The sequence below is a fragment of the Magnolia sinica genome, chromosome 2, assembly GCF_029962835.1.
Source record: "Magnolia sinica isolate HGM2019 chromosome 2, MsV1, whole genome shotgun sequence".
Taxonomy (NCBI): Eukaryota; Viridiplantae; Streptophyta; class Magnoliopsida; order Magnoliales; family Magnoliaceae; genus Magnolia; species Magnolia sinica.
The window spans coordinates 2,046,488-2,099,575 of record NC_080574.1 but is presented as its reverse complement, the minus strand read 5'-3'; the positions used below and the strand labels follow the sequence as shown (position 1 = coordinate 2,099,575).

Genomic DNA, 53,088 nt, shown 5'->3' with positions numbered 1-53,088 from the left:
CTGGAATGATGCCTGTGGGCTCCTTCTTGTGGAAACAGTTCTTTATGGTTTAAGCCTTTTTTATGGGTAAGTAAATTTTATTCATAGAAAAGAAAAGCAGCCACAAAATGAATGGCAGAAGAAAAGCCCAAAAGGAAAAACTAAAACGGGCCTCCCACATCAACAATGAACATCCTGGAGCACAAATGAAGAGCATGCAGGCTCAGAACAGCAAATATCACAGCACAGCTATGAGCTATCACATAGATCCACAGCTTCTTCTGAGAATCAGCAACACGCCAAGGGTATTCCCCCCTTCTGGCCCAGGAGATGACGTTGGAGGAATCCCCTACTGTTGCAAATGGGGAAAATTGAAATCACCTGCTGCTTTGATGGATTGAAGAAAATCCGCCACTTCTGCAAGATTGGAATTCTGATCCAGGCAGGGCCAAAAAAAAAAAAAAAAAACCAAAATCCACTAACACTGCCATTTCCATCCCAAACAACACTCCCGATACCAGCTAGATTGGGGTTGTTGAAAGAGCACCCTTCAAAATTAACTATGAAGGTGTTGTGATGCCCCCTCAGCCCACTCAAGAGAAGAGTCCAGCCTGTGAATGAGGCCCATTATTTCCAACCCAAGTCCATTACTGTAGAAGGCATTTGTGATGCGTGGCTTTGGGATAATGTTGCGTGCATGGGAAAGCAAAGAAATTCTGGAACATTTACATGTCTTGGGAATATTTTGCATTGGTTGGAAACTTGCATTTTGTCTTTGAAAGTAGTTGCAAGCATTGGAAACTCATGATTATTGTTAGGTGTAAATTTTTTTTTTTTTGAAAGATGCTGAGCTTTATTGAAGGTCACAAGGGCAACAGAAGCTTGTTAAGTGTATCTATGAGGGATTGTAGTAATTGGTCTATACAGGGACCCATTTTGTAATAAGTCAAAAAAAAAAAAAAAATCCATTTTGAATTCAAACAATTGTTATTTTTCCTATAAATTTCCAGTGGAAGAAAGAGTGATTTCTCATTAGCTGAGTTATTCCAGTTCACTAGATTCCCAGTTCATTGACCTGTTAATGTTTCTTTTGGCTTTTGAATTGCCTACATCCAAGTTATAATAAAAGAGATAGCATTTTGAAGTCAGGGTGTGTAAACTGTCCACTGCAGTCTTTTGTAACCATAACGAATTGTATCAAATTGGTATAAGAGCAAATTTGATCTATGATTGAAGAATCTATAAACAATTCAAAATTCATTTCATCAACTCTGGGACAATGAGCCAACATCCTTGAACGCTATAATGAAAATGTGAATTGTCATTCTCTTCCACCATGGTGTTGGAATGTTTTGTTGAATAGAGCAAGCCTCCAATATTTGATGAAGAGGTTGACTGTGGTATTGGATATAGAAAAAAGTTGAAGAAATATTTGGACATGATACTTATAAAGAAGAATGTATGGTCAGAAGATGTACGATGATAATGCTACAATTTTGGAAGATGAGAAGGTTTGGTGTGAATTTTTTTCTCCAATGTATGATGAAGAAGACACCACAAGCTTGGTAGCCACCGACTGCCTAAGTGGAGGTTCGTATGATGCAACTGGAAAGGTAGAAAAAATCATCTACATAAAGGAAGCTAGATATTTGGTTCAACAATGTGGCAACAAATGGTATACGTCAGTTTGGAGATCCAAGGAAGACAAATCATGTTGAATGGTCAGATTACATCATCAGCTCCCAAAGAAAGAAATGATTGCAATAGGCATTACATTTTGAACTCAAGGATGAGTTCTTTCAAGGAAGGGAAAAATGATGCACCCTCAGTCCAATTCAAGATAAGAGTCCAATCCAAGAACCAGGCCCATTATTTCCAACCCAAGTGTGTTCATGTAGAAGGCATTTATGATACATGGCTTTGAGATCGTGTTGATGCATGGGAAAAGCAAAGAAATTTTGGGCATTTTATGTCTTGGGAATATTTTGCATGGCTTAGAAACTTGTATTTGTTGTAGAAAGACATTATAAGCACTGGGAACTCTGATGTCAGACGGATGATCTAGTCTAGAATGATGCAATGAGATCATCAATGGATTAACTAGAACAATTTAAAGCGTAAAATAATGCTAATCAATCACAAGCTTAATGAATTCAAGTACTTAACTGTACTCAGATTTAGGACTAAATCACAACCCATCGGTTAGATCTTATAAAACATGATTAGATAGGACCTATGGAAGGTAGAACTTCCATCTAACATAGGTACTAATCATCATTCAAATGAAATACTTGTCTTTGTTTGGGTTGATAGGCTAGGGATGAATTAGAGGTTTAAGGAATTGAAAAATAGGTTCAAAATTTCAGATTTGGGGAATATAACGTTTGGGGATTTGGGGATTTTGGATTTGGGAATTAGAGTTTGTGGTTTTAGAGGTTTAGATTTAGGGTTATTAGGAAACTAGATTTGGGATTTTAGGGATTATGGTTTGAATAGAGTAAACAAAAGATGAAAGAGGCGGAATTGGACGGGAGTGTAGGTTGGGTTAGGTTGCAGGTGTATGGGTTGAGAGAAAGAAGAATAAGGATAGATGTGGAGATTGTTTGTTGATGGGGAAAAAGAGAAGAAAACTAGAAAGAAAGAGAGAGAAAAGAGAAGAAATACCTCTTGATGGAAGGGAATGAAAGAGAATGATAACTTAGAATCACCCCATGGCATCATACCAAATTGCTCGAATCATAGGATGTTTTACTTCATCACAAGGCAAAGAGAGTTTTTTTTTTTTTTTGTTTTGTTTTGTTTTGTTTTGTTTTGTTTTGTTTTTTTTTTTTGTTTTTATTTTATTTTATTTTATTATTTTTAAAATTTCATATGCAATAATGGCTAGTGAGGGGACGTCCAAGCCATTATAGTATCAAAAAGACGCTCTCAGATAAAAAGTTTCACATAAAGATGCTCAATAAAATAAAATTTGTTCCTAACTACATAAGCTTGGTAAAAATGTAAGCTAAACTTTAAAAAAGAAAACAAACACATAAACAAACTATATAAATTAAACTATTACACGGCCCGTGGGGTCCTCGATCAAGATGTCCAACGACGATGATCCAACGGTCAGAATGGTCCATAGTTGAAATCCAACGTTCCAAATAGTTCAACTAAGTAACCCGCATGCATCTTCCCAGTGTTGGGTCTTCAAAGATACATGATCACGCATGTGGGGTCTTCAACGAGCTAGGTACCCGAATTGGGCCCACAGGCCCCATGTATGCATCACCTAGCCATAAAGAAACGGGAGCTCTTCTCCTCTGGTATACTTTGACTGGTGCTCGGATGTCCTCATCAAACTCATAATTCTTATTAAATGTATTTATAAAGTGTTGGTGTAATTGGCCTATATAAGGATGCATATTGTAATGAGAAAAATTCCATTACGAGTTCAAACAATTTTTATTTTTCCTGCAAGTTTCCAGTAAAAGAAAATGTGAGTGATTCCTGGTTTATTGACACCAATTTCTGGTCACAGAAAGATTTCACTTCTGAAAGCTCCATTGCTTGCAACTTCCTTAGAACTTCTGGTTAGTGTATTGTTTTTACAAATTTTCTGGTTATTTCCCATCAAGTTTACTTTCAACCTGCTAAATTTTAGGTCATTAGGTTACTGGAAAATTTATTAAAATTCTTGGAATGCTAGCTGTCTGAAAACGAAGATTTTTGGACAGTTTGCGAATGTCCTAAAATCAGTCCCATTTGAGCTTTCTCCACCCTCCTCCCTTCTTCTTCCCTTTGAGACTTGTTAAGTTGTTTTTTTTTTTTTTTTGAATAGCCTGAATCAGAGTCGCAATCAAAGAGATATAGTGTTTGAAGTCAGGGTGTGTAAGCTGTGCATTGCGGTCTTTTGCAACCACAGTGGGCTGCGGGCTACATCATGCTGACAAAGGGAGCTTTCCACAGCTGACTTTGGGGTTTTCAAACCACACCTGATAACAGCCTTCCAATTACTCAGAAACACAGACTGAGACAATCCTTTAAAATGATTAATTGCTTTAGCCCAACCCACTAAAATGATTAACTGCTTTAGCTCACCCCATGGTAAGAGCGAAGATTTTATTCATAGTGATGCATATTGGGGAGGACTTACCCTGGAAAATCCTTTTATTTCCTTTGAGCCATATTAATCGCAGGGTAGTGTGAGTCGCCATGCTCCAGAGGCGCGACCGTTGGGTCTCCATGCCGATGCTGGCCACCCCTCAATCAACTTGGCTACTATCTTCAGAGACCCAGAATATATTGACTAACAACTGCTGCCCAAATCTCTATTTATTATTATTATTATTATTATTATTATTATTTTTTGAGAGATAACAGAGACTTTCATTAAAATGAGAAATGAAACAGGGGAGAAACCAACCCGCTGAGATTGCGAGTTAGTTTTCTCCATACAAAAGCAAATTACAATCTTTTAAAGGAAAAACATTGGAGGCCCACTCGAAAATATAAAACTGAACTCTTTTCACGATGGAACCCATCCAGTTAGATTCCCCTTTAAAGCATCTCCCATTCCTCTCTTCCCACACCGCCCACCAAACTGCCATAAGGTAGATTCTCCAAATTATAGTACTTTGCTATCCAAGGGAGACGCTGTGCCAAGCTTTTTAGCAACTGCCCCATCGAATTTGGGAAAACCTAGGAAATAAGCAGATGATCTACGGACTCTTCATCCGAGCAGCACATGCAACATCCGTTAGGAAGTGCAGAGTCCCCATCTTTTAGTTGATCGACCATTAAGATTTTTGTTGATGTCGCAAGCCAAATGAAAACTCTTAAGGCACCAGAACTTTCCAAATCTTGGGGTAGGATGTCGTGCTGTTCGAGCATCTACTCCCTAGCAGACTCGAGAGGGATTTAACTGAAAAAATTCCGCCTGGCTCCAGAACCCAGATATGCCCATCCACTTCAAGGATATGAATATGATATAGGGAATTCAACAATTGCGCCAAACTAGTGAATAGTGATTTCTTCATCTTTTAGTTTGCGCATAAACAAGGGGCTCGACGCCAAACTACTGGCCACCCACTGAAAGAATTGGTCCAAGGTGTGACCTTTGTTGAGGCGATAGAGTATAAGGACTCAAAAGCATCCACAAAAGGTGCTTCCAAACACCAGTCTTAAAATTTAAAAAAAAAAGTCGCATTTGCCTACGCTGGAGTGGAAGTAACCATAACGAAAAGATTAGGCCCTAGAGATTGCTCTCCATATATTCAAACCCTCCCTTTCAGGATGGACACTTGATGTCCTAATCAGCCACTCATCACTGTTAGCCAATCTCTGCCACCACCTGCACAACAGGGAGATATTAATAGTTCTGATGTCCCTAATGCCTCATCCACCACAACAAATCTGCTTGCAGCTTCCTTCCATGCCACCAGGTGGTATTTATGGCCCTCTTCACCATTGTTCCATAGATATTTCCTTTGCATTGCCTCATTCAACTAACAACAGTAGACTGGACATCAGATAATCGACACATACATACTGGAATGCTGGCCAACACTGATTTAATGAGAGAGATTCTACCTCCAAGGTACAGAAACTTCCTTTCCAGGAGGCTAGTCTTTCTATTACATTCCTCAATCAAGTGATCTCATACCTCTTTCCCTATCTTTTATTTTTTAATTTTTTTAAAGTGATGATTATTATATTGGAAAAGGCCAAAGCCAAAGAATATGCAAAGATTGTTTCTTTCTAACCAAATGTTCCATAATCTTGCTAGCAAACACAAATACCAAATCCGCTTCCCCACTTTGCCCTTAACCCAGAACTGATCGATCAAACTTGGAGCAACCCATGCTAATCCAAACAAGAGAAAGAAACCAGCCCAGACCTTTGAGTCAAATGGACAATGAATAAAAAGATAGTTTACGGATTTCTCATCTTGATAACATGGTAAACACACATTCAGAATAATCATTTGCCACTTTTGCAAGTCATTCTCTGTAAGGACTTTATTCCTCCCACTAAGCAAGCAAAAGCCACAACCTTCGAAGGCCATAATAGCAAACATGTGTTGTGCGACACTCAACTTGTTCATGAAGTTCCCCATAAATCATCAAATGAAAGGATTTAACCAAAAAATAACTGGACTTTTCCTTTAACCACACCATAGAATCTGATTTCAAATTAATGATATGATCCCTTTCCAAATTAATCCCTGAGACACTGCATTTAGCCTTGATGCCTTCTTGAAGCTAATAAAAAAATGTCCTCAAGGACTGCTTTTTGCACTGGCCACTGCTGAAGAGCAGCATCATCTACATGCTGAGAAGTGGGTTATCTCAACCTCCCCATTACCCTCGTCCATACCTCTATTGATCATGGCTCACCACTCATGCAGCATTCATCAGTAATCAAGAAATGGACTTGTCTACAATGAGGATGCTTTTGGCATTGTCCTTTGTGATGCCTTTGTTTACTGAGAGTGGTTCACTTTCTCAATTCCTTTGTTTATGGTTCTTTTTCTCCGTCCCTTTGTTTAAGCATTCGGAGGGTGCTTTCAACAGCCTTCATTATCCCTTTGCTTATTGAGAGTGGTTCATTTCTATTATTCAATGCATCAGTCATGGTTGTCAACGGCATCTTTTGCAACAAAGGATCTGGCCTTTTGTCTAAGTTGGTTATGTTTCAGTCTCCTCTATCATTTGGAGGATGACATGGTTTGCAAGCATTGTAGCATGATCTTTAAGAACTCCACTTGGTCCTATGCTTATTGATCTATTAAGGTGAGCTCCGGGTTGGCCTTGAAATATCAAAGCTAACATTTCTTTCCTGGCTCCTGGGTGATGTACTTTTTTGAGATTCAGGAGAGATGACTTGTATAGTGATTGGAGGCGTTCCTTTTGTAACATGGGTTATTCTGGTTGTGTTGCTCCTGGAGGGCTGTAATTTTTCCTGCCTGGGCTTTTGGGTTTTTAATAAAATATTTTCTTGTCGATAAAGAAAACATTTCTTTCTTAGCTAGTGTGTCCATGTTGAAGCTACCATCCAATGATTAAGTTCTAACATTCCGTCCAAAGAGTTTCTTGTTCATATATGCTGTAGATGGCCGGCATGGTTTCAGAAACATTTTCTCCGGTTAAGACCATGGTTTAAAATATCATCTGATACTGAGTCGTCTCGTCCTAGTGGACTCGGTTTTGGTCCTGAATGAGCCAATCCTTGTTCTGATTCCAGAAAGAGTAGGGACTTGGCTTGACTTGGATGAGTACCTTGGGATTCATCTGGTTTAGCCAAATTGTCCACTAATCTGTATCAATCAAGTCATATTATGGGACTCCATTGCTGTTTGTATGGCAAATTTTTTTTTTACCTTTCTAAATTCTCAATTTTCTCAACCTTTATGAATTTTTTAAGGTTTCTGCGGAAGGATTTTACTATTTCAGTCTCTGTTGCCATCCATTGTGAATAAAAAACATGATTCACAACTGATATTGGTGAACTGAAGCTAGCAGGTGAAAAGCCATATTGTTTTTTTTTTCCCCATGAAAAGGGAAACATTTTTATTTATTTTTTTTAATCATTTTGCAAGAAACTTGTCTCGTTGGTTAAAAGCACTTGCAACATAATAGGTCCACGGAGCCATGATGATTTGCATGGAAACAGTAGAAGAAAATTTGAAAATATATGTATTTGTATATTATGTTTTTTTCTGTTTTTCTTTTTTCTTTTTGCACAAAACCATGTAAACATTAAGGTCCTTGTTTTTAACATTTTATTCCAATTTCCTAGAAACTTTCTTTACATTTCATTTTTTCTTCTTCTGATTTAATCTGTTATTATTAAAAATAGTTCTTGGGCGACTTGGGTGACTCATTTGGGACGTATCAATATCGGTGATATGACCCAGATTTCGTGCCGACTAAGTTGGGCACTTAAACCAGTGTTTTGAACCATCCTCAAGACAATCTATTTTGATAATGTGTACTGGAGGAATAATGCCATGTATCTCTTCTTGCTTCTTGCTATTTATTCATTTAGATTGAATAAATTGGTCACTTGTATTATATGTCCTGGTCACTTGTATTATATGTCTGGCCCGTTTGCCAAAACTATATGTATGTATGTATGTATGTCTGTGTGCGTGCATGCATGTTGGTAAACATTTATTTTAATACATGAGCAGTCCTTAGCTGTGGGTGCTCTCATTTATTTTTGAGTAAATTCGTGTCCTTGCCTTGACGTTAAACATTTCGCTTGCCCATGTTGGTAGAGAGTCAAATTGGCTCGTGGATAGATTAGTCAGAGAGAGAGAGTTTCCCTCTTGTAATTGGGAACTTGATTCCTGCACATTGACATTTCTTGCTCTTCTTTTTAAATAGAATTTAGTGTTGTCATTTATCATTCTAAAATTTTTTAAACACATTATAACATGAGTGCAATGGATCAGAGTTTGTGTTTCTCACAGCAAACAATGAACTGACAATATGACCAGAAAATGTCACGACTCTATTGTGTTTTGGTACAATCATCTATCATGTATTTTTTTTGGTTGGATAATGGCTAGTTGTTTGATCCCCTCTGAAATTTAAGGTTTTTTTTTTTTAATTAATATTTTTCACTGGACGAATTATCGTGAGTTCCATTTGATGCCATAATAGGAATGTGCTATCTGCAGCTCTGATTAAGAGCGTTCTGCAGCAGACTGCAGCCCCAGCTTCTGGGAAGTCAATTGTCCTTGTGACATCCTTATCGCACGTTGTGATGTGGATTATCCTCAGGCATAACTATTTCTGCTTTTCTTTAATGGGGAGTTTTGAAGCTGGATCTTGGTTGAGTGAGCTGTTTTATGAAAATAGTAAATGCTTGATGAAGATAGTCTACTAGTCTTTTGGCCTTTGGAGTTACTACTGTCTTTCTACCTTCGGAGCTGGCCCTTGAGAACACCAAATTTTGTTTTCATTATTCTGTCCACCCTCTGGTTATTGATCTCATGTGTTTGAACTAAGTTCGGTTGGACTTAGGTTTTTCTGCAAGTAGGTAGATATATAAGTGGTGGTGATGTCTTAGTTGCACAATCCTTCTCACTAGGAGCTGCTCCCTCTTGGGACTCCCACTCCAACATTCTATGTATTTTTACTTGCCAACATTTTGAAACTGACACTTCCCCACTGTTGCACCTGCACCTATTGCAACTTCGCTTCAACCTTCGTGCGATTATAGGTTAGGGTCATGCATGCATGGTTTGGATCAGCTAGAAATGTGTTTGCTTATAGCCAGTAAGAATGTCAAAACTTCGTAATGTGCTGTCATGATCTTTCATAGTTTTTGTTATCCTGATGTTTGGCCAAATTGCTAAAGCCTATTAGTAATTCTGTCCACTAAGTTTGATGGGCTAGGCCAGCTCAATTGATCAGTGTGTCTACAGAGATATGCTTAGGTCTCTATACATGCAAATTCTTGTTATGTTTTTGTTTTTGTTTTTTTTTTTTCGTGATACCAATGCGGGCTGCCATGATGATTTGGAACTTTTAGGGCTTCTTGGTTGAGCTGGCTCCATTTGTCGCATTCTTCCAATCTGGCTGTACTTCCATTGTCCTCGGCAGTGATTGTGAAGATATCACATAGATGGGGTGATCCTAATCTTGTGATTTCAATCTGCCAATGGACAGTTATAGAACAAGAAGAAGAAGAAAAAGAGCTGGGCTTCACATTTAAGAGGCAGAAGTCGTCCACTCTGGCAGTTATGGTTCTCCCACAGTTGCAAATTTTAGGCTATGATCCAATCTCAATGTGGCCCCTGGACGAGTGGTTCAAATTGTTGAACAGTCTGCGATTGATGCAAACACATGGTTTTGAAATTCGATTGACTTGAGATCAAGGTGCTCCGTAACAATAACAGTGGCTATAATGGCCACCACTGTTATCTTTGTGATACGGGTCGTAACGGCTATTATTACGGTCTCTTTTTTATAGGCAAAAAAAGAAAAGAAACGGAAGAACCTATTCTACCCATTAGGTTGAAAAAAAAAAATGAAAAACTTTATCTGCCCCATAACAGAACATTACAGGGCTAGTACAATCTTTATAAGGAATGTAATGTGCTATTAACGGTGGTTACAAGTCATTTTTATTTTCCATAACAGCTGTTACTTACTGCCATAATTACCATAATGTAATTACCGTAACGTGTGCTCATATTACCTTTACGTAATGGCTTTTATGCCATGCCACGCCATGCCAGAGATGGAATTGATCTGTTACGAGGAGCCAGATTGATCCGACACTTGAAGGGTCCACAACATTTAGAAAAAGGAAGAATTTCAAACGAATTGAAGATCAGACAATTACAGATGGTGATTAAACAATAAATATGAGGTCAGTAAGGATAGCATAGTTTAGTCGTTGAAAGACGTATTTATTAGTTTAGTTTTACTTTATTGGGTAAAAGAAGAGAGAGTTTACTAAAAGAGGGTCATTCGAGTCCTTTCAAAAATGGGTTAGAGAGGATTGGTTCAACCTTTTACCAAGGAAATGATTGATAAACTCTCTTTTCTATTATTGTAGGGGAGTTGGTTACTGCTCTGTCCCAACTTAAATAGGAAGCTTGGCCCATCAAGGAAAATGGAAAATAGCCTTTTAAAGAAAACTGTGGAAAAGGAAAACAGTTTTTCACATGTTAGTTCGTTGTCGCAATGCAATGCGCTGAAAATTGCCACTTCTGGAGAAAAAATTTCATGGTTACCTTTTTGAATTCCACCCAAAATGGCAAAAGCATGTGCCTCTAATGGGTGGCCCATTGCACAAAGGTGAAGTACCTTAGTGCAGTTTCTATTCTATTTTCTGTTTTTCAATGACCTTATGAAGAACAAAATATAGCTATGCCCCTCGTGCTTGATCTTACAGCTCTTTACAAAGAGTCTACTTCCTATCAATATGAGTGACTGGAGTCTATTCCCTGTATTTTGAGTTTCAAGGAATGCAATGTGTACATAGCACTATTTTGCAGAAGTTTCAAAACTTTTTTTTTTTTTGCTATTGTGTTCATATGGATGACCAATCCTTGTGGTACCAAATTGATGCAAGAGAAGTGACCACTTGATCTAAAAACTCGAACTGATAGATGATGGTGAAATAATCCCCTTATCTCATAGCCCATGCCCCACATCCTATGGGTTAGGACCTCGGCGAACCCCCTCGTGGGCTCCACTTCACATGAGTCACCCACCTCACATAGATGGGGTCTGCCTCACACCGGCTGCCTACCCCGAGTGTGCCCCTGCATCCCACATGCCACCTCAATTAAGCTTAGTATGAAAACGTCCCTGCATTACTAATCCTGAAATAATGGATTTTGAGGATCTGCCAAACCCGACCATTGCCATACCTGATATCCATAGCTGTATTCTACTAACATAGGACATGCACCGTCCATTTTTCTTAATTGATCATAATTTCTCCTCCCTCACAAACTTCAATAGTAAAAGGGTCGCTTGTCCTCCGTCTAAGGCGTTCTGCCCCCAGGAACATGTGGTGATGATGCATTTGTGGCCATCTCCAAATGGACCACAATGACAGGTAACCGCTATCATTTCCATATATTCCATGCTGATGCTGACACTTGAGCTGCATCATGCTGGTTATAATCTCCAGTTGTCTGATTCACATTTTCACCAAGGCCCACTGGGCATTTTTCTTTTCAATCTTAAACACTCATAGCAACCTTTTTGTCCATGTCCAATTACTTATGGCTTTTGGGGTCATCCGTTCACTTTCAATGCATTTATGGCATATCCCATCCTCACTTTTCTTGCACATGGATACCTCTTTATTATCCACATGGGTTCCTTTCAAAAAGGAGTGCTTTAGGTGCCTCTTTCTACCTATTGAGATTTTGAGTCATCACACAATGCTTGGCCGACAGTTTTTCGGCTTGTGGGGCTCATGATTTAATGGTTCGAATATATGGTTGGCCTAACTATGGATGGTCTGTTGGGAGCCTTGCACAAAACCTTAGGATCTAGCCTTCCGAAACAAACCAAAATTATAGAATAATAATACAATGAACTAAATCAAAACATAAACCATACCAAACCAGAGATTTTTACGTGAAAAACCCTTAAAGAGGTAAAAACCACAGGACCTCGTCCAGATCAACAATCCACTATAAAACAGAACGTTACAACCGATCACAAGTACACACCACTTGGATCAAACCTTCTTCACTCACACAGGAGTGGATAAACAATAAGAGAAACAAAGAAAACGGAGAGATCTCATCGATTACGAGGACGTGGAAGTGCTGAGATATGGTAGATCACCTTTACGTGGATAACCTCCCTTCCACAAGCTTCCTTTCTCTCACACACACACACACACACACACACACCTTTTGATAGCTCTAAGCCCTCTTAGAGTACTTTTAGGAAACCTTAGAAAATCCTGGAATACACCTCAATCCCGCATACATCCCTTTATATAAGAATAGAAAGAGGTAGAATCCAAATAGGAAACAAAATCCGCAAAATCTGCGTTTCCACAATCGCATTGCGGAACTCTTTGATGATATCGACGGGCTCTCGATAACAGCTTCGATATCATCGACGGTCCTTCGATGATATCGAAACATGACCAAAACTGTCCAGCGACCGGGAGTGAAAAATCTAACAATTATCGATGTCATTAAACTACTCTCCATGACAGCCTCGATATCATCTAAAGTCCTATCGATGATATTGACAGGACCAAAAAATTGTCCAGCAACCAGCGGCGAAAAATCTAGCAATTATCGATGATATCGAAACTGATTCGATTTCATCGAACTCAGCAATGAGGAGAAAATCCCCATCATGGCCCATGTACCAAAATTTGCCATGGAATTATTTGACCTCTTTTTCTTCAGTTGAATATAAACCATGACTGCATTTTTCTTTCTTAGTCACCTTATATATAAATTTTTCTTGTGCCACCTTAAGAAGGATTACCAATTTTTCTATAATGGTGGCTTTTGGCGTGTGGTCCAAATATGAATGGTTTGGATTACTTCATTGTGTGCCATACTAGTAGTTACTGAAAACCAAAAGTGTATAATACAAACATTTGCCAAGAGCACCAGGTCATATGTTCAGACTTAAGAGATTTATTGTTGGCCTCCCTTTGTAGGTGAGCAATAAGAATGAGGTGAAATGTTTGGACGTTCTTTTGAAAGCTTCTCGTTTAATTATTTATTTTTACTTATGGTAATAAAAGAGTTACTTTGATAAGCACATCTTCAAAAGTAACTTAATATCTTCAAAGTTGTTCATGGTCATCAGATTTTTTTTTTCCCTCTCTCTCTCTCTCTCCATATCAAAGGTGGCCCTGATGAATTGCCCATATCAAAGGTGGGGTCCACATGATGAATGGTCCACATCAAAGGTGTGATCCACATGATGGCAGTGGACTTTGAAGGTGGGCCCCACATGATGGACAATTAACATTGATGGTGGGTTCACCTGATGGATGACTCACATAATGGGCAGTCCACGTCAAAGGTTGGCCTGTAATGATGAATGGCTCATATCCAAGGCAACCCAACATGATGGTGACCCACATTGAAGGTGGGGCCCGCACAATGGACGGTCCACATCAAAGCTAGGCAGTGGACACTGAAGGTGGGCCCCATGTGATGGACTACCTACATCAAGGTGGGCCCCATATGATGGACAGTTCACATCAAAGCTCAGCTCCTAATGATGAGTGGCCCACGTCCAAGGAAGGCCCCACACAATAGTGAAGGTGGGCCCCACATGACTGATAGTTACATTGATGGTGGGCCCCACATAATGGATGACCCATATCAAGGTGGGCCCCACAGGAGGACAGGCCACATCGAAGGTCCATGTTAAAGGTTCACTTCAAAGTTGGGCCCCGCATGATGGGTGACCCACCTTCAATATCCAACATGATGGATGGCCCACATCCAAGGTGGACCCTGCATGATGGATAACCAACATCGAAGTTGGGCCATGCAAGGTAGATGGTTCACATTGAATGTAGGCTCCACATGATGGACAGTTCACATTTAAGAAATGGCTAAGTTAGGCCCAACGTAATGAGCAGTCTACATCAAAGGTTAGCTCCACATAATAGATGATGGATATTAAGGGTGTACCAAACAAACTTGAGGAATAAGTACTTATGTGAGGATCAAACAAATTTAAGGAACAAGTATTTACACAATGTTGGAAACCAAATATACTTTATACTTTTTGGCTGATAAATACACACACGTGCTTTGCTGAATAAGTAGAAACCAAGATAAGCTCCTGGGAGTATAAGCAACTTTATGTAAAGTAACTTTCTATCCAAACGAGCCGCAAAGCACGCTTAGAAATGTAAAGCAAAGATGGTGACGTAACGAAACCGAAAGGCGCCTTTTACTGTTCATCTTCTTTTCGGCATTGCCTTAGTTACATGCTTTGATGTGAGAGCCACTAAAGGTGGTAATGCCCTAACATGGTGACGGTTTGAATTAGCCGTGCTTATAGATTTTTGCAATCAAAGGGGTCCCATCTGTCTCTGTTACCATATGGATTGGCTATAAAGTATATCATCGCTTGCGTAATTAATAATATAAGATTTCGCTTTTGTTCCCTAATTCTCAATTGCATAATTCCAGTCCCAGTTTTTCATGGCATGAAAACGAAATATTGAATTCAGGGGCCCCCCTTTAGTTGGAAGGTGGTTATGGAATTGAATGGAGGTATCAACACTATCTGGTGGGATTCTACAGGTGGGATTGCTGTGACTTGAGACGAAAGACATTCTCTTGGTCTGTAGCTCTCTCCTCATAAATGTTCAATCTGAAACTATGTATTAGAAAAAAGGAAAAAGGAAAAAAGAAAAAAGAGGAGTACCTAGTTGGGTGCTCTGGATGAAGGGTGAGACTGTAGGGATGTGGATTGCTCTGGGGTCAGAAGCTAGGTGGGCCCCACCGTGATATTTGTAAGAAATCCATCATGTGAATCCATTTTTCCATCTCATGTTAGGGCACGGGCCAAAAAATGAGGTAGATCCAAAATTCAAGTGGACCACATGACAGGAAATGGTGGGGAGGGAAATTCTTACTGTTGAAACCTTCCAGGGGTCCACCATGATGTTTATATGCCATCCAAAACCGTTCATAAGGTCATTCCCACTGGGATGAGCTGAAAACGCAAAAAAATTAACATGATCCAAAACTTCTTTGGTCCCCTGAATGCTTCAACAGTAGGCATTCAATCCCCACTGTTTCCTGTTGTGTGTCCCACTTGAGTTTTGGGTCTGCCTTATTTTTGGACTCAGGTACTAACATGAGTTGGCAAAATGGACGGACGAGGAGTTTTCTCACAAACATCACAGTGGGCCCCACTTCATTTCCGACCGCAGGAGGGTGATCCACCTCTGGTGAGAATAAGGGATCCCACTTACCAAGACTAGAAATCGGAACTTCATTGGAATTTTGATTTCTAGATTAATTTGTCAGTGGATAACCTTAAAAAAAAATAAAAAAAATGGGCTCTACTTTCCTGTTGGATGATTTTGCTGTTACAGCCCTTTGTTTATTTCGCCTTTCGGACCGCAAGAAGCTGAGAACATGTTAAAATCTTGCCCTCATCAAATGCATACACAACACAGACCTTTAGGGGCCCTCTCACCCGAACCCCATGTGTTTACGCGCGCTTTCCAACCCATACATCTGTATGGGTGGGGCCTTCAGTTGTGATGCATTCCAACCCAAATCTTTTGATTTGTAGCCTTGTTAGCATGCCATGGAAGGCAAAAATCCTTGGTGTAAGAAAAGACCTTTGATGCATGAGGGAAGACATGCCTTTAGTTATTGATATGGGCCAAGTAGATATTCCAAAACAAGCACTGGCCTTACCTTGGAATCTTTAGTCCAAGAGAAGAAAATAAAAAAGGTGAGAGGAAGAAGCTGACCTTAGTAGGAAACGGGTGGTCATGGTTTTGTGAACTAAGTTGGCTTTTGTGACTAAGGTGCTGTTTGATGCTTTTTGGGCTGCTGCACTTTGGCATGACATTGATGGATCTGGGTCTACAGTTCTGTAGTCTCACTTTCATCCACTGTATACTAGAATATTTGGGGTGTTTGAATTTTTCATGATTAATCCAGATTAGTCATACCACATGCATGCTTTGTGCATAATCAGATCTAATTCACATATCCGTATTTTCGTTTTCAAATCAGATAAAACATTTTATCCATGATTCATTGGAACAAAAACAAGGAACGGCCTGGCTAGGTATAGGTAGTGGGGATCCTTACTCTTGCTCGGGTGGTAGACTCTCAGGAGTTTCAACACCCGGTCAAGGGTTCGAGTATCCATAGGTGGTGAAATTCCACAAGTGTGAGTGTGTGGGGTGTGTGTAAATTTTTTTTTTTTTTTAAAAAGAAAAAAGATAAAAAAAAAGGTATAGGTAGTGGCTTAAAAGAACATGATTTGAATGGTTTGCATTCTTTTATTGATTGGAATGAGGTGACACACACACACACACACACACACACACACACCATATCCTTGCCAATTGTGCACCCACTTATCAAGCTGAAAGAACAACGCATTTGTGTGATATTCACCAGGCGCGCAAGTTAGCATGATGGGCAGTTATTATCATTATTATTTTTTTAATAAAAGGCTTAGGCATGTTGTTGGCCAATCCAGCTTTCAAACACATCAGTTTAGGGCCTGTTTGGATGGTGGGAAGTGAAAAGAAAAAGAAAAAGAAAAAAGGATGATACTTCCCATGATGGGATGATTCACAAAGTTTGGATAGCAAAGAAAATATTAGATTTTAGTAAGTAATAATTACCTATACACCTTAGTTAAATTCTCATGCACAATATACAATGTGATCATTTGATATAGCTTTATGTGGTTTTCATTCGCTATCCAAACGAGATCCCAAAAATGTAATTCATGGGGGAATCTCCATGTTTCAATTGTGGTTGTTGGATTCTGGACCACGAGAACTATTTGTTTCTATTTACATCTTTCTACCCATAATAGGTATCGGTATTTATCTTGATTTCATTCTCTCGCTATCAGTTGACAAAGTAGAAGCTCTTCTAGCTAAGGGATTTTCAAGAAATCATTATGGAATAATCGATACATTTTTCTATTCTTTTCCTATTGTCCAAACAAGCCCTGATTGAAATATGAAATTCAAATGGCATTCCTCTTTCCAAATTAAGCATGCATTTTAGCATAAGCTTCCCTGCAACCCACTACACACTTAAAACACTCTCTCTAATCTCTAAATACACTAATCATGATTAAAGCAATGAAAGCTGCATTGGTCTTAAGCAAAACCTATAGCCTCCCCATGGTGGTTCACACGTGCACATGCCCTAGTGCATGTAAAGGGAATGTGACGTGTGCGAGCGTGTAGAAAAAGCACGTTGCACGTGTGCAGAGTCGAAGTCCATTACCCGAATATCGGGCTGGAACATCGTCAATGGTGTAATGGAATCCGATCGGAGCAATCGGTGTCCATTGGATTTTGAATTCTCACACACCCTGTATGCATCGGCTGCAACCTTCACCGATTTGCTGCTCTTGCAGCCCAGCAAGGAATTGAGCTGGCGTCTCTGTGCCTCCTTGACCATCGAGGTCCTGGCAGTAGTAGTTTTAGATGTGGTGGTCGTGGTCGTGGTTGTGGTCGTGGTCGTTGTTATTCTTGTCTCATTGTCCGGTTTCTTCTTTATCAGTTCTAGGTCGTCGTAATCTGACGCCACCGAGAAGTTGGCGGCACTGGCAGTTACAACGCTCCACTCTATGCTCGCCTCACTCGGTTCATAGCATGTGGTGGTGGCTGGACAGCTGGAAACGTCGTCTGATAGCCGTCGGCTGGAAAGTGGGTAGGCCTTGCTAGTCAGGCTCTCGATCTCAAACAAGTCCGAGCTTGAATCGCTCCCGAGATCATTGTCAATGTCACTTACGCTGTCGCCACCACCAGTGCTTGCCGGGATCTCCTCAATTCTCCGGCCAGTGTCCGAAGTAAACATGGTCAACCTCCGGAGAGGTGAACTGTTGTCCTTTGCCAGGAAAGGGGACCCAAACACGTCCAGTGAGATCCGCGCCTTTTCTTCTCCTTCTAACTGTCTTCCAACGGTCACATTTCCCGCCATGTGATTCAAAATGGGGAAAGTGAAACAGTCTTCTCTCTTGAATCCAAAACCACCCGTTTCAGCCATCCGGAAGCCCATCTCTTCCCTGCACCTGAATTCGGGATGGCTTTGAATGTTTCCAGCAGCACCCAACAGATTCCGGCCTATTTCAACCGGTTCTTTGATGATGATCTCTGTGCTTCGAGGGTCCTCAAAATCAACAACTTTCTTGCAATGGCTGAAATCTCTACTCTCTGCAATCTTTTCATCGATATTAACAGATTTCTTACCAGAACATGAACTGCAGCCAAAGGTGCTGAAAAATCTCTTACCAGTCACCTGTTTCTGCGCATTTGTAGGTGGGTCTTTTTGGAATCGTGGCAATAACGCAGTTTGGCTGTTTCCGCTCACCTCCGAACAGATGCTTGGTGTTCCTGACTTGAACATTGTTTTTGATCGCAGCAGATCAATTCTCCCCTCTTTCTTCAGCTCTCGCCTCCCACCTTTCTCGGCACTTGCCATGTTCTCGCCGTCCATTCCTCCCCTGAAGTATTTTTCCGCATCAAAGATACTGATTTCACCGTCTGGATTATATTTTCTACCAAAGCTTATCTGGTGGAAAGACTCTGCAGCGGTGTTCACAGCAAGAGGTGGGGGACGAGTCGACTCAGCATGTTTTAGCGCGAAAGTCTCTTCCCCACTGCTGAGATAGGAAGAAAATGAGGCATCGCGGAGATGGATGGCATTATCTTCGAAGCCAAAGCTTTGGGAAATCCTGGTATTGCATGCTGATGTTACCGTGACAGTACCCATGGAGTTTGGGAAGAGGATTATATGGAGAGATTCTAACTCTCCGAAATCAGGCCTTTTCTACTGAAAAGGGGATGCACCCAAAATAGGATATCTGATCAGGAGATGCTTGAGTCTCTAGAAGAACAGAGCCTTCGCAGAAACTGAGAGAAGAAAAGGACCCAAGACAGGAAATTTGATTAGCTGAAGGTTGAGAAACTCTGGAAGAACCAGATTCTTCTACAGAGTGAAGAAAATAGAAGAACCCAAGAGGAGGAATTTGATTTTTATAAGCTGGAGATTCTTTAGAAAAAATTGGAAGGCCTCGAGGAACAAGATCTCTTCCAAAATGAAAAAGGACACAAACTCCCGTGAGGAAGTTCCGAGACTCTTGAAAAACCTGGTCTATGCAAATGGGAGAAAGGAAAAAAGGAAGAGCCAGAGGGACTAAATTCAATTTGACAAGCTCGAATGAGATCTGCTAGAGGAGCCACCTCAATTTGATTGAAGAAGCTTCCAGGAAACTCTTTGATGACAGGTGAAAAAAGACCCAACAGAAGAAATTTGATTTGAGCTTCAGATGCTGTAGAAGAAAAGGGCTCTCAGCTAAAGGAAGGGAAAGAAAAAGACCCAAGAGAGGGAGTTTGAATTGAAGGAGTTTCTGATAATCTTAGAAGAAGCACTTCTCATGAAAATGAGTATAGAAATGGGAGATATATATGTATAAGGTGGAAATGCATTGAAGGAATTTCAGTAAGAAGAAATCTCCACTTGAGATTGGTGCTTGTTACTGAGTACCAGCTCCCTGTAAGTTTTGTGGTAGATGGGACATTCCAAGGGTCGTTTGAATGCCCGTAAAATCCTTCAGCTGTAAAAGGTTTATAGGCAAAGGCATTTTAGGGACTGTTTGGATTCCCTTGTAAACCCCTTACAGATTACCCGGGCTTTTAGGGCCCGTTTGGATACCACCAAATAAGTTACTTTTTCTACTTACAGCAGTAGATAAGTAACTTATTTGAGATAAGAAGTTTTGGTTTATGATCAATTATAAGTAAATTTTTTTTTTTTAATACTTATAGTAACTTAATCACTTTATCTTAATAAGTAGAAACCAAGATAAGTTACTTGAGGCATAAGTAGCTCATCTTAAGTAACTTAAGATCCAAACGCCCTCTTAGAACAATGATATTAAAAAAAAATCTTAATGCTTTATTGTGTTTTAGATTACTTGGTAATCCAATTATAGAGAAACAGTTACTATCCTAAGGATTTAATAGCCTACCTTTAAAAGTTTCATCGATCCTAAGCCACGCTCACCAAGTCTCTAATAAGGGACATCGAAGATCAGTAATTTCAGGACTGTTCAAGTTAAGGAATAACTCATGAAAAGGACAACCTAGATCAGAGTGCAAGCGGCCACGGTGTGAAAATAACTACTTGGATAAACAGAGTGAAAGCCGCCACGGTGTGAAAATAACTACTTGGATAATCAGAGTGCAGCAGCCACACTTTAGAAAGGGTTACCTAGAATAGAGGCAAAAGTGAAAACCGCCACTGGAACTTGTTCCATCGATCCTAAGGCTTATGGCGCATTGATTAGGTTCTTAACAGAAACTTCTCTATAAGGGGGTTAATTGTAAAAGCTTTACAAGAGTTTACAACTTCAAAATTTACTGGCATCTTAATGTGAAATTATTATTATTTTAAAAATTTTCAAGAACGCTGATTTTACTTAATAATGTCTTGATTTTTCTGAATTTCCAAAAAAATGTTTTGCAACAAGGAAATAACCAAATTACACGTGTCACATTGACACATTTGATACAATGGGGTCTCTCCATCATAATATGATAGAGGTACCTTCCACGGGGTGGACGATGACCGTACATCAGCCAATAACTGTTTTTGCCTTTCTACTATCCATTTGAAGGAGATCATCTGTTTCGGATTTTAACCACGGTCCATTGCGGTGTACGGTAGGCGGGTCTCTATCATGTACGACAGAGACAGGTCTACAAGACTACAGCATCATTTTCCTTGCAAATTCATTTCAATGTATGCCAATGGGAAATAGGGCGCGCTTTCGTGGTGTGGACAGAAGTGGGGCCCAAGTGATCTGTTCAGGACATCCAAACCGTCCATCAGATTCGTGACCTCAAGTTACAATTGGTCCTTAAAATCAGCCCGATACAAAACACAGGTGGGCCACACACAGAACAAGTTGAGAGCGGACGCCTATGTTTATTTGAATAGGGGGCTAACATGTAGTGTATATGCAACCCAGGCCATTCAGACTCTTCAATTGGCCTGGATGAAGGTCAGGCATAAAATTAGGTTGTCTTGCAATTCAGACCCTTCCCTTCTTGTTCACTCCTGCTGTAGCCCAGCTGAGTGTTTGATCCTGTTGATTTTTGTAAACCTAGGTGTAACATGATCTTATGCATCTGATGGACGGGATGGATGTCCTGTATACATAACGTGGGCCCCACATCTTCCCAGTACCACTGGAGGCTTCTCCTGGGAAATTAGCACCCCGGGATCCCGTTCACTGAATTCCGGGGACGGCTGTTAATGGGCCATCTTGGAGCAGGCGAGCCCAGTTGAAGCCCACCAGCAGAGCCTACCCAGGGCCTGAGCCCGACCCGGTCCTCAAAGTAAAAGCTGGCCCACCATTTTTGAGTAAGATCTGGTTGTTTAGAAAGCTCACACTTCCATGCATAGTTGTAACAGTGTGTCGGGTTGGGCTTCTGGTCAACTGGCTCAACCCACTTTGAGGCGGTTCATGACAAGCTAAATGGTTAGCAAGTGGGGCTTGGGATAGAACTGTGACCCAGCTAAGTAAGTGGGCTGGGCTTTGGTTGAAGCTTACCTGCATCACCCACCCATATAGGTTATTAATAATGGACTAAGACAATTGACCCTACCGACCCAAAATTCCTAAAAACAATAATGAATAAAAAGTATCGATGAATTTTTATTTTTCAATGTTTGAATTAGGGCTGCACACGAACCGAGTTAGCTCGGTTAGCTCACTGACTTGACTCGGAAAAGCTTGATTCGACTCGGTTCGACACTAAGTTCTAGCTGAGTTGAGCTGATTTTTTGAGCTCAAAAAAATTTCGAACCGAGTTCGTGCTTGCCCGAGCTCGACTCGACTCGGATCAAACCCAACTCAAACCGAACTTGGATCGAATCAATTCGATGACTCGGTTACTTTAATATTGATGTTGCTCACCAAGTGTTTGATGAAATGACTCAACGAAGTGTGACTAGTGGCAATGAAGGTATGTATATGAAATAAATATCCTTTTTTTTTTCTTGATTTTTATATTGCTTAGAAGGTGTTTGATGAAATACTTGTAAAACCACTGCTGCTGTTTCACATACAGTGAGATTTTGAAGGTGCAATCCATGTGTTTGTGAAAATGCTGCACAAGTGAACTCGGCTCGATCTTGGCTTGAACTCGACTCGAACTGGCTTGAGCTGTTGACCAGACCGAGTCGAGTTCAGGCTGGGGTCAGTAAGTGGCCAAGCCGAGTCGAGCTATGCCCAGCTCAACTCGGTTTGACTCGTGTACACCTCTGGTTTGAATGCATGCAACTGTAATTTTTTTTAGTTGTAAACACATTATGCCTAAAATGAGTTTTAATTGTAATTGCTTTACATGCTATTTTGTTTGACTTTTAAGTGGTAATCTCTTTACATGTAAATATATTGTGTATTTGGCCAGCCTATAAAATGTATGCATTTATACCATAGAGCTTGGGTAGTGAAATATCCAAAATTTGCAAATCACATAAGAAAGACTAGATATTTTTTAAGCCCTAAGAAAGCATTAAAGCATGCACACACTTAATGGATTGAATGTCTTCTATAACAGTGGGCCCCAAATGCAATCTAAAAGTTTTTAATAGTGAATGTCTATCCTTCCCTCTATTTGATAATGGATGAGCTATTTGACACCGAAGAGCATCAAGGGAAGTACATGATGGATAGATTGGATGTACCATACATCTTATGGTGAGCCGCACATATCATAATTGTATATTAACTATTGTGTTCTAACATGTATAATGCATTTTTAGCTGTAAAGACTTCACCTGTAATCTAAAACATGACTTTTTATCAGGTTTTAAATTACAACTAGAATTTGTAATCTCTTTATACCTTGTAATCCCTTTACAATTTAAGGACTTAGGCACCCAAACGACCCCTTGGCCTTGCATTCCATTTTTAAACCTGAGTTGGGTTGTGGCAATTGTGTCAGAACAGTCAAGACCGACCCGTTTTATCCTTAAACTGAGTTGGGTCGTGGCAGATTTGCATCAGGTCTATCGAGTCTGACCCATTTACAATTAAATGGACCAGATGAAGTTGGGCTTGATAAATTTTAAGTAGTTCAGGTTGAGTCAGAAGGTAATTGGGCTAGAATTATCTGTCCATTTAGTAATTAGGAGGGCTAGGGCTGACTCTAATCTGGCCCATAACTGACCTATTGCCCCCTAACCATGCATGACATGTGACAAGAATGCTCTTAAAAACCTAAACGTGCTGGTCCAAGCCAATGGGCACTTACAAATGATAAAGGACTTCAAGTCCCCACACGTGTGGATGAGACACGTGAGAAGAATTCTCTCTTTCATTTTCTCTTACTCGCCTAAGCCTAGCTGCACTATCAGATGGGCTTATATTTTTAGGCTTGGGCTTGGCCATTTAACTGATGTTTCTGTCCAAACTTTTTGAGTGAGGCCAGGCCCAAGCCCATGGGCCAACCCGGCCCACCAACAACCGTAATTTCAGGTGAGAGGTGTTTTCCACACAGAGCCATATCTGCCCATTGGCTCACGTGAGTCCTACACGTGTTGAAAATACAACGGAAAATAAAAAAATAAAAATTTCATTATTACAGGAATCTTTTCTGCTATTTTGCCTGAAACAGAGGAATCCTCATTTTGTTTTCAAGTCCCAAACGTGTCTTACGTTGGTTGCTTCCCACAAAATCTCCTCCAAACATGGAGGAGCTATATAATACTCTGGCTGCCCATGGTGCTTGATAAGCGTCCAGGTAGAAATTGTCCACATGGCATGCATTAACTCAAATTAAAGTGACTAAATTATAGAACCCACTGTACCAATATAAGTATTGGTTTAGCAATCACAACTGATTTATGGATGCTTGTTTCTAGAAATAGAACAATTGGATCTTTTTCATTTTTAACCGTCCAATAAATGTCCACTAATCCAATAGCGAGAAAATCAAATAAGTATAGTTCTTTGTTATGATATATCTAAAGCAGGCACCACTAATTTGAACAGTTTAATTTGACCTCCTGTTGTATGTAATTTGTTAGTGCCTGCATATCATCCATCATACTCTGCTAGAGTATCAAAGTTTTCTCTATTTGAATTTTGACACTAGAGAAAATCACGTCATGTGACTATTAGAACCAAAAACGGGAATATGGAAATATTTCATGTGCTAGAGTAATCTTTTGAGAAAAACGTTGATGCTCCCGATGGAGTTGGACCATCCATATACTTGTACATAAATGCTGTAAAAATGGGACATAGGTTCCTCAATCTGAACCATCCAAATGATGGGCCGCATTTGAAATGTAGGATGTGTTCAAATTCTAAATGCCTGTTGTTGAATTCATGACTATTTCTTCATGAGTCATCCATTTGATTGGCTCAAATTGGGCATTTAACAGTATCGATTCAATATAAATTTTGGGCTATGCTCAATCTAGAATAAGGCCACAATTTGAGTGGTTTTGATTTAGTAGGAGTCTGTTCGATGGATCTTCAAGGGCAAAATTATTCCAACCTGAGGTTTTGGACAAAGACAATCGTCTAGAACTGAGAAGGACCTCTACCTCAAGGCCCAGATTCTACGGCCTAAGTTCAACCCCAAGACCTATGGAGGGTCCAGATTGCAAGCTAAGGAACTTGGCCATAACCATGGCTGCTACAGACTCTGTCCACCTTGTTGCATGAGCTGAGCTAGGTTAGGCTAGGCTGACCAGGCCTTTAAGCTACTTCAAGCCCAAGTTCATGTTGAAAAGATATTGGGCCGAAAATCAGGCCTTGACCCAAACATAGATTTCTTATGGATTATCTCAAGTAGGGCTGTTAATGGGCTGGGCTTATTCTCGGGCCCTCCAGCCAAGCTCGCCACTTGGTTAGACCCAGGGCCAGATAATGATCAGACACCGTCCTGGTATGAAATGGAACCCCATATCTACCAACGGCTGGGGATTGATCTAACTTTCAGGCCCACGGGAACATTGAATACCCACCACACACACAAAATCCCTCATGTTTTAACTGTCCACTTGCATGCACTAATTATACAATTTGGATTTTCCATTTTCTCTAATATTTAGTTACTCATCTATGTTGGGCCCACCAGATGAAAGGTCTGATCGTCAAGGTGGGCCTCCTGCAGTAAAGATCGGGCAAAACATACTTTGGACGACCTTTCGGAATACTTGATATTTCATTTTCCCTTCCGAGAGGTAGATAGACCGGTGCACATGTCTGGTACCTTCATTGGATGGTACAAACCATTGGTTGGTGTGCATGGTCAAGGATCCTGGACCATCCAATGACTGGGCACACATAATAAGCCTTATCTCAACATTGATTTGATGTAAGTGCGTACCACCGAATACCACCTGTTTTGGACGGCCAAGAAAGGTCGAGATCAGAGAAAATCTTTTCAATGGCAGGGTTGCTACCATCTACTTAAATGGTCCTGACGTGCACTGGATCAGCTTCATTCGCTGTGGGAAATGAGGTGTACCAGAGAAATCGTCGCATGTGTAAATTCACACATCTAGCCACACATTTATAGAAAATCCTAGCCGTGTCAAAGGTGAATCACACCATGAAGATTACTTTCCATGAAAATCAATCCGATCCACTCATTAGGTGGGCTACACCTGTACATTGACTCATATCATTGGCTGACCGTTGATTTTTTTCGATGTGGCCTGTAGATGAGTTGATCGGCCTTATTTTTTCAACACCAGGGCACTTGTAACGTAGATAGATGCCTCTAGAAGGTTCCGATTCTCCGGTCCCACCATATTATCTCCCTTTAACAATATACCACACCTGCACACCTGCAGAACTTTTTCAACCGCACAAAATGCGATAGTACAATGACTCGCACGTGCGCGTTCCCGTTGGTATCGTAACCCAACAGCGCACGTTAGCATTAGCAGGAAAGTAGGAACCGCTACATGACCACCGCCCACGTGCCTACTACCAACTCCCTCTAGAATTAGGAACTCATAGATACTCTGACCATGGTATCTTCATGCACATGCACTAAGATTGTACATGTGAAGAAGAAGAGACGTTTCAACTGTTCAACACCTGGCATCAAGTTTGGGTAGTTCGATAACCCAAAATTAGATTGTTTGTAGAATATTAACCTCTGATTTACGAATATTTATTTCCTGAATCTGGACCATTAACCTCTGATTTACTCAACCGTCCATACATTTCAACCAATAAGGCCATTTTCAACATTTTAGTATCATATATTTTATTAATGAAACCATCCAGATTGTTGCAAAGATTTGGACGGTTGGATCTGAGTTACTTTTGAACACGTGTGTAATTTATGAGTGTATGTATACGAAACATAAGTCCGCCAGAGTATCAAAACATTTCTCTAGTGGAATATTCTCTCCGTAGTCCAAATTCCAAAATAGTAGGCGACTGAGATGGTGGGCCCCAAAGTGAGTTGCAGTTCTCGCTTCGCTCCGATGAAAACGATATGAACGATCGTTTACAGAGATGCGTGTGTTGCTCGAGCGGGTAGGTTGGGAACTACCCGCGTTCACAGATGCCAGCGTGGCATACGAGTGCAAGATCCAGCCGTTTACCAGGTGGGACCTGTACATGTTGGCCAGGCCCAAACCAGAAAAGCATTGATAATTTGAGCGTGTGAGAGAAATGCAACGGCCGGTTCAACAATGAACTGAAGGTGTAGTTCATGTTACACGTGCCAAAAAGCTAGGCTGAAAAGGTTATCAGGTGGGACACGATGTAAGTATATTGTAATATATTTCAGTTATCCTAACCATCCAACTTCTTAAATACGTGATCGAATGATGATTGGACGGACCTGATCTTTGGAAATTGTAATATATGGCATGTCTGATGCGGATAACCATTTCATTCTTTACTCGCGCGAATCCCCCTATTATTCTCCGTTGTTTTAACGCTAGAAAACTGGAGGTGCTGATATGATGCGGTGGATCAGGAAGAAATAGAGCAACGTACGTCAATCTCTCCACAGTATACGTGGCAAGGTGGGGTACCAATCGGTTCTGATAATATGATGGGACCTATGATTGATGGGTTAATTTTAAAACTTCATACCAATTAGACAATTGTTTTTAACACTTTTCTTCACTTAGTTCACAGAATAATCTACCGTTAAATGTTTTCATTTTTTACCATTGATTTCAGCTCAACTAATCGGATGGATAGAATCATCCAATACAAATTGGTTTAAAAAAAATTTCGATATACAGTATATATAACTATATAACGGCTAAAAATGACAAATAACTCTCCCACGTGTCCAATAACTTTCCCACGCTCTACCATATTCCAGTGCTGCTGGCTCTATCATATCGTTCAACGATCTAGAAAGCAGCCATTCGATCTAGAGTCATATTTCAACGATCCAAGCTGTTTATATTAGGTGGGATACTATGAATGGAAGATAGAAGAGAAAGTCTACTATAATGAAATATCTCAACCCTTGCTTGAATATGGACGGTTTATTTTATCCATTGATAATTTTTCATGAATAAAACGTTCCAATCTTAAATATCATTTGAATAACATCCATCAACTGTCAGTTCTATCATATGAATGGTTTGGATCATTGAAAAAATGACCTTAAAACCAATGGCTACACTCCTAACGTAAAAAAAAACAAAACACATCGGGATGTACCGTAAAAACCCTCAGCCTAGCGGTAGCAGTCGTATGAAAACGACAAATCCCGAGATTGAACCCAAAAAGCCTCCGTTCCGTTCCAAAGCTGCCTGACGAAAACTCCCACGCTTGAAAAAAGCTCTTAAAAAAAGCTCTCTCTCTCTCTCAAACTCAGAACAAGATCGTCGAATACCGACCATAGAATTCTTCTCCCATCAAAGATCCACTCCGTCTATTGTCTTCTCTAGAGGTGACCATCGGCCTTCTCTCACGAATCTTTTGCTATGAATTGTTACGCTACCAAAAAGGAACTTTTTATTTTTATTTTTTTAAAAAAAGTTGGCTTCTTTTTCTTGTATTTTATGTTAGTTTCAAAGATTCTCATATCGAATCTGATTTTAATATTTCTTTCAAGAAATGCCGTGTTTAATCTCTGATTACGATGCTGTGTTTTTCGGATCCGAATCGGTTGGTTTTCGTCCTTTGAATTCTTCTCTTCTGGATCGTAATTTGAAAATTTTCAATTCATTCTTCTCTTTTTGCTTTTGGGTGTGTTTTGTTGCACCAAATTTCATTAAATATTATGAAAATTTGAACTAAAATGGACTGATTTATCATGAAATTAACCAAACACACACTTTTTTTAGTCCTTGAAGTTGTTCTTGTATGGCTGAATTATTGAAAAATATACTCTTTTTCTTGTAAGGAGAAATGCTTAAGCGATCTGTGCAGAAAAAGAAAACATAAAATAAACAATCAAGAGAAGATACAAACATGCTGATGTTGCATACTTGTATTAAATCCGGGCCGTCCATCTGGCATGGTCCGCTATGACCATGCACTGTTCCAAAATTAGGCTGGTCCACTATCTAGCAGGCCATGTCGTGCGTTGAATTTAGAACATTAATCTCTTTTCCTAACTGTCACCATTTCTCTTTTCATATGCACGCATCGCCTACTGGATGAGTAGACTAGCCTGATTTTCGAGACAGGGTGTGTTAACCATAGGCCCCACCTGATGAATGGCCTCAATCTTACAGACATGCGTTGCAATTGGGCACACATGCTGTGAAATTATGAATAGGCTCTTTAATCCTCACCTGAATCACCTAAGCATTTCTCTTATTGCAAATTGAAGTTTCAATTTAATGATGATACGGTAGGTGGTCCACTAATTGGAGCCTTTCATTTGGGGCCCCCCACTGTGAATGGTTCACAGTACAAAAGTCTCATTGTTGCATGAAGCTGTGGGCCCTGTCATGGACTGAAAATGAGTGATGTGTATTAGAAGGCGAAACGTTTCTATATAGCCAACACAAATGCCAATTAGTTGGATGGTTAGGAATGTCCAATAGGTACAGTTTTCTTGGTGGGTCATCTATAGTGGGGCCCATTGAATGAATGGCTATGGTGCCCCATGTATGCCAGAGGTCCTGAAAACTACAGTTTCAGGCAGTCCCACTAACTCCTGAACAGGCTCTCTTTTATGTTTTTGGAATGGAATTTCTGTTTGCTTATTGTTTGAAGTCCCCCCCTTTTTTTCCCCAAAATTTATTGATTCTTAAGCCTCAACGAGCATTGATTTTTTTTTTTTAATATATACTTATGACAGGATATTTGCTGATTGATATTACCTTGAAGGAGTAATTGGTTCAGCTGATTAAGGAATGGCCTTTGTTTCATCGATCAACGGTGCTGGTTTAATCAACCCGAGGCTGGATAGTTTGCATTTGAATGTAGACCATTCTCTGTTTAATTTAAAATTTTCGAGATTCGGAAGATCTGATAGATACACGAGAAAGAGATATTTAACCACAGATGTTAGAGCCGTTGTTGCAAAGCCAGAAATAGATTTTAAGGATCCAGATTGGAAGAAGCATTTCCAGGAGGATTTCGAAGAGAGGTTCAATTTGCCGCATTTGAAGGATGTTTTTGACCTTAAGCCGAGGCCCACCACGTTCTCTCTCAAAAGCAGGTGATTTCGCTTCCCCTTTGTCTGCACAACCATGTTCATTGATCTAAATGAATTCCTCCAGATTTAACTAAAAGTAGTTCTGCTCATTTGATCCCAATCGATGCTGCATTTCTGCACTGCCAACTCTGCTTTAAACTGTCGTCTTCTACTTTTAAGCTTTACTGTGGTGACGGGAGAATTTGGCTTTGCAGAGGTCCTCAAGTAGTGAATGGTATCAGCGCACCAGAGGAGAGGCGGAATGGTTATGTAAATGATGATGATAGGGCACTTTTAAAGGTGAGCTATTGTATCTTCTTGAAAATGGCTAAATGCCACAACCCTGTTTGTGGGGAAATGTCGGTTGAGCTGAGTCTAGTTTAACTGAACTCATCACCCGCCAATTGTTTCTTAGATCTGGAGTTTACTTCAGTTGTTGCAATAGTGTTACTGTCCTATTGCTACATTGTATTTGCTGTCAGTTGAGTACTACTTGTACTAATTACAGCAAAAAAAAAATAAAAAAATAGTATGTTAACATGGGTCTTATATATGATACATCGTTTCAACCATGTGTTAAATTCTAAAGTCAACCGTAATCAAGTTAGTTTAGCTTGATCAAGTCAAGCAAGTTTCAACTTTCCGCAAATCAAAGGTTTATAACCGAGGCTGATCAAGTGCACGTGTAAATGACAGGACACCGATGTGTATCTGATGTTGATGACTCTTTCCATATTTCATTGACATTGGCATAAATTTGTTAAGGAGTCAAAATAAGAAAAGTCTCGTCTTTCTTTCTACTTAGTTGCAGGAACCTCCTACACAAGGTGCCACTCCTTTGGGTCCTTACTCATGCCTTGGTGGTAGAGTCACAAGAGTTTCAACACGAGGTCATGGGTTTGAGTACCCATTGTGGTGAAATCCCAGTGGGGTGTGAGTGCGTGTGGGTTTTATACTTGTGCATCTGAGGGTTTTTGCATGCCCCTATTTGATTTCCTCACAAGAAAATTTAAGGGCATATTTGGTAGATGCCTAGAAATGAGTTCATCTCATTTTAGTTAAACGTAATTATGTATTAGAGATAATGATTATTGGTTGTCAAAATTATTTTTAATCCTTACTGAAAAGAGATACAACTTCAAATGCATAATCGCAATGAACTAAAATGAGATGAACTCATTTTTAGGCATCTGCCAAACAGGCCCCAAGGAAACTGAGGTTCTCATTTTTGTTTGCACATGTGACATATCCAAATTGGGAATTGCTAATTGAATGGCTTGCACAAGTGAATTGTACATGAATTATTTTGTAACTTAAAGAGCCAGGTGCAACATGTGTAATTTTTAAGTGCCCCCTTGGCAATCTTATCCCAATTTAAAAACTCTACATAAACTTTATTAGTGTCGGGGTATCTGATAAGTGCACTGAACATGCTGTGAGCAGAGGAAACATTTATTTGAAAAAAATAGCTTTGAGTTGAATGTATCAAAATGTCTAAGCACATGTCTGCATCAGGTTATAAAGTTCTCTTCACCAACTTCTGCTGGAGCTGAGTGCATCGATCCTGATTGCAGCTGGGTGGAGCAATGGTATTGTTCTTTTTTCGCCTCATGACACTGTCCTTTAGCTTCATATTGGTGTCTTAAGCAATCACCCGCCAGTTCTGTTAGCATCCCTTTGTAATTATCTTTTTGTTCAGTAACTAATTACCAATATAAATAGTCTCGTTTTTTAATGCAAAATGATCTTGTCTTTGGTTTTTACGGAATTTGCTAATGACCTTATCTTGGAAAATTACGAAACTATGAACCCATCATAGTTCTAAGACTCGCTGACTTGACCTGTAACTTAGCTGAGCCAACTCAGTTAAGTGAGGTTTCAAGCTGAGTCACTCAGCTGTGGAGGTGGTATTTATTGGAAAGTTGGAAACTAAAAATACACAGGGAACGAAAATTGAACTCATGACCTCTGTGACAGATAACACCCTCTAATGTTGTTAGATTTCTTATTTTATAATACTTATATTAAACTCTATTTAAAATATTATTTATAATTGTGAATATAATACTTTATAATAATTAAATACTGAGTTGAGTTGGGTTTAGTCTGAGTTGATCTGTCCCGAATGAACATCAATTGGAGTCGAGTTTTCGGGCCTTTAAACTATGCTTTCTGTGAATGGTTTAGCACCATATAATGTGTAGTGAACTGCCCTTTTGTTTTGATTAGGTAGAATGGTGGAGCATTCTCACTGAAATTCATGATATCATATATTGTTTTGGTTAGTCTTATTTTCAGCTCTGCTATTGATTAGTGATTCTCATCTTACTCTAGGGTCCACCGTGCTGGGCCACGTAAGCAAATATACTTTGAGCCTGAAGAAGTAAAAGCTGGAATTGTTACTTGTGGAGGGCTCTGTCCCGGTCTCAATGACGTCATTAGACAGGTGGGTGACCTTGCAGTTATTAGAACTGTTTATTTTTCCTCCACAGATTACTGTGTATACTTGAATTGTCAATTAAGTATGGATACATTCTTGGCCATTACCTGTCTATAATGAAGCTGATGATAGAAAAAGAACTCAGTTGAATATCACAAGAAACATGAATCTTCATGCATGTGGACATTGTTGATAAACATAAAATCTGAACCATGTAAGGAAAACAATCTCATACGCATGAGCATCAAACAACTTCTTGGTCTGGTTAGCTGCCTGATTTGATCATTCCCATCACAAGACAGACTAGATGTCTACAGCATACTTGTGGTCAAGCAGTACTCTGAGGGAAGAACTATTTCCTATTGGCAGGACTCAAAAAGACTATAGTGATGTTAAGTAGGAATGCACAGCCACTCATAAGCATGTTGTTGAACTAAGCCAACCCAAAATAGCTCTGAGAAGACTACAATGATGATGATGATGATGATGGCAGGAAACAGAGAGCCAACCACACCTGGAGTCTCATTTGTCTAGAATATTGATACTAGGTATCATTTGGGATGGAGTTGATATTTTCTTGGTTCATGTGTTCATATTTCTCTTGCATGCATATTATCTCCACTGATATATCTCATCACTACCAGTAGATTTCAGCACCAATATGTGTCCTTTTGATTGGTCACAAGCCAGTCAACCCAATTAGAAAACAGGGTACCATACTCAGGATGTGTAAGTCCCATTACCTATGTGAACTAATTTAAAGGTTGAATCAGCTTCTTTTCTTACTCTTCCTGGTGTCATCCATTTCTTGATTTGCATAGTGACTCAACATTAATTATTTATTGCACTTATCACTCCCAATTAAACTAATGTACATATTGCCTTCTCCACCTGCTAGTTGCCCACAATTTTGTTCTTTATAGAGCTTTTTTGCATGTATTCATATGATGCCCTATCTAAGATTCACAAATGACTTAATATAAGCCAATTAATTTCATTCTTACATGGTTATATTCAATCTCAGATGTTGGTATCCATGAAGCAGTTTTTTTTTTTTCCCATCACCTTCATCTATTGTTTTAGACTTCTAAACTAAAAGGGTTGTGGATTTATATTCCTGCCCTTGTTCAATCTAGCAAAGTATATTTTATGGTATCTTGCAGATTGTCGGGGATTTTTATTTTTATTTTTTTCTTTTCTTTTTGTTGTAGAGAAAAATGTGGTTGTCCTATTGGAGAATATATGATGGTTATAGAGAGATGCTCATATCCAATCGGTTGGATGATAAGTTACTATCCACCCAGCACATAACTTCCAACATGTGGTGTGTGTGAAATCCAACCCATCCAATAGGTTGGCCCCACCATGAGGATACCTTGGGTAAAAATCAGCCCTATTCACTTATCTGGTGGACCACACTTGTATTTTGTCATCTATCAGCCGTTATTCATTATTTTCTATGTTGTGGCCCACCTGATGAGTGGATGAGGCTGTTTTTTGAAGAAGGTGATCCTCATGGTGGAGCCAACTTATGTTGGATGTTGCACCCATATTGATGCAGGACAATTAACCACTTGCTCTAAAAGCTCGAACTGTTAGAGTATGGCGAATTAATCCCTTTATCTCATAGCCCAGGCCTCACATCTCATGGGTTAGAACCTCGGCCGAACCCCTTTCGTGGGCCCCAAATCACATGGGCCTCCCACCCCGAGTGTGTCCCAGCATCCCACGGGCTACCCCACTCGAGCCCGGTGTGAAATGCGCATTAATCACCCCTGGTGAGGAGTCTCGACCATGAGACCTCCTCCGTGGGCCGCACCCACCTCGAGTGTGCCCCTGCATCCCACAAGAGACTCCACTCGAGCCCAGTGTGAAAATGCCCCTGCATTAATCACCCCCGGTGAGGAGTCTCGAACCTGAGACCTCCCTCTCTGATACCAATTTGATGCAGGACAATTAACCACTTGCTCTAAAAGCTCGAACTGTTAGAGTATGGTGAATTAATCCCTTTATCTCATAGCCCAGGCTCCACATCTCATGGGTTAGAACCTCGGCCGAACCCCCTTCGTGGGCCCCAAATCACATGGGCCTCCCACCCCGAGTATGTCCCCGCATCCCACGGGCTACCCCACTCGAGCCCGGTGTGAAATGCGCATTAATCACCCCTGGTGAGGAGTCTCGAACACGAAACCTCCTCCGTGGGCCCCACCCACCCCGAGTGTACCCCTGCATCCCACAAGCGACCCCACTCGAGCCCAGTGTGAAAATGCCCCTGCATTACATATGATACTTTGAAAATTATCCATTGGGTGGACGGTAAATTATAGTCCAACCTGTTGGATGTGAGCATTTCTCATGGTGCATTTAATTCGACATTTTGTAGAACTTGTCCCATGGGGAGGTTAACATGTCAACTAATATAGAACCTATACTTTCTTGGGAACATTTTAAGCAGCAGACTCTTTCTTCTGTGATGTACCGCACCACTAAGTAAAGGAGTTATTATTAACCTTAGTTTTACATGCTTTCTGCAGATAGTGATCACACTTGAAATCTATGGAGTTAAGAAGATTTTTGGAATCCCATTTGGTTACCGTGGGTTTTCTGATCAGGACTTGGCCGAGATACCAGTGAGAGTGGTTTCTTTGAGTACTTAAGATCAGTATGCATCAGTCGGATATTGTTGTTTGTATCCATAATCTCAAAGCAACCGTTGTATTTTTCAGCTTTCACGCGAAGTGGTTCAAAACATTAATCTCGCCGGTGGAAGCTTGTTGGGAGTTTCTCGCGGAGGGGGCAGCGTCAGTGATATTGTAGATAGCATACAGGTAGATTAATTTCAGTCCTTCATGGTTGGCATGTGTAATTTGAATTAAAAATGGTTGTGAGATACTCTCAACATTAATTTGCATCAAGCATGCACCAAAATAGCTGTATGATGGTAACTGAATATTTACTGTAGGCCAGGGGATTTGATATGATTTTTGTACTGGGCGGGAATGGCACACATGCAGGAGCCAATGAAATTCATAATGAGGTAATTGGTTCTCTTCCATCCGAAAATTAAAACAAATCACGTGTGATGATATCATGCTTTCTACCACGTGCATTGAGCCTTATTTGATATTTCAACAGTGATTTTATATTGTTGGATCTTTTTTATCTCTTATACAACTTGGTGGTCATGATCAACTGTTAAATCTGATTCTATTTCAAAACTCAAAAGCTGTACTTTTGCATCTACCCTTCATATTAGAATGGATTTCTAGTAAATTCTTGCTGAAAACCAGTTAGGGATGTGGTTCACTTATATGACTCATATATTACTTTCTTCGCATGCAGTGCCGCAAGAGAAGGATGAAAGTCTCTGTTGTTTGTGTCCCTAAAACCATTGACAATGACATACTTCTAATGGATAAGACCTTTGGGTTTGATACTGCTGTAGAAGAAGCTCAACGGGCAATCAATTCGGCATATATTGAGGTAACAGTTTTTACACTTTAATCTCTCTTCTCGAACTCGTGGCTTACCGATGGCAGAAAAAGACAATGTACGAATTTGACATGTTAAGTGCTTTCTTTTATGCTGAGTCAGGCACATAGTGCATATCATGGCATTGGTTTGGTGAAATTGATGGGAAGAAGCAGCGGTTTTATAGCTATGCATGCATCGCTTTCTAGTGGGCAGATTGATATCTGTTTGATTCCTGAGGTGTGTGGGATTAACGATGCGCTCTCCATTTTCTTATACTCTCTATTAGGTGGTAATGGCTTTATACCCCAAATGTAGGTACCTTTTACTTTAGAGGGACCATTTGGTGTCTTAAGGCATCTCGAGCATCTAATAAGGACTAAAGGATCAGCTGTGATTTGTGTGGCTGAAGGAGCAGGACAGGTGAATGGATTCTATATTCTGCTTGATATCTGTTGGTTAGTACTACAGTGGGATTATATATATATATATATATATATATATTCCCGTTTTGGGTGCATTTGGTTGCACCAAATATCATGAAATTTCATGATATTTTGTGCAACCAAACGCACACTTAGTTAAGGGAAAAGTTTGTTCGGATACACCAAGAATTTTTGTGCACGTTTCTCCCACCATCCAATAATGGTGGGTGGGAATCTTAACACACATTTCAATATAGGATTTTGAAAATTTGCATTTTGAAATGCTCGCTACATTTCTGTCAACCATATTTAAATGGTGGGATGTATGTGTGCGGCAACCCTCAGTGCTCACTGTGCTCATTGAAGATACCCTACTTCTTGAAATTTCTTACCTGATGAGGAAAAAGTATAGACAATGAACAAGAAAGGGTGAAAAATATTTAGCAAGAAGAAGGGTGACGAAATCCTCAAGTTAGAAAATCGATGGGCTGCAGAATTTTCACCAAGTTTCTACAGTGTTATTATTGGTATTATTTTACTTGTGATTTTCTACTGTGCCTTTTCACCAGGGTATCACACGCACCGAAGAGTAGTACTAAAGAAGTTTCAAAGAATCTAGTGTTCTCTGGAAGTGTTATAAATCAGTTATATTAACGGTATATCTAATTTTGACATTCAGGACTTGCTACAGAAGTCGAATGCTTTAGATGCATCAGGGAATGTGGTGCTTGGAGATATTGGTGTCCATATCCAACAGCAGGTTAGGTTCTCAGAAATTGACACCATACTCCTTTTTTTATTAGAATATCTCTTCTGTTTTTTCTTTTTTTTTCTATCGTAAATTGAAATGCATGGAATAGATAAAGTGGTGACCTAGACACTAATATTTTCAAAATACTCATATTCTGTCTGGATCCACTACTATCATCTCCAGGTAAATTTTGGAGACAATGAATCCCAAGGCAAAAAAATAAAAATAAAAACAAAAAAACAAAAACAGAAAGAAATAAAATCCAATGATGATTTTCATAAGAACTGTTAAAACATGGATTCCAATTTTGAGTTCTTGTTTGGGTAGCAAGTGAAAATCTCATATTTCTCTCACGATACTCATCTAGTTTCTTTTGCCAAGAATCCAAATTATGGAAAAAATGTAATAATTACTTGGTGGAATTCACCATTTTCTTTGCTATCCAAACAACACAAAAAATCACACATAGAAGGAAAACCCTTTTCTGCTATTTGGCATGGAACCCATGGTTTCTAAACATGGCCTTAGGATTAGAGACAAAATACGGCTCTAGAGGAGAATGGAAATTTACCCAACAACTTGAAACCTCTCTTCCAAATTATCTTAGTCCATAGCTTCAAAAATAATGAAACACTGGTTATTAGTGGTTGGGTGCCAAAATAAATTACCATGCAGTTTCAGTCTTGTACACTTGTTTTTGGATTTATGTGTAATGTATTCCACTCTTTTCTCAAATGGAATTGAATACCGTTTCCAAGATATGAACTCAAAGCATGGCTTTGGTGTGAGAGCACAAATTCATGAAGTTCATAACCAGCACCCATCTCTATTGGACCATAACCACCTGTTAAAAAGAAAACCTGCATCATTCCCTTGATAACTTCAGTCTTTCTTTATATTCTGGCTTTGGATGCTGATCTTCTTAGTGTTTAACCCCATTTTTCTTTTTTCCTTTTCCTTACATGCTTGTCCCTCCTTTAGTGGAAGAGTTATGAGAACCAGAGTACATATATTTTGGTAATTTTTTCCTTAAAAAACCATGGTTTTAATTAAGTTGCAGCCATGCCACATCGATCATCGATTTTTAGGAAGAAACACCATGGATTGTTGTTAATTACTTCAAATTGGAATCAATGTGATTAGTTAATGATACATCATTTTGGTTATCTGTTCCCAAGTTGTCAAAATCACAGCAAATTCTCCATATGCACAGCATGAGTGGTTTTCATTACTTGCATGCTGTGGTCTGCATCGCTTTTGTACCGAATATTTTTGGTATGATACATTGACTGCTTTTTATACTGTTCGGCATACTCTGTGTGTGTGTGTGTGGGACAAAATCAAGCAGGTTCTGGCCATGTTTTCTCATATTGAATCTTTCCTGCTACTTTCACCATGTCATTTGATTTAGAGTGGTCGTCGGTTGTTTCAAATTAAAAGAATTAGGATTGGCCTGATGGCATGCATGAACCATATTAAACACCTGCAGTGGTTTATCTGCTGTCTCTGAGGGTATTTGACTGTTCTATCATGGACACGAATTTCTTGGATGTTTTCCTCAATTTAAGGGTTTCAATCCTTTGGGGGATTTAGTGGTTTCCTATAGCCTATTGTGCAAATTCACTTGGGTTTTAGGGGTCATAACATATCCTAGTGGAAGTCATAGGTGATGTTAGAGAAGTTTGCAAAATAAAAACACCAAACATTTCAGAAAACGTGAATGAACAAACAAATAAATAGCAAAAGCCTCAGACATTTACCTAGCATGACAAGCCCCATTATTATAGAATGTATTTTGGTTCAAAACCCGCCAGCACTAGAATAAAAATAAAGAGCTTCCGCATTCTTTCTGCAAACAGCTCAACTAGTTTGACCATAACCTATCTGAGTAATGATATAGATCTGGCTAGTCCAGTGTACTAATTGCCATGCTATGATTCTTGTTTTGGCAAGATTACCCATCTCCCATGTTTGACTTCTACCTGCACAGATACTCAAAGTACATATGACCATAGTCATTTGTTAGGCTTGCAACAGTACAAGTTGTTAACCATTTATAGTTTTCCGAATGTGCTTCTTGTGTGCATGAAACATATACAATTTATAATACCGATGTTGCTGTTTGATCGATCACACTGATTATAAGCTTACCATTTTCATACAGATCAAAAAGTATTTCAGGGAGATAGACTTTCCGGCTGATGTCAAGTATATTGATCCAACTTACATGATCCGAGCATGCCGTGCAAATGCATCTGATGCCATCCTCTGCACTGTACTAGGCCAGAATGCTGTGAGATTTTTTATCACACTTCCAAATCATTATCTTCGTTTCTCAAACAGAACACTTTCTTTCTTGCTGTATGTATGTATGTATATATGCAAATACATGTCCATGTTGTCACATAGCATACATGATCCATGCAGGTCCATGGTGCATTTGCCGGGTACAGCGGCATTACAGTAGGCGTATGCAACACCCACTACGTTTACCTTCCAATTCCAGAAGTGATCACATGCCCAAGGTTTGTTGACCCCAACAGTCGGATGTGGCATCGGTGCTTGACATCCACGGGCCAACCGGATTTCCTCTGATTTCCTTCAATACTGTGATTTCTTACTGAGAGAAGCAATGGCAAGTAGAGACTGAGGTTGCTGTTTGCTTTTGCCCAAGCGTGTCCGTTCCTGTAAAATTCAGGATGTTTTGATTTGGGCCATTTTTTTCGACGGGTGATAATAGCTGCACAGGGTGGAAGAGCTCAAATAAGGATCTTAAGTGGGCCAGCAGTCCTGTAATCATGTGGTGAATAGAAAAATCTTCCTTTTTATTAAACCAATAAAATGTCGAGCACAGTGGATTGATTATGTTTGTTGGAACCATAAAATTTTGGACTTGAATTCTCACACTTCTTATCTTGTTTCGGCCACTATGATCATTGCTTAAATCCTAAAATTTACTGTTTTAAGTTGTCAGATTCCTTTAGAACTTGTATGCATTGAGGTGAGTTGTCATGCCCGGGGTCACAGGCAATACACGTCCGTGGATGGACCGATCAAAGAATCACGTGGTGGGGCCCACCATTGGCCAACTGAAACCGTTTTAACACGCTTCCTGCAACAGAGGAAAACTTTGGTACGTGATACTTCGTCAGAATCTGATTGATGATACACAGGCACAGAAATATTATGGGTCCCAGTTCAGATGCATCACAGGCCAAAAATGAAACTTGATGTTTGAGCCGGAAGCAAGAATTGTAGGAAACCGAATGGATGGGGGTGGATTTGTCTGTTCAACGGCTGGATTTCCTTCAATATCTCATTTCGAATTGTAGTATCTGGTCTCCATCCTTGTCTTCCCAAGCTCTGCTTCTTTGCCTTATAATCTTCGTTACTACTCAAAAATGGTCACTTGGGCTTCATGGGACAATTCTGGGAAGCTGATTAACGGTTTGATTTTCTCTGATTACTCATCTCCAACATCAATGGTTAAATCCTAGCACTTGCTAGATCAGGGCCTTACAGGGACCATTTGGTGAGCCTGTTGTTGGCCACAACATTCACATTTATGGTGATTCGAAGCCATTCCTCGGATGGGCCTCACCATGGATGACCTTGATCTTCTTACCAAAAGATTACCCACGATGGGATGATCCCAATCGTCCAACCAATCTGGTGCAAATGTTTGGTTAAGGCAAAAACGGTTCACACTCCATTCCTGTGAAATGCTACAATTGCCATCTCATGTGTCAGTGCAAAGTGAATGTGGACCATTCTGCATTTTTTTGCCTGTTTATTTTAATGTCCAAGATTGTTCAGTCCATGATATTTTCAGGCGATGATCCATGCACGTGGGACCCACCTGATAAACCGTACAAGAAGGTGAACTGGACTGTGAGTCATGGTGAACCATGACTAACAGGAACCATAATGAACCTCCATTCCTTTAATAGTCTGGTTTTGGCAATGAAACGCGATAGGTAAGCGTCAGGTAAGCGACGGCCTCATATCCGCGGGAGACAAAAACTGGCAGAAAATCAATGACAAGCGCTACCTGCTAGTTGCAAGTTGCCACAAAAAACCAAATCAAAATGATTGCTATTATTTTAGAGATGGATAGACATGTGGATGACGAACAAGAAGAGATTGATGGCCCATTATTCAGTGATCCAGACTGTCTATCCAATGGACCTCGCGAGCTGCAAATTAGAAATCGTTTTCCCATGATGGAAAAAAAAAAGGGAAATGAAAGAGGCCAAATCATTAATAGCATAATATCCATTTTAGGTGGTTACAACTAAATGAAAACAACTAATCTAACATTGAATGAGCTTTCTCTTCAGATATCAAAAAACACCTGCCAGAAGTGCCTGGCGAAAAAAAAAAGAGAGTAAAAAAACTTGTTTTCCTTCAGCAAGGTTTCAAAGATCAGCATCCGTCACCAACAATGCCAACTGACATACATGTATTTCCCTTGTTCCTGTAACAGCATTCTCAATTTCATTCACTATAAGTGCCATTCCCGACGGTCCAGTACTGTTTGACTGCAACCAGTATCTTCTCCGGCACAAGAGGGCCATCCTCGTGGTCCACCATTTTTGTGTTCCATCTCATCCCATCAACAATCCTTTTAACCTTGATAAGGACATCAACTTCATCTCGGAGTATGACAGCACCTTCTGGCCGTAAGATTCGGTCCATCTCCAGAAGAATATCTTCTAGTTTACACCTGTTCCAATTGTACAGGTGTGAACAAATCATGCTGGAGCAAGAGGCGGCAAAAACAGAAGGCATAAAACAGGATATTTATATAGCCTAAGGCCTTTTTGGAGATCTTGATATCTAATATATATAATGAATTCCTGTTAACAGTAATTATGTATTAAAGATCAAGATCTCTAATAGATAATTACTGTTAACTTAAATGAAATGGACTATTTTTAGGTGTCTACTCTGTTTCGGTGCAACATTTTTTTTTCACACACACTCACACCCTACACACACACACCCACACACTCACACGAGTCACACCACAGTGGATTTTCACCACAATTGGTATTCAAACCCATGACCTCGTATTGAAACTCTTGTGAGGCATGAGTAAGGACCCAAGTTTCGGTGCAATTTAGAAATGAGTTCCATGTCATTTTCATTTGTGCACTGGAGAACATGTTTCTTTTTGGTAAGGTTTAAAATAATCTTGATAACCACAAATCATGATATCTAATACATATTATGAATTTATGATTAACTAAAACAAGATAAACTCATTTTGAATGGCACCCAAGCAGGCTACAAAGCATCTGCAGCTGTTGACAGTCAAAAGCAGCAGAGCATGGAAAAGGGATGCCCCCAGTCACTTTGATTAGTGCATATAGGTGGTGGGGTTTGTTCATCTTAACATGGTGCCCATTTCTTACTTGGTTCACCATCCATCTACACGAAGTGCTCAAAGTGTGTATGGGCACTCAGTACCCACCCTTTTTCCCAGACTCTATGATGTGATGCATGCAGAGAAAAGGATCTGCATCCCTGAATGAACTTACTTGTTCTGGTATAAGCTGAAAAGGCCATTAGCATGGATAAGATCGTACGTTCTTGGGTACGTAGAGAAACCTTCACACCTAAATGGTTAGGAAAAAACAGAAAAGTATGTGTTAAGTAATGGTAGAAAGATGAGGAAATGGAACGTAAGCTTTGGGAAAAAACATAGAAGTTTGAAATCATGAAGGACCAAATTTCAGGTCTTCCCATAAGGCTATGTTTTTTGGAGCCGCAGATCAGTGGGACCCAGTTTACATTAGCTGATTTACCCCTGGATTCAACCCATTTGTGGTGCGAAAACTATAATTATTCCAGAGACTTCTAGGGCAGTAAATGGATCAGATTTGGAGAAGATCTGCGCATATCCAAATCCGACCCAATCAAGAATAACTGAGATCTGAATCTAATCAGATATCTGAGGGATCCTTGAAAAACCCCTACTCGAATACAAATTCATTAAATTGAAAAATCTGAATCCGATCTGAAATTGAATTGAATATACTGTAATGCATTTTTATACAAAAATACCCTCGCTATTTTTCAAATCTCTTTGCAATTTGGGAGGGTAAAATTGTAGAGCTATGTCGGTTCGGATCTTTATTGAATTGAATCAGGGTAGATACGAATCTGATCCGATTATAATGGATCCTGTTTTCGTGACCTGAATTCAATCCGATGGATCCTATTATCGATATGGACATTGAAGATGGAGCATGATCTAGACATTGGACGGTTTCCCTGGTTCGTTGTTAAATGAAAACTTATGACAAATGAGCATAAGACTAGTATGCTGGCTAACCGACGATGGGAAGAAAGCAAAAGAAGCTATGCACAGGTAAATGATTACTCAGTGTGAATAACAATAGCCGAATAAAAGTTCTAAAAAATAAAATAAAAAATCAGAAAATCATACCAGTCATGGTATATGCCGATCAACCCTCGCTCGTATATGACACCCAAAGTGCTTTTCTCTGAAATGGTGGGCACCACGTTCATAACCCATGATTTAGAGGATTCAAGTGCTGCTGCGAAACTTCCAAGGCCCGCATTCATATCCATTATATTGCGGTATCTCCCTGTGTCAATGTACCTATTGATCTTCTTATAAACTTGGACATGTTTCTTCCACAATCGATTGTCCTCCATATACGACTCAGTAGAGACCCCAGGGACAGACCCACTAGCTACTCTGGGAGGGACAGCATTAAGCCGAGCTGGGAACGTTTTCAGCTCTCCCCCAGCAACTTCTTCTGGGTTGTTAACCTCTGGTAAAGGAGTTACGCATGCTTCCATCTTCTTGTACCTTTAAAAAAAAAACAAAAACAAAAAAAAAAAAGAGATCGTAAAACTGATGAAATAAGTGTTTTACACTAAACAAAATAATTGTAGTTATTAATATAAGGTGCAATCACCAGCACCTCCCGAACAATGGCGATGATGATGATCCTCGCCATTCACTTCTTGGTCCTTGGCACATCTATTCACAACCAGAATCTGATTATAACCACACTAAAATCACAGGTGGGGCACCATCTGCTTGAGGTGAAGACCTACTCAGGCAGCCATGCATATCCCTAAAAGATGGTGACGTCAACACCCAATCATGATCCATTCATAATCAGACCTCATTCTGTGTGCTACACTATACACAGATAATTCTCAAAACATGAAGTTCCACAAAATTATTTTCCCTTGCAAGTTGCAAGAGAGGAAGATGGAATTGAGAAACTGATCCTGTTGATAACCCAAATGGCAGTTTATTGGCAAATGGAGGTCTGACCTGGATAAGTTTGAGAACAACTCTAGGAAAAGAAAATCATCTTTATGATGTGGATGTGATAATCAGTACTGTCAATTTCAACACGAAGAATTGAGTCATCTAGAATTCAAACATGTTCACAAGCATTTTAAGTCGTTGATAAGAAAGGTGGGAGGGTAATTAATTTCTGGCATGAGGCAATGCAGTGACGAATGAGCTCTAAGCCAAGGTTAGCTATGGTTGCTCCAACTCTATAACCATTTCAGTTAGCTCCAAATCTTGCAGTTGGCCCAGGTGTAATTACAACCTTGACAGTGGACAAGTTGGCTGACCACAAAGTAGGGAGAGATGTTATGCACCAACAAATTAACAAATTCTACCCTGATTAGTCTCGTTTTAGAGGATCTTAGTTCAGCAATTTTCCTAGCAGTAATAAAAGGAAACTTCCAGCAAATGCTATACAAAGAAACTGCATAACATTGGTAGGATGGAAGTCCGTGCCCAATATCTTTCACAACTTCAGAACGTTTAGTAACAGCAAGGGCATTAATTAATAAGTTATTTTACTTGAGCTTGAAACTAATTAAGTTTCGGTGAAACATCCTTTACCTAAAGAATAATATAAAGAATAGAAACATACCAGACATCATCAGCATTTGTGGATTCACAGATAGTAACACGAGCATCTTGTCTCCCAGGACATGAGGCGGTATTTATTCTCTTTCTCCATATGGCGATTTCACCCTTCTCAGACTTCTTTTCCCAGCAAAGAAGTTTGGCAACCTCTTCAATCTTTCTTTGCTCCTCCTGGAGTTCTTCCTTAGGACGCTGCCACGCCTTGTAATTATTCTTCCAATTGATGGGAGGACCCGAAAGTACCCAGTACCCACCGGGCCTGAGAACCCTATCCACTTCCATCATGTACATTCCATCTGCAGAGGGAAAATTCCAACAATGTTGTAAGAAATACTTGCAAACTAGCAAAATGCATTTCCACCAAATACTCCAAAATGCCAGATAAACTTGATTAAATTATCTAAAGCATTGCTTCAGTTTAGAACCTGCAGTATGGTTGTTTTTTTTTTTCCTAATGAAAATGGCTCTATTGTTAGCTGGTACAGAATCAAAGTAATGTGTTATTTTAAGTAATACTCACCATTTGCTCCCCATGGGATTAAGCAACGTGAACAGTGAGCCATGTCAAAGGCTCTAGATGGGTAAGGAAGCTGTATGGTTCCAAGCACACCAATAACTGCAGGCACACCTCTTTCCAAAGCAAATTGCACTTGTGCCTCGTGTGAGTCCCTCGGTGCAAAGGACATTGCCAATACATTTCTTTTCAACAGGTAAGCACCCCAGCTTGCAACCTGTGCACAGTTCCAAAGTCAGCTGATAAACTACAACTAAAGCAGTATTCAGAAAACTGTCGTGTACTAAAAAACTGGCCCAGTCAGATCGACTCCGTCCAACTTGGTTGACTTAAATGAGTAACTTGGTTTTCTTAAAAAGCTTTCCAGCCCAAGAAAATCTGAAGAAAAGAAAATATTGAAAAAAAGAAGGAAGAACTACTCAGAATAGTCAGTGGATCAAATATAGCTGAGTACTCAAAAGAACCTACACAGTCGAAAGTTGAAACTCGATTAAGTACGCAAAGGGCTCAAAACTCCAAAGTAGGAAGAAGCTTTTCAAACTTAAGCAGATTTACAAATTAAAACAATTCGAGGCATGTGCAAGTGTCAAGTTTCTGAACCAAAAACCAAACAACAAGCTAGGCACCATATAAACCTCTTGGACAAATTCAACCTGACACTAAAGTTTGGAGATGCTAAGTGCAAAGTTATATCATGCTAAAAACAAGAATAAGAGTGATTTTCTCAGACAGTGGGTGGCAAGCATGTGAAATGGAATGAATTGAAAAGGCATTTAGAAGAATTCAGCATACCCCACAACCAGTGTCCAGTGCAGTCCTGACAGTCCCGTTGGCAATTGGGATCACAGAAGCAAGCTGTTTGATGTATGCATCTGCCCCTTGAGGGAACTGTGTCCCTCCACCTGGAAACCTAAAGACATTGCCCTCATATTGAACCCAGTTCTGGACAGCCTTCTCAACCGTTAAACTCTTATAGGGAACATTTGCATAGAATACATAGTCACGGCTCTTTGGCCATGGGAATGGGGTCACATAACCTTTGGGTGCAGGGATAAGGCAACGCAGTTTCTCATCCTCTGGAGGGCAATGCCTCTCTCTGTAATTCATATTTTCTCTCGGGAAAGTCATGGCCCGCTTTTGATCTTGGCATGGAGTATAATCAGTATAGCGAGCATTGCATGGTTGGATAACTTCAACTTTTGATTCAGGGACATCAACGACATCACTTGCGCCATTGTGGTGGGTCTCGAAATTCAAGTTGGTCAAGATGCCGCAGTCTGTCTGCTTGGTGATCTCCACGGCTATACTGTCACCCTTTCCAAAACCACTCTTCTGCCATGCACCCAAAATATAGAAAAAGCAACACAGACCAACTACAATAAATATAGACACAGAGCTCCGAGTCCTACTGTCAGCTGAGTTCATTTTCAATGCCATGATGTACCTGAAATTGGTCCAAGATACTTCAGTATCCGTGTCAAGACTGAAACATAGAAATGTAGAATGCAATAAAGTCCAACAAAAATCAGTTGCTGAAGCAAGTGAATTAAAAAGATATGATGATTTCCAAAAAAAAAAACAGAAAGTGGTGGTGCGATTCTATCAAAGATTGATATCACATCCTATGGAAAAGAAAGGAGAAATCAGAGTCCAAGCCTTATCAACTCGCAGTCACCATATAACCATGTTATAGATTTTAAAATGATCTATTTTACCTATCCACCAGCATGTCACCATTATCTGAAGCTGGATAAAGTGGAGCCTTATGTTCCAAGATACAACTGCTGGCCTACCATGCCCAAACCACAGCTAAAAGAACACATGGATGCATGGCCACTATCACTTAAGTAAGACTAGCGCAGAAGTAATGGAATTCCAGGGGGCCCATAGCGATTCTATTTCCACTCAAAATTCTCTCAAAGAACAAAAAATTACAGATCTTATAACATAGTGTGATGAGGAAAAAACCATGATCTCGACATTATGACCATTGCATCTTATAACATAGTGCGATGAGGAAAAAACCAAGATCTCAGCATTATGACCATTGCATCCTAACCATTGGATGCCATCTTTTTTTCTTTTTTGAAAGATGAGAAACTTTATTGAAACTGAAAAAACAGAGAACAGAACAACAGGAAAAACAAGACAAAACCTAACAGAAAATATACAGCGGACTCCAAAAAAAACAGAAGACCTCACCTATAAACAGACTCAAAAGATAATTACAGAAGGAAAGAAATCAATACAACAACCAGACCCAAGTCTGAAACTGCCCCCCATCCGAAAACCCCTAAGAGACCCATTTTTCATAACTGCGTTTTTTGGAAGCTGGTGATCAATCTGTTACTCAGACAAGTTGACCTAGTTTGGCCGGCTTTGAGCACCGAGTACCAAGTCCAAACTTGATTTAAAATAATAAAGACAAGAAAATAAGAGTGCAAGTTGTTGTTGATAAAATCAGAAGTATTTTCATTGACTCAGTCGATTCAAACCCAGAAATCATGAAATTATTTTTTTATGAAGCCCAAGTTTCAGAACATTGAGCATGCAGTGCACATACTTATGCACTTCACCAGACTTCGACACGTAGCGCAATATTCTGTAATCTGAACCATTCATCCAGTCATCCCTCACTGATCACTCAATCTCAACCCTCCGATCAATGAACTAGGAGTGGACATTAAAAAAAGGGAATACTTATAATGGTCTGCCCAACTCAACATCAGAAGGGGATCGTGTGTTTTCTGGACTGTTGCTCATCCATGGTTGGGACATACCAGGTGAACTGCAAGGATCACTGGATCATTGTGCAAGGTATCCCATTCTTTAAATTCATGTCCTGTACTAGGTTAGAAATCTCCTTGTTTAAAAATCCAAGAAACTGCAAGGCTTACCTCAACTGCAAAATTTAAGAAAATCCAATACAGCTTCTTCTCTTTGAGATCCGGTTTATGCATCTAATTTCACAATAAAAGCATTCTACACTTCACAAAAACTCAACACCCATGAAGAAATTGCTTTAAGAAAATAATAACAATAATAATCAAATACAAACACCATTTCAAAGTAGAAATTTTTTTAAAAAAAAAAATGCAGAATGTCATTTGAAATGCCATAAATACATGGGAATTAAGTTCATCTGCATAAAAGTGGATTTGGATCTACTAATTTATCTTTCTTTCAAAATCAGCAATAAGATCAGATACCTACAACAGATTTCATCACACTATACTTCAACAAAAAAGAAAGAAAATAAAAAGGAAAATGAAACCACAAACCGCTACCGCAACTTTCTAATCCCAGCGAGATACTATCACAGCTCAACGAAACAAACAAAGACAGCAACAAATTCGCAGCATTTTCTTTGGCGCGGAGAGTTAAATCAAGCAAAAAACAGCAAGACAGTGAAGGAACCAGCTAAAATCACATCTAGCATCAAATCAAGCAAAGAAAAAAACAGTGAAACAGAGCAGAAATGCAGAACGATCTGAGGAAAAGATGAGAAAGAAAGCTGATTTGAGTATAAGGAGCAGATCTGTTACCAGTATCGAGGTAAGGGAAACGAATTTCCAGATCTTGGAGCGCTAGAAGCTGCTCATCTCCGTTACAGAGCTGCCTCTAGAGCGAGCAAGATGTAGATAGGCTCTGCAAGAAAACCTAGCAGCTTCTGAGAAAGGGGGAGTAATTATATATATTGAAAGAGTGAAAATGGAGGGCCTGAAATCAGATGCTGATGAAAAGACGCGTCTCTACAGCGGAATCCCTTTCCGTGCAGAGACGAGAGGGAGGGAGAAATCTCTCTGCTGATTGCTCTATTATACGCGTGATGCGCATGAATACACCCAGACGGAAATCGTACACAACGCCTGCTTGCCGCGGCGAGTAAATCGCCCAAGTTCTTTAGAGCTCACCATATTGTATATGTAAAATCTACTCCGTCCATCAGGTGATAAGAGTTATATTCACCGTACATTTGAAACATCAGCCCGATAAAAAAACTCAGATAGTCATACCAATGGGACAAATGTTAAATTGCGTTTAAACTTCTAAGTTCTCGTATTGTGTCCCTTCTGAACTTGGATCAGTCTGATTTTTGTATATTCCATCCATAATGATGACCCACACCTGATGAACGATTTGATGAAAGATATCCAACCTGTTGTTCCCACGTATAAACCTACGGTTAAGGTTACATCTCTATTGTTACCTGTGGTGTAGCTCCCCTTAATCTTTTATCGTACTATTTTTGGTATAGTGACATAGAATCTCTAATAGCATCTGATGAACGGATTAGATTTCACATATATAACATGCTGGGTTCCAAAGAGTTGTGTGTTTTACGCGCTCTGTAAAACAGGTATGGTAGAGAATTCCGGTCGGGCACACAGACCACAGCTATTGCTATGCTGGCTACGCGGAGACGCTCACCATACGCGGGCTGAGGAGCCTCTAGCACTGTGGGTAGGTAAAAAAAAAAAAAAAAAAAAATCTTCTTAATATGTTAGGCTCCTGTGTTTGTTTTGCACCGGTGGTGACTCATCGTTCTCATATTTGGCACTTTTGTAAAGCTATCAGACGGTCCAAATTGTGGCCCCATTGTGGATGGAGGAAATCTATAGAATAACACAGGTCAGACAATCCTATCTATATCTAAATTAATAGCTATGAAATGGATGGTCAACAGTAAAATATAAGGTGTCCAAATTTGAACGAAATCAAGTTGTTAGTATTATCGTTTCAGTGATATTTCTCATTTATGTTCCATCCACAGTTGGGTCAGCAATTTGCGGTCCGAATTGCCGCAGAACTATGCCATCGAAGAGTCACCGTCATCTTTAAATGGTGAAAATCCCATATGGTTTGGCCTTAAGTTTGCATGATCAGGACCGTTCAAGAGGCTGAGCCCACCATGATTAGGCCAGGATAAAAGAACGAGTTGCCGCAAAAGGATCTATCCATTCGTTACAAGGGAGTTCATGTATGTAACCCAAAACTCCTTGGGGCCAACTGCGATATCCGTGTGACATCCACTCCGTCCATCAGTTTCATCCTATCATATCAGGATAGGGGCCTAAAAATGAGGCAGATCCAAAGCTCAAGTGAGCCACACCACAGGAAACAGTGGAGATGGAAACGCCCACCACCAATTTCTGGGTTCCACCGTGATGTCTATATGCTATCCACCCCAGTCATAAGGTGATTCCCTAGCAAGTTGTACGGAAAACCCTATTATCAGCTCGATCCATGACTTCCATGGACCCCAAGAAGATTTCCATCGTCCGGGTTCAATCCCCAATAGGTATTCAGGCGTGCCCCTGTTAAGTTTTGGATCAGCCTCGTAGCAGGCTAATATCCTAACACGAGCGGGAATAACTGATGGACGGAGTGGATGTCACACGGACACACCGTTGGGCCCCACATAACTCCCCCAGGGGATGCAGGAAACTAGCGTTCTATCCATTCCATCTAAGTACAGACGAATCGTTCAATGCTCATCCGTTGATCTCAGGCCTGTTTATCGAATGGTTGTTATCATCTTTAACAAAGGAGGACAGCGATCGCCCATGTTTTCACCTGTAGTCCGAGGGTTACCTGCCTACCAGAGTTGCTTTTTAATAACTTTATTAAAAGAGATTGCTTTTACTTTGCTAGATGAGGTTTAAAGTTTAATAAACCGCGGGACTAGCAATTCAGATTGCCCGCAGGATGCGACTCATCGGTGTCCGGTTGGGAGCTGGGACCCTGTCTATACGCGAGGTAAACGCAGGATTTCATTTCATAGACTTGGGCGATTTTGGACTTTTTGCATGATGCCCCACTCCCTTCGATTGGAAGATCCTGACCTTCTATTTTCGGCAGATTTTGCATTGAATCTGAAACGCGGCCGCAGTCTTTCATGAATTTAGAGGCTATTCATCCAATGGTGAGAGAGTTTTGGGGCATTGCATTGACGCTTTAATTCCTCTCACTGGAACGGTATGTGAAGACACACGTTTGCACGTGCCAAGAAACAAGTGCCTCCATGGCGCACGTGTATCAGACTGTCGCCCACCGGATGAGTGGACTGTCAGGCATTTTAGGCTAAGGAGTAAGAACCATCCATGTGAGCCAACGTAATGGGCATCTGTGATGTCTTACACGTAATAGGCGCTGGGGCGTCTGCACGTTCTTCGCCATCTGACAGTCTCCTCGGTGCGCAGTATGCACAGCGCGTAGGTTAGTGATAAGAGACGTGTTTCATTTCATGTACGGACTTGGGCCTACACAAAAACGACTGTTCACCAACATTTTGCAACTGGTAGTCTCCTATCCAACGTGCAAGTGCCTGCCTGTAAGTCAATCCTGACCATCCAAATAATGGGCCTCATTTTGGATAGTGCTCAGCTCAAAAATCACATTGACCACAAAATTCAACCTTTAGCCAATTGATTTCAGATTTTCTGATCATTTTGGTCCATTCATCATGCACAGTGGGCCAGCATTTTGGACGGTTTGCATCTCTGTACATGAATGCCATGTGACGGTGGATGAGCCACCGCCATAGCGAAAATGGGGGAGTAGCGTCACATGGGCCTGAATTTTGGTTGATACTGTCCGTATTAGGCTTAAAGGTACATTTTAGTAGTCGCTCACGTGGAATGGATGTGCTTCGTGACACATGCCAACGTGGTGCATTTAAGCAATCCAGACCATTCATCAGGTTGAGCGCAATGTGAGAATGCTCTGCACCGAAAATTAATCAGGTCTACCCATCATTTAGACCACATATGTTAGTATAAATATAAACTGCTGATTTTTTTTTCTAACCATCAGTAATCCATACCATTGGTCTGATGGATTCTACGTGGATGAACCATTCACAAAAAGAAAAAAAGTCCCCAGATTGGAAGATCTCGTGCCGTTTTTGCAGTTGAATGTGGACCATTGTATTTCTATTGGTAACCATCTCCTGGCAGGCCAAAGTTCGGAAGGCTAGGATCGTCCTATCTATTATATTTTTAGGTTATGGCCCATCCATGCCAGGGCTCAACAGAACAACGGCCTGGATTTCTGGACATTTAATCCCACTAATCAGAACCGAAAACCCTGAATACAATATGCAAACCTAGGTCGAGTATACTACGATCCTCCGTTGCGTCTCACTCAATCCCTCCCTTTTCGGTGGTTCGATCCGAAGCGCTAAATTGATATTTGATGCGTATTTATGGACCGTGCGTACGTTAACATTTTCGTCTCATTTTAATGCTATTTATATCGAGCTTCACTTTCAAGTTTTAATGTAAAGTCCATCTTAATTACAACAGGGAGTTATTTGATACTCAGTCTCCGTAGGACGCTTGCTACACAGGCACTTAGAAAAGGCGCAAGGGGCATATAATAATACAAATCAAACTGACTGAATCGTGAAAATCACTGCCTTTAAGTTACATTCCAAAAATGATTTATTTTGAAAAATAATAACGTCTGATTAGTGGACATTTGTTTGTTTAAATAAGACCATTTGATTTTTCATTATCAACCGTCCAATAAATGTACACTAATCTGATAATCAGATGACTATAAAAGCCTAATTCTTGGGAGATGATACATATAACCGCTTATAGATAATTTGGACAGAGAATTACCTATATGACACGTGTAAAGATCTTTTTTAATTTGTAAGTACATAAGAACGTCCGTTAACACTGCCAGAGTTTCGAAGTTTTTTTCTCTTTTGTTTGG

The 53,088-nt window shown here is 40.1% G+C and overlaps 3 protein-coding genes across 5 annotated transcripts; 1 reads left to right on the top strand and 2 right to left on the bottom strand.

The window, feature by feature from the left end:
• Positions 1-17,144: 17,144 nt before the first annotated feature.
• Positions 17,145-19,761, bottom strand: LOC131231545 (protein PHYTOCHROME KINASE SUBSTRATE 1-like). Its single transcript, XM_058227765.1, has 2 exons — positions 18,454-19,761; positions 17,145-18,375 (listed from the first exon to the last, which is right to left on the bottom strand). Exons 1-2 carry the CDS (start codon positions 18,932-18,934, stop codon positions 17,363-17,365), a joined length of 1,494 nt encoding a protein of 497 aa, XP_058083748.1. The 5' UTR covers positions 18,935-19,761; the 3' UTR covers positions 17,145-17,362.
• An 8,205-nt stretch (positions 19,762-27,966) lies between these two features.
• LOC131231534 (ATP-dependent 6-phosphofructokinase 5, chloroplastic-like) lies at positions 27,967-39,819 on the top strand. 2 transcript variants are annotated; one of them, XM_058227759.1, is made up of 14 exons: positions 27,967-28,125; positions 29,488-29,850; positions 30,042-30,126; positions 31,342-31,415; positions 32,161-32,272; positions 34,801-34,896; positions 34,993-35,094; positions 35,229-35,303; positions 35,609-35,749; positions 35,861-35,977; positions 36,056-36,160; positions 36,842-36,922; positions 39,078-39,206; positions 39,341-39,819. In XM_058227759.1, the coding sequence occupies exons 2-14, from the start codon at positions 29,543-29,545 to the stop codon at positions 39,506-39,508; spliced, it is 1,593 nt and encodes a 530-aa protein (XP_058083742.1). In that variant the 5' UTR covers positions 27,967-28,125; positions 29,488-29,542; the 3' UTR covers positions 39,509-39,819. The 2 variants fall into 2 exon arrangements, with proteins under 2 accessions (XP_058083742.1, XP_058083737.1); XM_058227754.1 differs by having other exon boundaries at positions 27,971-28,125; positions 29,517-29,850.
• A 1,332-nt stretch (positions 39,820-41,151) lies between these two features.
• On the bottom strand, positions 41,152-49,162 carry LOC131231518 (probable methyltransferase PMT2). 2 transcript variants are annotated; one of them, XM_058227741.1, is made up of 7 exons: positions 48,909-49,161; positions 46,156-46,807; positions 45,370-45,580; positions 44,854-45,145; positions 43,368-43,757; positions 42,457-42,534; positions 41,152-41,639 (listed from the first exon to the last, which is right to left on the bottom strand). In XM_058227741.1, the coding sequence occupies exons 2-7, from the start codon at positions 46,798-46,800 to the stop codon at positions 41,411-41,413; spliced, it is 1,845 nt and encodes a 614-aa protein (XP_058083724.1). In that variant the 5' UTR covers positions 46,801-46,807; positions 48,909-49,161; the 3' UTR covers positions 41,152-41,410. The 2 variants fall into 2 exon arrangements, with proteins under 2 accessions (XP_058083724.1, XP_058083729.1); XM_058227746.1 differs by lacking the exon at positions 43,368-43,757 and having other exon boundaries at positions 48,909-49,162.
• Positions 49,163-53,088: the final 3,926 nt, after the last annotated feature.

Excerpts from the sequence above, each read along its gene's own strand:
- LOC131231534 (XM_058227759.1), top strand. The coding sequence starts at position 29,543 with ATGGCCTTTGTTTCATCGATCAACGGTGCTGGTTTAATCAACCCGAGG. Across the intron at positions 35,095-35,228 it reads ATATTGTAGATAGCATACAG|GCCAGGGGATTTGATATGAT; the intron begins GTAGATTAATTT and ends TATTTACTGTAG. Across the intron at positions 35,978-36,055 it reads ATATCTGTTTGATTCCTGAG|GTACCTTTTACTTTAGAGGG; the intron begins GTGTGTGGGATT and ends CCCCAAATGTAG.
- LOC131231545 (XM_058227765.1), bottom strand. The coding sequence starts at position 18,934 with ATGGGTACTGTCACGGTAACATCAGCATGCAATACCAGGATTTCCCAA. Across the intron at positions 18,376-18,453 it reads TGCGCAGAAACAGGTGACTG|AGAGTAGAGATTTCAGCCAT; the intron begins GTAAGAGATTTT and ends AAAAGATTGCAG.
- LOC131231518 (XM_058227741.1), bottom strand. The coding sequence starts at position 46,800 with ATGGCATTGAAAATGAACTCAGCTGACAGTAGGACTCGGAGCTCTGTG. Across the intron at positions 45,146-45,369 it reads AATCCCATGGGGAGCAAATG|ATGGAATGTACATGATGGAA; the intron begins GTGAGTATTACT and ends TTCCCTCTGCAG. Across the intron at positions 43,758-44,853 it reads ACAAATGCTGATGATGTCTG|GTACAAGAAGATGGAAGCAT; the intron begins GTATGTTTCTAT and ends TTTTTTTTAAAG.